This window comes from Grammomys surdaster, unplaced genomic scaffold, assembly GCF_004785775.1.
Source record: "Grammomys surdaster isolate TR1022 unplaced genomic scaffold, NIH_TR_1.0 207, whole genome shotgun sequence".
Classification (NCBI taxonomy): domain Eukaryota; kingdom Metazoa; phylum Chordata; class Mammalia; order Rodentia; family Muridae; genus Grammomys; species Grammomys surdaster.
Window position 1 is genome coordinate 1937754 of NW_021604652.1, and position 72089 is coordinate 2009842.

The 72089-nt window shown below is 40.4% G+C and overlaps 1 protein-coding gene and 2 pseudogenes across 1 annotated transcript; 2 read left to right on the forward strand and 1 right to left on the reverse strand.

The window, feature by feature from the left end:
- The first annotated feature begins 12746 nt into the window (after positions 1–12746).
- Positions 12747–34710, forward strand: Rlim (ring finger protein, LIM domain interacting). Its single transcript, XM_028771442.1, has 5 exons — positions 12747–12846; positions 14608–14669; positions 25417–25606; positions 26594–26677; positions 27926–34710. The coding sequence occupies exons 3-5, from the start codon at positions 25441–25443 to the stop codon at positions 29440–29442; spliced, it is 1767 nt and encodes a 588-aa protein (XP_028627275.1). The 5' UTR covers positions 12747–12846; positions 14608–14669; positions 25417–25440; the 3' UTR covers positions 29443–34710.
- Positions 34711–53407: 18697 nt separating this feature from the next.
- On the reverse strand, positions 53408–54378 carry LOC114624507 (annotated as a pseudogene).
- A 12752-nt stretch (positions 54379–67130) lies between these two features.
- On the forward strand, positions 67131–67962 carry LOC114624475 (annotated as a pseudogene).
- The last annotated feature ends 4127 nt before the right edge of the window (positions 67963–72089 follow it).

Here is a 72089-nt window from a genome sequence, read left to right on the forward strand (position 1 = left end):
ACTGTCAATAGGACAAAATGACAACCAACAAATTGGGAAAAGATCTTTACCAATCCTTCATCTGATAGAGGGCTAATATCCAATATATACAAAGAACTCAAGAAATTAGACTCCAGACAACCAAATTACCCTATTAAAAAATGGGGTATAGAGCTTAACAAAGAATTTTCAACAGAAGAAATTCGAATGGCCGAGAAGCATCTAAAGAAATGTTCAGCATCCTTAGTCGTCAGGGAAATGCAAATCAAAACAACCCTGAGATTCCATCTCACACCAGTCAGAATGGCTAAGATTAAAAACTCAGGTGATAGTAGATGCTGGCGAGGGTGTGGAGAAAGAGGAACACTCCTCCATTGTTGGTGGGACTGCAAGATGGTGCAACCACTTTGGAAATCAGTCTGGCGGTTCCTCAGAAAATTGGACATAGCATTACCCGAGGATCCAGCAATACCACTCCTAGGCATATACCCAGAAGATGCTCGAACATATAACAAGGACATATGCTCAACTATGTTCATAGCAGCCTTATTTATAATAGCCAGGAGCTGGAAAGAACCCAGATGTCCTTCAACTGAGGAATGGATTCAAAAAATGTGGTATATTTACACAATGGAGTATTACTCAGCTATTAAAAACAATGAATTCGAGAGGTTCCTAGGTAAATGGATGGAACTAGAAATTATCATCCTGAGTGAGGTAAGCCAATCACAAAAGAAGACACATGGTATTCACTCACTGATTATTGGATATTAGCCTAGAACCTTGAAATGCCCAAGATGCAACTCACAGGGCACATGAAGCCCATAAAGAAGGAAGACCAAGTGAGGGTGATTCGGTCCTTCTTAGAAGGAGCAACAAAATACTCAAGGGAGCAAATATGGAGACAAAGTGAGGGACAGAAACTGAAGGAGGGGCCGTCTCAAGACCACCTCACCTGAGTATCTATCCCATGTGCAATCACCAAAGGTAGATGCTGATGTGGAAGACAGGAAGTGCATGCTGATAAGAGCCTGATATGGATATCTCCTCAGAGGCCTTCAAGAGTCAGACATATTCAGAGGCAGATGCTCACAACTAGCCATTGAACTGATCATGGGGTTCTCAATAGAGGAGTTAGAGTGAAGACTGAAGGAGCTGAAAGGGTTTGTGGCACCATGAGGAGAGCAACAATACCAACCAACCACAGCTCCCAGGGTCTAAACCACCAGCCTTGGAGCACTTAGGGGGGGATCCAGGGCTTCAGCTGAATATGTAAAAGTGGAGGGCCCTGCTGGGCATAGGTGGAAGAAGAGAACCTTGACCTCATGAAGGCTGGATGCCCCAGGGGGTGGGAATTTTGAGGGTGGGGAGGTGGGAGTGGGGGGGGTGTAGATAGAGGTTACATCCACAGAGAAGAAGGAGGAGGGGCGAGGGGATTGGGGGTTCCGAGGGGGTGGTGGGGGATGGGGTAAGGGGACAACATAGGAAATGTAAATAAATCATCCAATAAAAAAAAAAAAAGAAGTGAAAATAGAGTGTAATAAGAGACTCTTGGGAAAAAGTAAATATGAAATAAAAATCAAAAATGAAAACTTAGGAAGTTCCAAATCTAGTGGTGCATGACTTTAATCTCAGAACTTGGGAGACAGAGGTGGGATAATCTCTGTGAGTTATAGGCCAGCCTGACCTACATAGTAAATTCACAGAGACCCTGTCTTGATAGACAGACAGACAGATCAATCGATACATACATACATACATACATACATACATGGGTGGATGGATAAATAGATTAAAAGCAAATTTGGAGAGTCAAATAATGAGATCAAAAGAAAGTCTCATCAACAGACTGGATTGGGTGGAAGATATCAGGCCTGATTTCCTTTTTTCTTTTATATGCTATCCAGTTGTCTCTCCCAGTACTCAACATAGAAACCTAGTGGAAACTCTGAACTCTATGAGGGTAACCCTAGTGAAGACTTCTAGTAATAGGGGATACGGAACCTAAACTGGCCATATTCTATAACCAAGCAAGGCTCTTAGCAGTGGGACTGCGACATCAACCCAGTCACCAAGCCTTTGACCTACAACCTATGCTGCCTGCAAGATGTGGTGCGATAAAGAAAGGTGAGGTAGAACTTGAGGGGAGTGACCAACCGATGACTGGTCCAACTTCAGGCCCAAGCCACAAGAGGGAGCGCATGCCTAACACTTCCTGGATGGCCAAGAACCAGAGGCAGAACAGCCTGAGACCCAGGATAGAACCGAACAGGACCAGTTTAAAAAAAAAGAAAAAAAGAAAAAAGTCAATGAAATGATTCCTAATAGTAATACTCTGCTCTACTCGTAGATCAGCCTAACACAATTATCACCAGAGGGGTGTCATCCAGCAACTGGTGAGAGCAGATACAAAAACCCACAGCCAAATACTAGACAGCCAAGGGAACCCCAGCAGAAGAGGAGGAGGAAGGACTGTAGAAGTTGAGGTTGAGGACACCGGGAATGCATTACCCACAGAATCAACTAATCAGGGCTCATGGGACCTCACAGAGACTGAGCTGATAATCGGGGAGCCTGTACAGGTCTGACCTAGGTCTTCTGCATATATGTCATGATTGAATAGCTTGATATTCTTGTGAGACTCTTAACAGTGGGAGTTGGGGGGGTATCTCTGACTCTTTTGCCTGATTTTAGGACCCTTTTCCTCCTGCTGGGTTGCCTTGCCCAGCCCAGTTTGTGTCAAGTCTTACTGCAACTTGATATGCCGCCATGTTTGGTGGATATCCCTGGGATGCCTGCTGTTTTCTGAAGGGAAACGGAGGAGAAGTGGATCTGAGGGAGAGGAGTGGTTAGGGAAGGGGTTCAGAGGAGTAGATGGAAGAGAAACAATGGTCGGGATATCATGTATGAAAGAACAGGTTTTTTTTTTATTTAGCAAATAATTTAAATAGATCCATAATAACTAATGAATTTTTTTAAATAGTACTAAAAATCTCACAACAGAAAAAGGCCAGAGAGAGATGCATTTAACGCAGAATTTCATCCGATTTTTAACATTTTTATTTATTTACCTATTTATTTAATGTAGGAGTGCTATGCTGCATGTACATATACATGCCAGAAGAGGGCACCAGATCCCCAGTCATGAGCCACCATGTGGTTGCTGGAAATTGAACTCAAGACCTCTGAAAGAGCAGCCAGTGCTTTTAACCACTGAATCATCTCACCAGCCCTTCCATCAGACTTTTAAATAAACCCTAATGGTAATACTCCTCTAAATTATGCAAAATATAAAACGAAAAACTTCTAAAGTCTTTCTATGAACCCATAATTACCCTGATACCAAAACCAGAAAAAAGACTCAGTAAAAAAAAAGTATAGACCAAAATCTTTTTATGAACATGGGTGTAATGCAATTCAAGTTCAAGAACACATCAAAAAGATTATCCATGTGCTCAAGCTCATCCCAGAGATTCAGGGATGGTTCAATATATGCAAATCAATAAACGTAATCCACTATATAAATAGACTAAAAGACAGGAACCACATGATCATCTCATCAGATGCAGAAAAGGCCTTTAAAATCCAAAACTTCTTCATGATGGATGTTCTAGAAAGGCTAGGGATACACAGGATTTACCTCAACGTAATAAAGGCAGTTTACAAGTCCACAGCCAGTATCGTTCTAAATGAAAAGAAAATTAAGAGAATTTCTACTAAAACCAGGAGCAAGACAAGGATATCTCCTCTCTTCATTCTTGTTCAATATAGTGCTTGAAGTGTTGTCTAGACCTGTGAGACAAGAGTGAGAGAGTAAAGATCCAAAAAGGAAGGATTCAGTGTCAGAGAAACTAGGCAGATAGTATATTATATCTAAAAGCCTCTATAGATTCCACCAATGAACTTGTATATCTGATAAACACCTTCAATAAAATAAGAGGATACAAAATTAACATAAAAATCAGTAATTTTTGCACACACATATACACACAATGACAAGCATACTAAGAAATAAATAAAATAATATTCAAAATTAACACTAAGCAAGAGGAAAGCTTATATAATAATAGATTCATAATATTGAGACGACATTGAATAAGAGACTAGAAGATGGAAAGACACACTATGTTTGTGGATTGGTAGGACCAATAATGTGAAAATGGCCATCTTACTTTAATTGACAAATGATGCAATCCCCCATCAAAATCCCAACACAATTCTTTACAGAAATTGAAACAACAATCTTAAACTTCTTATAGAAACGAAAAACCATATGTTAGTCAAAACAATTCTGAACAAAACAACAGCTGCTAGAAGTATCACCATTTCTGTTTTTAAGCTATACTGAAGAGTTTTAGTAATAAAATCACCATGGTATTATTATAAATACAGACACATTGATCAATGGAATGGAACTGAGGACACAGACCTAATTCCAACACCTACAGATACGTAATTTTTGACAAAGTAGTCAAAAGTACATGTTGTAGAAAAAGCAGTATCATTACCAAAGGTGCTGGTCAAAGTGAATAGCTACATGTAAAAAAAAGAAACTACATTCTTTTGAGAGGGTTGGTTTTTTTCAAGTCAGGGTTTCTATGTGTAGCCTTGGCTGTCTTAGAACTTGCTCTGTAGAGCAGGGTGGCCTCAAACTCACACAAATCTGCCTGCTTCTGCTTCCCAAGTGCTGGGATAGAAGATGTGTGCCACCACTGCCTAGTTCCCCATTTGTTTCTTTAGGAAATTTCTTAAAATTGAATCTACTTGGCTTAAAGATGTGAGGGAAAAGCAGAAATCTTTTTTTTTTCACTTAGAAACTGAGAAGACTGCAAGAAGACCTGGCCAGACATCTCAAGTGAGATTTTGTCTCAGAAAGTCTGTAGAGTGAAAACAGGGAATTGGAGGAAGGGTCATTTGGGAGATGTTACATGCACTGATGCACACGTGCAATCCAAGTACTGGAGAGGTAGAAATGAGAAGATCCTGGGGCTCACTGGCCAGCCAATCTAGCCTAATTGATGAGCTTCAGACCAAAAGAGGTCATGTGTCAAAGGATGGAGATGGTTTTCCTAACAATGACACCTGAGATGGTCCTGTGGGCTTCACGTGTACATGAGACAAGTATGCACACACACTAAAAACTAGAGTGTGTTGTGCTGGTGGGATGGTGGGGTAAAGGCACTGGAAGGCTAAGGCAAGATGACCATGAATTTGAGGCCAACCTGGTTTGTGTAGTGAGGTCTGACTCTCCTTCCTGAAAACAACTAATGTTTCAGCATCCAGAAAAGCAAGTGTCCCTTGCGGTGCACTAGCTTTTCTTTCTGCTTTCTTATTTTCTCCAGTACTGAAAGGCACACTTGCACTTTTTTTAAAAAGATATAGACTGACCTCAAGTTGGAGATCCTTTTACTTCAAACTGCCCCACCCCCAAATTCTGGGATTATAACAATGTTTGCTTTTGCTTTCTTTACTTTGCAGTGCTGGGTATTGAATCCAGGGCGTTGAATATGCTAGACAAAACTCTCTGGCACGGAACTATAGCCAGCACCCTCCAACTTTTAAATCATCTTTGAGAAAATACATTTCCAGCTAAAAGTATAGCTCAAGGGTAGAACATTGTTTTATATATGTAAGGCTGTGGGTGTAGTGTCTAGAATATGAATATATATATATATGTATACATTTATACATAAATACACACACACACACATATATCCTTTTTAGTCCACTGGTGTGATTTTTTGGGATGTGCTTCTATGGTGTTGGTGTGAAAAAATTATTAATGCATGATTCTCTTGATTTTGGAGCCAAGAGATGTATTTAAAAGTCTCAACATAACACCATCTTTTACTAGTCATGTAACAGGAGGTAGATCTGGGGTTGAGTGCTCTTTCTCACTGCTTTGGCCTTCATTGTCCTCACTTATAATGCTCATAACATCTTTCAAGGTTTTTGGCTGAAAACTAAGTAAGATGCTGTATCTGTTTCCATTACATGGTAGAGATATGGTAAATGACAAGTAGCATTGTTTCAACTAAAGGGAAGCCTTCCTAATACCTTTCTGCAAATAACCCTAATCTGAACCTTTTTTCAAACTCCTTTTCTTTTCTAAAAAAAAATATTATTTACTTATTTTTATGTATATGGGTGCTCTGTCTTCATGTACACAAGAAGAGGGAATCAGATCTAGTTACAGATGGTTGTGAGCCACCATACGGTTGCTGGGAATTGAACTTGGGTCCTCTGGAAGAGCAGCCAGACTGTGCTCTTAACCGCTGAGTCATCTCTCCAGCCACCCTAATCTGTATCTCAGTTGGTGGCAGGAGCCGTATTTAAAATGTTAATTCCTAAAATCAGGTGGCCGTGAGCACTTGAAATCCCACCTTTCAGGAAGAGGAGACGAGAACGCCAGTAGCTGCATTTGTGAAGCCCATGTGGTCTAAAAAAGCAAGTTCCAGGCCAGGCAGGAGTGCTTAGAGACCCTAGCTGGGAAAAACAAAACAGAACAAAACAAACCCTCTAAGTAATTTAAATAAATAAACATAAAATTTAAAGCCTGGAAATTCTCAGGTTCCCACCTAAGACGTCTGGGCAAGTACTTTAGGGTGTGGCCGGAGTCTCTCTCCCTAACCGACTGTCTTTTCTCTCTCCCCAGGAGGGATGTGAGTCAAAGAGCTTAGTGTGGCCTTGGAATTTTTCCCTGGAGTTCTGTGGGGGAGGGGAAGACATCTGGGAGCTGGCGTTTTCCAGTCAGAGTGCTGGGAATGAGGGGACTTCCTTTTCTGAAGAGACTTGGAAGGCAGAGGAGCAACTTTTGTTGAATGTAGTTCCCCAGAGAAAGCAGTTGAAATATGGGGTGAATGTGGGTGACATATGACCTCTGTGGAAAGTTGAGGTGGATATTCTCAAGATTAATTTTTTTGTTGACTAAAGAGATTGAAGAAGCAAAGACCTAGGTATCTCGTCTCCAGAGAGACACTTTGTATATGTGACACCAGAGATGACAGTCCACAATTAATGTGATTCAGCTTTAAACAGTTTATTCTTCACAGTAAAAATAATTTAAGTGAAAAGCAGTTTATTTGTTAAAATGAGTTGCTATTAACAAGAAATAACAAGAATGTGTCTTCTCTAAATCCACACCTTTGCCTTCTGTCTATGAGCCTGTTCTTAAATTTGTTGCCGAAAGACTACATTCTAGTTGCTTTGGCATGAATCGCAAAAGTGTTTTGAGCTTTGTGTAGGCATCTTAGTGCTTTCCTAAGACAGGTTGCCTTGACGCTCTCAGACAGCACAGAGAGGGTATAGAAAACCTTGCCTTTGCTGCAAGAGCAGCTGGGGGTGGGGGCTATGACTATAAATCTACTCCGAATCCCTTTAATATCAGTGCAATTAGCCAGAACTCACTTTATTTCTAGTATGCCAAGCATTTGCAATAATACTTCCTACCCTAGAATTTATTTTCCTGAGGATAACAACTCCAGTTAATTAAGTTAGAGGGGGGTTGTGGGAGAAACAATATGCACCACAATGAACTTTGAAGAGATAATAGTTCTGAGGGATCTGACAGTTTTCAATAACAATGCCAGTATAAACAGGACGTTTGACAGGCACGTGCCTATAGTCCCAGTGAAAATGGGCCATTGTGCTGTTAGAAGTAAACAGAATTGCAATGTTTGCCACGGATGAGACAAACGCACAGCAGACTATTTTTAAAGCTTCAGGGGCTTGGAAGGCCTTCTACAGGCTTTATGAGATTCGTGTGCTTTACATTCTAATCTTTCTTTTGTTCTATTTTATTACAATATATTTATTGTGCAAAATAACAGGCTTCATTTTGACCTTTTCTTGTTTCATCACTGTGACATTTTCACACACGCACACACACGTACTTTGATCGTATTAATACCTTCTGTACCCTCAAACAAATCACACACTTGCGAGAACTCCTGGGTTGTCAATGGAATCCACACACATCTTTATAAAATCATAAAACTCTATTCCCCAGGATGCTTCTCTTCCACTATGGGGCTAGGACAGAGCTTGTAACTTTTGGACCTGTAGCCCCAAGGCCTGAGGAAGAGCATTGGCTCATAGTATTTATTGAATGAATGACTTAATCCAAGGAATAAACGAATGAATAAGAGGCTTGGGGATCTGGTTCAGTGATAGAGCTCTTGCTTAGTGTTCATAAGACACTGGATGCGTTCAGTTTGATCTCCAATGCCTAAATGAATTAATACTTAATTTATCTGTTTAAATAAAACATTAGTGGATATTTACCTTTGTATCTCTATGCACTTCCTCCGAACCAACTGAAGAACGCATTTATAGTTCAGACATATCTTAACTGTTATTGTAAACCTCTAAAAGACCAAGCTGGTGAAATGGAAGCACGAAGAAGTAAATGGTTTTCTGGTTAAAAGATTTTGGCCAGTGGATTTTTTTCCTTAACTCATTTATTCAAATAGTTACAGAGTATCTATTACTGGTCAGCGATCTTCAGAAGGGGCAGTATTTGTTCTCATGAAATAGACATGCTATCGACAAGGCAAAATGAGTGCCAAGTGAAGATGAGGTGACGGACCTGGGAGAGTAGAGCTCTGTTGTGATCTTACCTGTGCTGAAACCTGACCAAAGGACAGAGTCAAAGGGCAGTGGAGAGGAGGCACTGGGAGGCTGGGGGAGCTCCCTAGGGTGCTCAGTGTGTGGAATGGCAAGGTGAAACTAGAGGCAGTATGTGAACTAAGTAAATATTCTGAAGCTGTCTTTTCCACACAACCTTTGGAGTGTCTTAAAAATAGCACTTACTTACTATATCTTAAAATAGTGGAAATATTTCTAGGGAGGAAAATGAAGTTTCAAACACACAGCAGCTGCAAATGTTATCCCTCCATTTAAATATTATTTAAAAAAAACGAAAAACCAAAATCAAACACATAGCATACATAAAGAGCTTTAAAAAAAAAAGACAAAAGCAAGGCAATATTGAATCAGATAATATTGATCTTTCTTTAAAAAAATGATTTTCATTGCTATTAGGAGAGATTCAAAATCTGCAATAAGAATACTAGCTTGTTGATTAATTTAAAAAGTATTGATTGAGTGCTTGTTAGTCTTTTAGGCTGGGGAGATTCTACTGTGAGGGGGTGGAGCCAAGCTTCAGTTCCCACGGTGTTCACTCTCAGAGGGGTAGAAGCCAGCAAGCAAGAAGACTGATAGATTATAAACATACAAATAAAATCAATATACAAGCAAATGGACCAATTAAACTCTGATGTGTGAGCACTGTGAAGAAAATAAAATAGAATCTTTGTTGGAGAAAACCATCTAGTGCTTCAGCACCCCAGGCTCCATATTCTCATCCCAGGGAATGTAAATAAGGCTGTTCAGTCTCTCCCAGTTCCTCCCTCATTTTCCAGAACTGCCTTTTCTTTTTCTTTTCTTTTCTTTCTTTTTTTTTTTTTTTTGGTTTTTCGAGACAGGGTTTCTCTGTGTAGCCCTGGCTGTCCTGGAACTCACTCTGTAGACCAGGCTGGCCTCGAACTCTCGAACTCAGAAATCCACCTGCCTCTGTAGAACTGCCTTTTCAGGTCTCAGGCACAAATGGCAGCTGCTCTTGGTACTTCCATTGGTACACTCCTCTCCTATCCTTTAATGTTCTTTACATTGACATTGGCTCAATGACTGTCTTACTATAGAGCGGTCTTGTGATAAGAGCTACTGACAGATCTAAATAGTGGTCAGCAGACCATTGAAATGAACACAAGGAGAGGGTTTTTTTTTTCCATTTCATTGTCATGTGGGACACGTAATTAGGCTGAACAGAAACTAAATATTCAAGAGTGTTTGTTTGGATGGTTCTAGAGTGTACTCAATAGCATCATGAGCTTCATCATGTGAATAATTACCTAAATACCTGAAGCATCTTCATGCTTATGAACGAGCATGGGAAAACAGGTCGAAGGAAACAGAGGCAAGATGTGTATTTGGACCATGGAAGGAATAAATGGATAGGAACTCTTTTTCTTCTTTTACATTCTGACTGCTTTTTCTTACTAAATGAAAAAATCTGTCCCCCTCTCTAAAACCTCTTAAACACATGTACATTGTAAAATCTCTAAGGCAATACAGAAAAAGATAAAGAAGGTTAAATGGTTAATGACGATTGTACTTTACTTGCCTGTATGCCCATATAGACTTGTAGGGATTGGGCATTTAGCTTAGTGGTAAAGAGCTTGCTAAGGACCATCCCTAGTACTAGGGTAAAAACACAAATATTTCTCTCTCTCCTCTCTTCTCCTCTCCTTTCCTTCCCCCCCCCCAGAAATGTAGACTTCTATCTAGAATCCAGATATATTTCTTTTTTTTTGAGCGTTGGTCTCAGATGGCATTCTGGCTCTGAATTCAATCCCTGGGACCACCCAAAAAGTGGGCAGAAAGTAACAGCGTTTGAGCAACATAGCAGGCTGAAGCACACACACACACACACACACACCAAAAAATGTAATTTATAGATTAAAACATTCTATATTATGTCTAGTATTTGTTTTAAAGACAGAGTCTCAATCTAGCCCATGCTGGACTGGAACACACTAGGTAGTCCAGACTGTCCTTGAATGAATTGCAGTCCTGCTCGATCCTCTTAGGTACTTTGATAACAGGCAAACACTGTGGTGGCCAGCTACATTGGGGCTTTTGACACACATTACCAGATTGTCTTTTAAAAGTTACATGACCTTTGAGCAGGTAGTAGTGGTACAGGTTTGAAATAATAGTACGAGTACTTGGGAAAGCTCGACTGTAGATTCAAGGCCAGCCCGGGTCTCACAGACAGACTCTCCATTTAAAAATGTAGTCTCACGCTTAAATCTCAGGCTGGCGCCGGGGAGTGGTGGCGCACACCTTTAATCCCAGCACTTGGGAGGCAGAGGCAGGCAGATTTCTGAGTTTGAGGCCATCCTGGTCTACAGAGTGAGTTCCAGGACAGCCAGGACTACACAGAGAAACCCTGTCTCAAAAAAACAAAAGCAAATCTCAGGCTGGCCTGGAATTCATTATGTAGCCCAGGATGGCCTCCAACTCTCAGCAATCCTCCTGTCTTAGCCTCCCCAGTTCGGGGGGGGGGGGTTTATTGTGTTCTTTTTTTTAAAAAAAATTATTTATTTTATGTATGTGATTATATTTTCCCTGTCTTCAGACACAGATGAGAGTATCAGATCCCATGACAGAGAGTTGTGAGCCACCACGTGATTGCTGGGAATTGAACTCAGCGCCTCCGGAAGTGGAGTCTGTTCTTAACCGCTGAGTCATCTCTCCAGCCCTTTACGGCGTTCTTAAACGGTGAGATAAACAAATAGTTTAAGTGCTTTACAGAAGATTAAGTAGGTAAGGGCGCTGGAGAAGGTTAAATAGAGTGGTCACAGGTTTCTCTGGAAGGTGAGGTGAGGCCTAGACAATTAATGTAAAAATATCAAAAGAAAAATATTCTAGTGTAGTTTATGTGTGTGTATTTTGTTGATGTTTTGTTTTTTGATTCTTTTTTTCTTTCTCTTTTGGTTTTTCGAGACAGGGTTTATTCTGTGTAGCCCTGGCTGTCCTGGAACTCACTCTGTAGAGCAGGCTGGCCTTGAACTCACAGAGATCTGCCTGCCTCTGCCTCCCAAGTGCTGTGATTAAAGGCGAGCCACCATCGCCCAGCTTCCAGCCTAGTTAAGCAAGTGATGTAGCAATAAGTTTTGGTTCGTTAGAACATCAGTCAAAAAGCTAGTCTACCCGTTCTTTTATCAGAAACCAGATAAACAGGGTGGGAACACAGAGGCGTCCTTAAAACGAGGGTTAGGGTTCTTTTCCTCTTTAACTGAACAATGGGAACTGAAAGCTGTAAGGCGCATTCCCTCCTGTCCTTTCTTTAGGCTTTAGCATCTAAGTGATGTTTCCTTAACCGCCCTTTTCGAATTTCACGGCCATCTGATTTTCCCATCCATTTACAAATCGCCGCCCCCTTTTAAAGTACTCTAGTTAGAGCCCTGTGGAGTCCTTCCTTGCCACTTTTTAACATTGCAAATTCACTTTTGTCCCTACAGTGTACTCCACCCCTTCTCCACTTTTAATCTCCTGTATATAGCAACAAATTGTTTTATAAATGTGTTCACCCTAGATTACCAAATCCCATAAGGACTGAGAATTCCTAGACTATTTCAACTTAATTTATGGTTCAACTTCCTCAACATCTACAGCTGTGCTTGATCTACAGTTGGCATTCGATAAATACATGTTGAATAAAATGTTGGCTGCAGTCTACACTAGTCTGGACTGTGTGGCTCAATGCCAGTTACACTGATACTACATTCTTGGTCTCTGAAAAGGGCTTCAAGCGGCCCGATTGTGACGTCCTTCAGCTTTCAAAATGGGAAAGCGAAGGTTCCCACAATTCTCAACGCGAAATTTCTCGCTACAATTCAAAATGGCGAAGGAGGGTGGGGCCTGTCACATGGTGGGCGTCCCAGCAGCATTTTTTTCCCGACCCGCCGCCCGCCTGGGCGGGTAGTCTACCGGGCCCCTCCTCTGCCCACTAGGCCTTTTCGAGGACTCTACTGGGATTGGCTGACTGGCAGTCTGGGAGTGGAGCTGTAAAGCTGGGACCGCAGCATCACTTCCTGTTGTGCGCAGTCGTTTCCTGTCACTGCTAGGTAACAATGGGCAAGATAATGGCTGCTTAGCTACGTCTCTGAGCTGGCGCTGTACTAGAGGCGGGTCTCTTGCAGGGCTTTAGAGGCGGTCTAGAGCGGGGCGGCGGCGGAGGTGCGGCGGAGCCCCGGTGGCGGCGGCGGAGCCCAGTGAGTCCACTCTTGGCCGAAACAGCGAGTAAGTGAAGGCACGGGCACCCTGAGAAACGGGATGTCGGGCTGGAGGTAGGCAGGGGCGCCGCGGCTCTCAAAATGGCCCGAGTGACCAGCCGCGGCCGAGACACCCAGTACGGCCTCCGGACCCGGGCTCGTGACTGCGGGGGGCTCCGTGGCGTAGTCGCCGCTGCCATTTTAGTTGGGTGGCGTGTGGCGGCAGGCTCATGGAAGAAGGGGAAGGAGGCGGGTAGGACTTCCTCTCCGAGGCTCTGGAGTCGGGGCCAGGCCCTCCCAAGCTAAGAATGCTGGGGAGGCGATCCCGGACTCAGGGCCTCAGGCGTGAGAATGGCTCCAGTGCTTCGCCGTACTCAGAGGTCCCCCCCACCATCGTCGTCGCCCCGCGTTGCGTATTGTGCTAGGATTTGGCTAAGTGGGGTGGAGGTGCTCTTAAGTCAGATGTTGAGAACTCTTGAGCCTTGAGATCTTCACAGGATTCGCAGAGCCCCATTTTGAACCCTTCTGTAGGGCACTGCCAGTTTGTTATCCTCAGGTTACGATGACAGTCTTCCCGGAGGATCGGGAACAAATGTGGTTTGCTACCCTGCTCCTTTAGCCCTAAGTGTATCCTTGGCCAGATATTACTAGAAGGGTTTACCTCCTCCTTAAAAGAAAGATAATCAAAAAACCAGAAAAGAAAAAAAACGGAGGGAAAAGACGTTGTGGGTTGTTTTCCCTGGTAAGTGTGGGAATTGAGCCAGACTATTTTCAAGTTAATTTCCGTGTGATCTGCCAGCAGTCCTACCCCTCCCCCACTCAGAAAAAAACCCCTAAGGGTCTCTGCTTCTGCGGGCGGGCGGTACCTGCCACGTACGCCGTAAGCTTAGTAACTAGTATTAACCGGTTGGGCTTCTGCTTCCTGAATACTCAGTCCCTTTCCCCCTTCTGCTGATTAATTTCAAGATGGAGGAGACAGCCACGTTCTTTCCCTGGACAGTTTCACCATACTTATTCCACAGGTTAGTCTGGCAGTCTGAGGCCTAGCAGACTAGTTATTTGGTTCTTTTTTTTTCTCTCTCTTTTGGAGGGGAAAAGGATTTATATAAGATTCTCATGTACTCTTGGCCGGCCCCACAATATTTTTTTTTTTTTTTTGCTAGAAATAAGTTGCCTACATTTCTTGAATCGTAATTAGCCACAGTGTGTTTGGATGATTGAAGACAGAAAGAATAGTAAAAATGTGGTCCTAATGATTTCTTTGATTCTTTATAATTAGGAGGTCGGCACGATTACAGGCCCACCTTCCCCCCCCCCCCAATCAGTTTCTGAAATACAGGTTAGGTATCTAAAAAGACCAACTGAAGCACCCTTTAAAATAACTATTTTAGGACAAACATTCTTGCTGAAAAGGTCACAAACATTCTTTAGCTTAAGATGTCCTGATGATTTTTATTTCTTTGATTTCTGCCTTAGGCTACTGTAGTGTACCAAATAAGTACTTGAAAGTGGCTCTTAGAACTTGAAAATAATTACTAGTTTGATAAGGAAAAGCCTATTTTAAACAAGCTTAATATTAAAAGCTAGATTGCCTCTTGGCCTTTAAAGGAAATCTAACTAAATTTATCTAACTCCTGGTTCCCTCTCACCTTGGTTGTCCAAATACTAATATTGAATTAGGTTGGGTTATGATATGTGTAACCAAAATATGTTTTTAGAATTTTTTTTATTTCAAAGGAAATATGGATTTTTATAACAGGAAGAATAATGAATGCCTTTTTTTTTCTAGAGCGGAGTGAAGAAAACTAAAATCTAGTATATTGGATTTCAGTACTATGTCCTAAAAGACAGGTAATTATTGTATTGTCTCCTGGTGATTTATAATATAGAATGCATTTTACAAATAGACATTCTGTTCTACAGTCCTGTGGTTGAATAGGTTCATTGGTGTTAACTATTCTTCATGATGGGTTCTTTTTACTGTGAATTCAAAGGGTACCTTTTCAGTACCTGAACATCATCTATACTTTATCTGTGACATCTGTCTCAATCTACCTACCTATCTATCGATCTTGCTCTTTTTCGAGACAGGGTTTCTCTGTGTTACCCTGGCTGTCCTGGAACTATCTCTGTAGATCAGGCTGGCCTGGAACTCAAGAGATCCACTTGCCTCTGCCTCCTGAGTGCTGAGATTAGAGGTATGCACTGATAAAAAGAAAAAAAGTATACTGCTTTTAAGATATTGTTAGAGACCTGGGTATAAGGAGTTGTTTTTAAATGTTCAGTGAATAAATATCAATAGAATGTGTTACTTTGTTTACTAATTTTCTCTTCAAGATTCAAGAAGTCATAATGGTATGTATTACTCTAATTGGAATTAATTTTTTCATTATTATCAACATTGTAAGATTACTATATAAATTACTTGTGCTAACCAGGATACTTAATAAGTATTCCTGGAAAGCAGATTGCAAACTTGGGTTGTCCTAAGCAAACTGGTCTGGATAGTTAACTAGGCTACATTTATAACTAACTTCTCTTGAAGGAGTATGTGCCAGGCTCTGTGTTTGGCATGTATTACTTCATAATCTTCACAGTTGGAACGCCATAGAGATATTAACTGTTTTAAAGAGGAAACTGAGACTACTCTTGAAAAACAGTTGTGCGGTTTGTTAAATTGTGGAGCACTCATTTTATCTCAGATCTGTTCCAACACTGAAGTCAGCAAACCTCTATACCTGTTGATTCTCCAGTTACCAGAATGCTAGTGGAAATTAAAAGTGATAATCTGTAAGTTATCTTGTATCTGAAACCATTATTAACTCTAATTTGCCTCAGTGAAACAGGCGAGAGGGGGAAAGTTATCTACCAAGTATATATTATTTGGGTGGTTTGCAATAGAGTTCTTGCCTCATCTATTAATGTTCTTGGTGTAAGTTGAGAAATTTACTTTAAAGAAAAGTCAGAGTGACATGGTGGCCTACATCTGGAATCCTGGCGGTTGGAAGGCCAGATATAGGAGGATCACCACAACTTGTGTTCACCAGATCTAGATAGTGAATTCCAGACAGGATTGTGAGATTTTGTTTAAAAAAAAAAATCAGGAGTCTTAAAGAAATAGCTTAATAATGATATTTTTCAGTCGATTAATATTGTAAATAAGGCTTTCAGTAAGAGTAGGTCAAGTAGAGCATTTGCATTTATAGAATTGCATTACATGTACTTTTTCCATAATCCTAGAGGACTGGGAAATAGAATACCTATCTGACTGACATCCTGTTCCTTTGATTTACCATAGAGTGGGTAATAGATAACAAAATCCAAACCAGACCAACGAGGTTCTGGATTTTTCATTCACTGCTTAGGAGGAGGACATTTTGTTTTGTAGGTATACTTATTTAACATGGAGATTTCTAAATCCTTGTGGCCCAGTTTATACAGTACTTTGAAATTTTGATAACCAATGCTCAGTAATAGTTGCATTTATTTTTCTTTGTTATTTATTTCACCTTTGTATAGGAATATTCCTAGATAGTTTAAAGCAGTTCATCTTTACCCCTTCAGTTAACTGAGGTGTTTTTCAAAGATGATTATCTTGTTTTTGGGGTAGGTATGTTTTTGAACATAGGGTTTTCCACCTGAAATTTGTAATTGTCAATTTTGGCCTAGATTTTCTCATATGACAATGCTTAAACTTGAGTTTTCATTCCATTAATCATAACAGCACCAATTAATGTATGAAACAAATATATGTAGTAGACAGCAGCACAGTTGTCTGCCTGCCTGCATGTGCTCGTGTGCTTAAGGTAGGTTAATGGTAATAACTGCATATCTACAGATTATACTGTTATTGCGACCTGTGACAGTAAGGGAGTCTGATGGGAAGGATTCTTTCTGGTTAGGGAGATATACTTGTTTGATAATAACTTAGGTGCAGGTATGAAAGGTTCTTAGTGTATGAGTCACTTATGATTTCTGTATAGCAACACTACCTCAGGAAGGATAGTTATTTATCATCATGGTTGATCTTAAAGACTTGTTTTCCTCAACTAAAATGAATTTGTTAGTATAGGTGATATGCCAGTCATTTTTTGGCTGTGTTTTATTTTTGATTGGGGGGGTGCAAGGTCTCTCCTGTAGTCCAAGCTATCCTGGAGCCAATTATATAGCAACCTCATGGAAATCCTCCTGTCTCATCCTCTGGGTAATTTAGAAAAATATTTTTGTTTTCTTTTGCATTGCTTTTTGATGAGATTTGTTATAGCCCAGGCCATCCTTGAACTCATGATCTTCCTACCTTAGGCTTCCAACTGCTAGAATTACAGGAGTGTTCCACAGGCCCAGATTGATAAGAAATCTTATATCCTGAAATAGTACTGTGGTTACTGATTACTGTCAACACTGCTTGTATCAATTACTTTTTAAGATAAACATAGAACCATAGGATATTTTTTGACTTTGGAATAATAAAAGAAGCGATTCAAAATTGAGTTATAGAGAACAAATTCTAATCTAATGAAGTAAAGCAATAAATAATAAAGGAACATAGAATGGGTGGCTGGAGATTTAAATTCACTAAATGACTTGAATGAGATGGAGTGTCATCATAGTGGCTTCCCACTCACCTGATCCTATAAATTGGTAGCATAGCACAGTTTTCTGTCCTTTAGTTTACTTTACTATATAGTTATTAATACTCTTTCGATTCAATTGTTTTAGAAACTTGCAGTCAGGCTGGGCGGTGGTGGCGCACGCCTTTAATCCCAGCACTTGGGAAGCAGAGGCAGGCGGATTTCTGAGTTCAAGAGTTCGAGGCTAGCCTGGTCTACAGAGTGAGTTCCAGGACAGCCAGGGCTACACAGAGAAACCCTGTCTCGAAAAAACCAAAAAAAAAAAAAAAAAAAGAAACTTGCAGTCGGAATTTGTGGACTGCTAGTCAGTACTCTTCCTGCGAAGAGCTTAGACATGAGGGACATTCCCGAATTCGTTTTGGATTTTCCAGCTGCCCTTTACATGAGGTAAAGATAGGAAATTATAAGCAAAGCTAAGTGTACATTACTATTTGGATAGCAGGTAATCTCTCCTTAATATGATGTCTCAGGAGTGTTGAATGTACTGCATGCTCTGCTAGTGTACTGCTGGAAATTTATCAACAAATTGTGTGGATGGTGAGCAGGATCTTCCCATAAATAAACACAGTAAAACAACTCTGTCCTGTTTTTTTTTCAATTAGATGTATAAGTATTTTACCTGTATGTGCATATATGCATTGTATGTGTCTGTTGCCCATGTAGGCTTGGGGAGGATGTCAGATCCCCTGGAACCAAAGTTACTGATGGTAGTGAGCCACCATATAGTGCTGGGAATCAAATCAGATCTTCTGTAAGGGCAACAAGTACTCCAAAGTAAGGAGCCATCTTTATCCCCTTGTTTTGGTTTGGCATTTTGTTTGTTTTTGATTGTGTATCCTAGAACTCTAATTCTGCCTGCTTCTGCCTCCTTAATGCTAGAATTAAAGGGAGGTTTCATTATACTGTTTTTTTCTTAAAAGAATGTTTTGTGTGTTTAAAAGTGAGATGACAGAAAAGCACAGCTAACCGTCTATCCACTTATATATTCTATTTTTAATGGAATTTAAACATTCTAGAAAGGAAAGGAAAAATTTTTTTGAGACAGGGTTTCTCTGGGTAGCCCCCACCATCCTAGAACTCATTATGTACACCCAGCTGGCCTTGAACTCAGATCCCTCTGCATCCTGAGTGCTGGGATTGAAGGCATGTAACATCACCACCTGACTAAGAAAACTTCTTAACTTTTTAGTATCTATGTATGTGATGGTACTTTTTATCCTGACTTCAAATCTAGTAGATCATTTGATTTAACTTTGTATATTACTTGCTTTTTATGAACCTGGGAATTGAAACTAGAGCCTTATGTATACCAGGCAAGTGTTCTACTACTGATTTGTAGTCCGAATCCCCTTTTTTACTTTTTATCCATGTCTCATGAAATTGTTTAACCTACCCTAGAACTAACTGTAGCACAGACAGGAAGATCTTGTGATTTCCTGAGACAAAGTTTTACTGTATATCCTCGACTGTCCTCAGACTCAGAGATCTGCTTGTCTCGAGTGCTGGGATTAAGGCGTCCATCACCATAACTGTCTATGGTTAAATAAACAGGTGGTTTTTCTTTTTGATATTAGTATTATTGAACTTATACTTTATTGAAAAAAATAATAAAGCTTAAGAAAGAAGTAGGATGCTGGGCAGTGGTAGCGCACGCCTTTAGTCCAAGCACTTGAGAGGCAGAGGCAGGTGGATTTCTGAGTTCTGAGGACAGCCAGTACTACACAGAGGAAATCCTGTCTTGAAAGAAAAAAAAAGTAGGATTCAAGCTGAGCTGTATGGCTCAGAGGTAGAGTGTTTGGCTGATACGCACAAGCCATTTCCAGCACTGTCAGAAAATTACAGAGCCAGCATGGTAACATGGAGCTAGGCTACATAGTGAGACCATGTCCCTCAAAAAAGCAGAGCAGAAAAGAGAGAATCCAGCTGTTTATGCCAGGACAAAATGCTAAGCAGGATGTGGCTCAGTATGGTAGGGTCCTTGTCTTACATGTGTAAGGCCCTAGGTTCAATCCTTAGCGCTACAAAAAAAAAAAAGGTTTTTTTCCTTGATTGAAAGCTTTTATACAAGGATTGGTATAAAAGAAGCTTATGGTGAGGTCAGTAGTTATCCCTATTGGGATTTGAGGAATACATTTTAAAGCACACAGTCTGGGGTGTGCAGGGAGGCAGTAGTCATTTAGTGAAAGGTTGATTGCCTTTGGACTCAGTAGACCTATATGTAATTGCTGACCATTCACTATCCACAGGGCTTTCACACAATCACTCCCTCCTATTCTTAGGTTCTCACTTGTGAAATCATGAAATTAAGGCAAGTTCCCTACTTCATGGGACTGTTGTCAGGGCTAAGTGTACAATTGTTTTAAAAGATCTGTTTTTATATTGTTTTATAACCGGGGTGACAGAGCTAAGTGCTTTAAGAGGAATTGGGTTTTTCTCTACAGTTGACTTCTGTTGATAATCTTTTGAGGAAATAATTGTTTTAAAATATCTGAAGCTAGTCATATATACAAGTGTGGTCTGTGTTGTGAATATTAAACCTTGATAGTGAGGTGATAGATTAAAGACCCTCTCTGCTGAAGTGGAAGGACTCCAAGGTTGTGTAGGCCTTATCCCCTCAGTTCACGGTTGGAAATCAGGGGTTCACTGAGCAATATGCTCTTTTTCTCTGTTATTAGTTTAACTGGGAATGCATCATAATTCCTTTCATCATGCATGTCTTAAAAGCTATCAACATTTTTTGCTGATTATTTTATACTAACTGGTGACAAATTTGGTTTTTTAGTTATTTGGATCATGGTTCCCTAACATCTTTGACATACCTTTACCTAGGTAGAACTCGTGACCTAGATTTATTACCTTTCTTCATGTCTGCTTGTACAGAACTCCTTTACTCAGCATTGAGACCACTGCTTGCATTCAGAATTTACTTTTCTTTCAAAATAATTAAGCAAGTACCTCAGGTTCTAGTACCTGAGGTATAACTCACCATTATGACTTTCCTAACAAGATGGATGTGCCTTCCTAATGCTAAGATCTCATAACTTACTCTACTCTTAACCAATGCAGAATTAAAGCAGAAAGGACAGAGAGTTAGGGCAGAAATGGAGAATGTACCAGATTTTATTCTTGTCCCCAAAATAATTACAAGCAACAAACTTTTCTTATGGAAGCCACTGCCTTAGCAAACACTATTTAGCAAGGCCTTGCTAATTTGCTTGCAATTTTGGAATTGTGTCATTGGAACATACAGATCAATATTACCATATTTCCAGATTGGGGGGGGGAAGAACCTGTACTTTCTTAGTTCAGAAGGTCTTTTGAATTCATTCTTTTTGTTTAACTTCTACACAATATGACTATGCAGATTTAAGTAGTTTGCTTGCTTTAAGGTGTTGATTACGTCTCTGTTTGGGGGCAGCTATGTTATACCTTTTGTATTAAAAGGAAGAATTATTGGCTTTCCTGGTTTTTTTTTTTTTTTGTCAATTCTTGGCTCTAGTTTACTTTGATTTATCACAGGTAGATTTCCTCCTAACTTTAGTCTGGAATGTTGACTGCTTTAAGAATGTTAATTAGACTTTAGTGGTGGTTTTCTTTGGCAAATTATGGCTTGGGGGTTCTGTTTTCTTTCCCTTTGTGTTTTTCTGTTTTTTAAAAAAGCAGCTGCTGCTACCAATACCAATTTGTGTTACTTGTAAGGAAAATGGCAGCTTGTGTTGTGGGTTTTTTTTTTTTACATTTGTTTATACTTCTTGACCCATGTACTTTTATGACTGTTCACTCTGATTTCTGGTCCTTCCATAGTGACATGTTATTAAAACACTTATCAGAAATTTCTGTAAAAATTAAAGAAATTTAGTAATAAGCTAGGAAACTGGAAACACTGTGGCCCCATTCTCTACCTCCTTGGCATGCTCATCTTACTGACTTAAGAGTAAAAGGATCACTTAGAGAATGGTGGTGTTCAGGAGATGGAAGGGAAGTCTAAGTGTGACTATTCCTAGACTGTTTAGCCTCGAGTAGGTAAGTGGGCAACATTTGATAAGAACAGGGTTCTTTGTGCTTTTTTGTAAAATCTGGAATAGGGTTTTGGTTTTTTTTTTTTAGAAACAAAGTCCTTGTATCTTGAGCTGGTTTTGAACTCTTGCCTTGGTCTTCCAAGTATGAAGATTATAAATGTGAATTAGCTACTATATTGAGAAGGTTTTGGTTTTCCCTTTAGGACTGATTTATGAAGATACTGGTGTACTGTTACATGTTGGGGGAGGGATAAATTATAGTACTCTCTACCACAAATTTATTTTCATACTGTCATTGTCGGTTTGGGCTACTATAATAAATGGAATGTCCTAAGGTCCATAGCTTTTAAACAACAGCTTAGAGAGTTCATGAAGCTGGATAGTCAGAATCAAGGCCTGGGCAGCTTGGTGTTTGGCGAGGGTTGACTTCATGGTTCTCACTGTATTCCCATTGAAGAAAATGTCAAGGTAGCTCTCTAAAGGTCTCTCCAAGAAGAGACTGCGAGTCCTTACTTCCTAATACTGTAACTTCGGCGGCTAGGGTGTCAGCATGGGAACCTTAGGTGAGAGAGAAGCCAAAATTGCAGAAAGATCACTCCTCCTTTTTTCTTGTTTTTTTTTTCCTGTTTTTGTTGCTTTTGTTTGGTTTTGGTTTTGGTTCTTGATTTGGGGATGAGGTATTACTGTGTTTCCCAGGCTAGCCAGGAATTCAGACTTCTTTGTTTTCAGAGCCAGGCATGGTAGCACATACCTATTTCTACAATGCTTAGATCATGGAGTCAGGGATCCAGAGTTTGAGGTCACCCTGTGCTACATGAAACGCTATCTTAAAAAAAAAACCTATAACATCTTTTGTCCTCAGTCTCCTGAGCATCTGGGATTACAAGGTTGTGCTGCTATGATTGGTCTGATAAGGTTGTTGCTGATTAATCTCAATGTGTAATAATAATAGTAATTGATTACATTCTACCTAATACAAGTTAACCAGTGAGAAGGTCATTCTTTTAGGGAGCAATGTTCTCAAGTCTAAAGCCAGAGATTCAGTTCCCAAGTATAACTTTTAGGGTATCATTAGAATGAGTTACTATCTCCCTTTCAAGGCTAGATAGAAGCTTAGTTATATGCTGTATGAATTTTAGTTTGAGACTTACTTCTATGTATGGGGCTTTGCCTACATGCGTGTACGTGCACCAAATGATTGATTAGTATCTCTGGAGGCCAAGAAGAGAGTGTCAGGTCCCCTAGAGATGGAGTTATAGATGGTTATGAGCTATCATGCTGATAATTACGGAACTGTGTCCTCTCCTAGAGCAGCCAGTGCTGTTTGTTTGTTTGTTTGTTTGTTTGTTTGGACTAGGCATGGTTTGCGACAGGGTTTCTCCATGTAGCTTTGGCTGTCCTGTCTTAAAATTCACTCTGTAGACCAGGCTGACCTCAAACTCCCAGAGATCTACCTGTCTCTGCCTCTGAGTGCTAAGATTCAAGGGCTTGTGCCACCGTTGCTCAGCAGGAGCCAGTACTCTTAACCATGGAGCCATTGACCTAGCAATGAAGTTTAATATGAGGAAATTCACTTTTCGCTTTTGGAAGTGTAGTTGGAGCTCAAAGATTTGCTAAACATCAAAGGAGTAGAGCTCTCCTGTCTTTGATAGCCAGTTGTATCAGTGTTCCTATCAAGTTTTGCATATAAGTATTACTTGTCCTCTTATTCATTAAGAGACATTATTATCAAGTTACAGCCAAACCTAATTCCTCAAGCTGTTTCTATTTTGAAGGAGTTGAGGTCGTTCTCATTAAGAAAAAAAAAAGATCTTTGGCTCAAGTTCTACAAATCACAATAAAATCTAACCAAGGTTAAGCCTGTGGCTCAAATGAAGCAGGAGAATTGATTGCCATTAGTTCAAGTCCAGCATAGGCTACAAAGTAGAGCTGTCTCTTCAAAACAAAACAACTTGGTAGATTTCTGACAGAATCCCAGCACTCAGAAGGCAGATCTCTTGAGTCTGAGGCCACACTGGTCTACAGAGTTCTAGGCCAGCCAAGGTTATGTAGTGAAATCCTGTCTCAAAAAAAAATTGATAAAAACAAATCCATACAACTAAAGATGATTAAAGCCACAAGAATAAGGTTTATCTTGACATTACTGATTTAGTAACATGATGGATTCTCATTTTCTTCAGAGTATTTGTTGAAGAAAATAAAATGAGTGACCAAAGGCTTTAAACATCTTGAGTTTTGATAAAATTAAATAGTCCAACCTGGTTTTTTCCTATTCTCCATATATTTTTACCATCTTAAAACATTCAGAAAGCTAGGCCAGGAAGATTGATGTGCATGGTCAATGACATTCTGTCTAGTGTCCTCAACTTTTTAATGTAGCTACAGTAAATAAAAGGCTAGTGCTAATAAATTAATTTCCTTTGTACACATTTCTGCCCTTAAACAAAATTTTATTTACCATTGATAAAATGGCTTTCTTTTCTCAGAAAAACAAAAACAAAAAAACGAGCCATTTGGAAATTTTTGGTTAAATCCTCATTTTTGTTTTTGTTTCTTGTTAATTGAAAAAATTTTGGCTGGATGGTGGTGGTGCATGCATTTAATCCCAGCACTTGGGAAGTAAAAGGAAGGAAGAAACAGTATTTTTTTTCCATGCAATATATTGACCAAAGTTTTCTTCCCCTCTGATCCTTCCCACTTATCCAACTCCATCCCTTTCTCTCTCTAGAAAACAGAGGCACACAAAACCCCTCCCCCTAGTCTCTTACTTGACATCCAACCACTGGTTATATGGATTGTAACATGCCTATCAAGGACTTAGAAAATAACATCCACATTTGAAAGAAAATGTACGATATTTTTCTTGGTCTCTGGTTATCTTACTCAGGTTGAGTTTTTCTAGCTCTATCCACTGACCTGGAAATTTCATAACTTTTAACAGCTGAATTATAGTCCAGTGCATGGGGTTTTTTAATGAAAAAGTTTTAATGTTTTAGACGAAATCTTTCACCTTGGGTTTTCTAATTTGCAGAGCATAGATTATTAAAGTAGGTAGCCTCTGCTGTCCCTTTTATGTGTGATGTTCAAGTATGTCACTACAAAGAATATATACTTGCATGTTTTTAAAAAGTCACAGGATGACACATGCCATCCTTGAAATACTATCAAGTTGCAGTTGCATTGAGGTAACTGGAAGTGCAGAGACCAGTGGTGCAAAGCAGTAAGGAACCCAGTTACAGTCTGTCACAGTTGCTCAGTTCAGCCATAACGAGAGTGTGCATTCTCAGGAAGACTAGGAAGACTGGCGTGTATTTCCTATTTTCCATACACCACATTTTTTTTTGTTTTTTTTTGTTTTTGTTTTTTTCGAGACAGGGTTTCTCTGTGTGTAGCCCTGGCTGTCCTGGAACTCACACTGTAGACCAGGCTAGCCTCGAACTCTCAAACTCAGAGATCCGCCTGCCTCTGCCTCCCAAGTGCTGGGATTAAAGGCGTGCGCCACCACCACCACCCGGCCACATTTTTTAAAATGTGAAAGTAGCCATGCACTGAAGAGGCTCAGGCAGGAGAACCGTGTTTGAGTTGAGTGGACCACACAGATTTCCCTGGCTCAAATAACTATAAAACCTAGGTGCTTAGATGTGTACTCTCATGGTGGAATGCATGCAAGGAAGGCCCTAGGTTCAGTTTCTACGGTGTCAATGTAAAAAGCCATTTGTAGATTATAAAGAAGATAAAAATAGGCCACATTGCTGAATTAGGCCCTAATACGACTACTCTCTGACCTAGACTTCCTAGTGTACCAGTGCTTTCCCAAAGTTTTTCTGTTATATATTTCATTTGTTTTCTTAAAATGCACCTCTATTCCTGCATTCTGGTTTCCAAGTAAATAAAGGTATGGAATGCATAATGGAGTCTGTTCTCAGTTTGGTCTTTTTTTCTTTTTAGATAATTTTCCACTTGTTCACCAAGATGGAAAGCTCAGATACTAACGATAAAGGAAATGACCAGTCTGCCGCTCAGCGCAGAAGTCAAATGGATCGATTGGATCGGGAAGAAGCCTTCTATCAATTTGTAAATAATCTCAGTGAAGAAGATTATAGACTTATGAGAGACAACAATTTGCTAGGCACCCCTGGTAAGCTTACATGTAATGTATATATGTAAATTGCTGAGGTTTTTTTTTTTTAAAGAAACAGCTTGTTTTATTTTTTTTTGTTTTTTGTTGTTGTTGTTGTTGTTTTTGAGACAGGGTTTCTCTGTGTAGTGTGTAGTCCTGGCTGTCCCGGAACTCACTCTGTAGACCAGGCTGGCCTCCAACTCAGAAATCTGCCTGTCTCTGCCTCTCAAGTGCTGGGATTAAAGGCGTGGCCACCACCGCCCAGCCTTGTTTTATGTTTCTTTAATGAAAAGTTACTAATATAGGAGATGCCACTACTATATTTATTGCCTGTTTCTATTCTCAGAATAGTCCTGTCAGATGTTTGTAATTTTTGAACTACAAATCTTTAGTGAAATGGATTAAATAAGAATTGAACTGAACAGTTTAGCTAGCTATGCATCCAGGTACAAAATAGCCAATGGGCCTTTGGTTTCTAGGACAGACTCATCTTATTTTGTCATCTCATCTTACTCTCTGAATATGTCCCAACTGCAAGCATACAGAGTAATCTGTGGGTAAACTGTGTAAACCAGCAGCTAGAACTTTGTCCTTAGTTATTCTTTCACTGAGATAACAGTCTCATTTGATCCTAGTTACAACTTGACTATTTCCACTAACCTGTGGACAGTTTCATTCATTTTCAAATGTAAGGTTTTTCGCAAGGCTTAGGTGGAACATTTTGAGCAAACTTTAGACTGTCTTAACTGCAGTTCTGGCCCTGCCGTTACTCATGTGTTTTCTGGCAAAACTGAGTTTAAAGTGCAGATCACAAAGCCAGACATGACTTGGTGACACATGCCTATAATCCCAGCTGCACAGGAGGCTAAGGCAGGAGATTCTTGAGTTTGAGGTCATCTTGGATGAACCATTCTTTAAAAAGAATCATGTTGGTGGGGAAAAAAGACAGAAACTGATATGTTCTTACTTAATTTGTAATTTGGCAAACAATTGTTCAACTTTCAGGCGAAAGTACTGAGGAAGAGTTGCTCAGAAGACTACAACAAATTAAAGAGGGTCCACCACCACAGAGCTCTGATGAAAATAGAGGTATATTTTGTTTGGGGAGATGGGTAGAGGTTGGAAAGATGAACTTTCTAATAGTGAATATCAACCAAAGATTATTCAGAAATGCCACAAATTAATCTGGTGCTAAGTACTCATAGAAAGAGAAGTAGCATGTTCTTGCTATTTGGGGAGGATGGCAGCACCGCTGTGTCTGCCTCACCTTTGGATTGTTTGTGTTAATTGGGCAACAGTGATAAATCGCCTATTTAAGTTGAGATTTTCCTCTCCTTGGCTTTCCACATCTATTGAAATATTCTCCTACTCACTTCCTTATTTATAAATGTGGGCTTATCAACAAGAGAGAATGCTGCTTTGTTGGCCAGCACCTTTCAGTTGAGTGGTTGTTCCACCTGGGGGCATTAGCAATGACTGGAGACGTGTTTGGTTGGCACAGCTGATGAGGGTTTTCTGTTAGTATCAAACAGGCAGAGAACAAGTATGCTGGGGAATAGTGCTTCTTTCTCTGCAGGAAATAGGGGATTTGACTGTAACCTAGGAGCTATAATAGAAGTTTAATTTGTGAACATACTGTTAGCTATGCTGTTAATCTAGGTTCAGCATTTGATAATACTCTTTAGTTTTATAGAAATTGAAAATTTTTGATAATTGACAAATATTCAAGTAATTATAAACTTCGCCTTATTTATATTTTAGCTCTGGTTATAATCTTATATTTTAGAACAACTTCATGGTATCAAAGACAGTTGAAACTGATGAAAATATGGTAGAAATATAATTGGAACCAAAATCCCAACACTAGCCCCCCGACTAGTGATGATATAGTTTGATTTTGTTTAGACAGTGGCCTGGAAAACTCATGCCTTCCCATGGTCTCACAGACTAGCAGTCTCACTTCTAGAGAAGTGGTTCTCAACCTTCCCAATGATGTAACCCTTTAATATAGTTCCTCATGTTGTGGTGACCTCCAGCCATATTTCATTGCTACTTCATAGCTGTAATTTGCTACTGTTATGAATCATAATGTAAATTTATCTGATCTACAGATGGTCTTAGGTGACCCTCGTGAAAGGGTTATTTGAGCCCCTCAAAGGGATCATGACCCACAGGTTGACAACTGCTGACTCTTAAGTGTATTTTAGCTTTCTTCTTTCAGTGTAAATTTGTAAAAAGTTATTCAGAATTGCAAAATTCTTTAATGTTAATGAGCATTACACGAGTGTCCTAATTTTGTAGTTCCTTTCTCTCTTTCTCCCCCTTTGTTTTAAACAGCTGGAGAGTCTTCAGATGATGTATCCAACAGTGATTCTATAATAGATTGGCTTAACTCAGTCAGACAAACTGGAAATACAACAAGAAGTGGTCAGAGAGGAAACCAGTCCTGGAGAGCAGTCAGCCGGACTAATCCGAACAGTGGTGATTTCAGATTTAGTTTAGAGATAAATGTTAACCGTAATAATGGAAGCCAAACTCCAGAAAATGAGAACGAACCATCCACTAGGCGTCTTAGTGTAGAAAACATGGAAAGCAACAGCCAAAGGCAAATGGAAAATTCTGGATCTGAATCAACATCTGCAAGACCATCTAGAGCAGAACGCAATTCAAATGAAGCATTAACAGAAGTGCCATCCACCAGAGGTCAGAGGAGGGCAAGAAGCCGGAGCCCAGAACATCGGAGAACCAGAGCACGAGCTGAAAGAAGTAGGTCACCTCTTCATCCGACAAATGAAATTTCACGAAGAGCTCATCATAGTATCTCACCTCAGGCCTTGGAGCAATCTTCGGAAAATGAGCCTGAAGGAAGCTCTAGAACCCGGCACCACGTGACCCTGAGACAGCAGATATCTGGACCGGAGTTGTTAGGTAGAGGTCTTTTTGCGGCTTCAGGATCAAGAAATCCCTCTCAGGGGACAAGTTCTTCAGACACAGGTAGCAATAGTGAATCCTCAGGATCTGGCCAAAGACCTCCAACCATAGTTCTTGATCTTCAAGTAAGAAGAGTTCGTCCAGGTGAATATCGGCAGAGGGATAGTATAGCTAGTAGAACTCGATCAAGATCTCAGGCTCCGAACAACACAGTTACTTATGAAAGTGAACGTGGAGGTTTTAGACGCACCTTTTCACGTTCTGAACGTGCAGGCGTGAGAACCTATGTTAGTACTATCAGGATTCCTATTCGTAGAATCCTAAATACTGGATTAAGTGAAACTACATCTGTTGCAATTCAAACTATGTTAAGGCAGATAATGACAGGTTTTGGTGAGCTCAGCTACTTTATGTACAGTGACAGTGATTCAGAGCCTAGTGCCTCAGTCTCCAGCCGAAATACGGAGAGAGTAGAGTCACGAAGTGGAAGGCCCAGTTCAAGTGGTGAAAGTTCAGAAAGTAGCTCAGAGATATTTGAAGGCGGTAGTGAAGGAAGCGCATCTGGCCCATCCAGGAGAGATGCTCGACATAGGGCCCCAGTTGCATTTGATGAAAGTGGCTCTCTGCCATTCCTTAGTTTGGCTCAGTTTTTTCTTTTAAATGAAGATGATGAAGACCAACCCAGAGGACTCACCAAAGAACAAATTGATAACCTGGCAATGAGAAGCTTTGGTGAAAATGATGCATTGAAAACATGCAGTGTTTGCATTACCGAATACACAGAAGGCAACAAACTTCGGAAACTACCTTGCTCCCATGAGTACCACGTCCACTGCATCGACCGCTGGTTGTCAGAGAATTCCACCTGTCCCATTTGTCGCAGGGCTGTCTTATCTTCTGGGAACAGAGAAAGTGTTGTGTAACAAGAACAGAACTCTCAGCTGTGTAGCTGGAATAGTGATGGGCAAACAAATCACCTGCTTTATGTCCACTTTTTTTGAGTGGTGCTTAAAATATAAAGTCACAACCTGAATTGAGTCATTGCTTTCTTAGGGAATCATTCTTTTCTCTAGTTTCTCTTTCAGGATGGAAAGAATATTTTAAAAGCAACATTTTAGGACTTAAACATTTGATTTCGGTACCAGATGAATTGCTAAGCTGTTATTGCTACTTTACCCATGTCCACGTGTCAGGTTTTCCTTTGTTGTCTTAAGGGCTGCCTTAGCAGTAGCTCCTTTCTATAGTCTGTATTTGACCTCTTGAAAGTTTCCCAGGCCATAAGAGAGGCATGAAGAAAGGTTCCACTCAAGACTAAGTTCCATTATGTGTTTTGTAAATGGTTACCTAAAACTGTACCATTCCCAGTTATTGACACAAATTCATTCACATTCTGAATATTGTTTGTTCACCTTCCAGAGTAGGTGATGATGGACATATCAGTGTAAATAACACTAAACAGTTAGGATCTTCTAAGTGTGTTAACTGTCCTAAGCCCATCACTGTGGCACACAATAGAGCGAACTTAGAGTTTAATTGAGATATTTATCTTGTGGAAATATTAAAAAGCCTATGCTTGTGTAAGTGAAAAAAATCACATTCATTTGTTTAAAAATGTAAAGCTATTTTGTAGAGGCTCAGTACTTTTCCAATGCACTGTTGTATTAATGCATTCAAAATTGTAAAGTACCATGCTTAGAAATGAGAACTGCTTTTTTTTGTGAGCCAGCAAGTAAAACACACCAAACAAAGTACAGAGCTGCTTTTGTAAGTGTGTAGATGTCAAGAGCAGAACATATCTATATTTAGTGTCTTTGTGAACAGCTACTGTGACATGGAAAGGAAAGGACCGTGCAGAATCCAACTTGGATTTAGGCAGGAAGTGATACATGAGGGTGAAGAAAACGACCCTGAAGAATGGAACATTTTCATGAAGACAGTAAGTAATACAGACATGAACTGGATTCATATAGTGAGAGCCACAGCAGCTTGACCCACTATTCTGCTTGAATAGATAAAGCAGAAGATCAGTACATTTGGCAGAGCTTTCTTTGGTGTATGAAAAAACAAACCACTACTACCTAGTACAAGTCAAATTGATGTCTTTACATCTGCTCCTCAAAAAGTAGAGGAAAGAGACTTTTAGGCCAATTTTAAAGTAAGGATTTCAGTTGGTACAGATGTGTGTGCTATTGGAGATGTCTCAGATTTGCTTGTTTGAGACCATCTAAGGTACCAGTGCACACTTTGTTGCTAATTTCACTGCTAATTTCTAGCAGATCTAATGGGCCACATTTAAAGACCTATTGTGGATTAAGAGATTTTTATTTTTTATTGAAAGTGAGTCAGGTTGGGTTATTTGAAATTCAAATTTTAATTGTGTTGCCTGTATTTGAAGATAAGATGGCTGGCTCATATATATGAACACGCACTTTATTGTTGTTTTGTAGGAAGAATAGATTGTGATAACCCCAGTACTCTTGCCTCTTTTTTTTTTCTTTTGAGGCTGATTAGGGTTAAGATTAGTCTGGCTGTGGAGCGGATATGTAAAGTGTTTCTCTGGGGAAAGCTAACAGGCCAGAAGAGACCTGGATTGAAGATACACAATCTTGGCCTATAACCAAATAAGCTAACTACCCAGGTTAGTCCAGTACTCTAGAAAATGTTTTACAGAAATCTGCTTTAAGAATTACCTGCTTACCCTCACTGATATTGCCTTAGCAGTAAAGATTATTTCAAAGTACATTCTTTCATGTTTTCTTCTGGCTTTCAGTCCTACCTAAGTATTAAGGAAAGTAAATTGTAAATATGGTAGTTGTTTACAAAGGATATGTACTGCTCTTGCAAGGAAATAATGTCCAAACAAAGCTTCACTTATTTTTTTTAATAGAAGCATATTTCACTGTTTATGGCGCTTATGTAATACATTTTTATCTTTTTAAGAGACTTGTCCATGTAAAAGTCAGGGTTCCTTTATATTTGTGAGCCTCCTTGTCACCTTTCTATTGTTTTCAGATTGCCAGGATAGTCCTGATTAGGTAAAAATACAACAAGTCCATTTTCCTCTTGGTAAAATGTTCCATTTTAGGGGTGTTCATTTTCTATAGCTCAAAAACAGCTGCAGCACATTCTAAACAGTGATGGACAGCAGGCACCTCCCTAACCTCCCCAAATGTATTACTCATTTCTGAAGTATTGAAGTTAGAGGTAACTCAAGCAGGATACTGGTTATGAATGTAGATGTTGAAGCTATTCAAAAACACTGGAAGTCAGTCTTTACATTTCTAGTCTTCAGTAGAATGCACATGTTTGAAGTGCATGTGGACCATTTCAAGAAGCACTCACTGATATTGGGTTGTCTAGACGAATACAAGTATTTTTAGTGGGAGTTGCTTTTTATTTTAGCATCCACGGCTATTCTATATTACTAGTTGCAGCTGTTAAAGATAAGGTTGTTGGTGTAGGTGTCAGGTGTGCAATGAAGAACAGGAATCTTGGTTTCCTCACCAGTGTCCAAACACCTATTGAGGGAACATTTTCTTGCAAAAGACTTTACATTTTGTTTTGTATCTTCGCACTTTTTCTTTATTACAGAAAGGTCCTGTGTTTAAGACCTACTTTGAACTTCATGCAGTAATAATGTTGGGGGATTACATTGTTCAAAGCATAGGGGAAAGTACTAAAGCCTGATTTTTCTTGAATACTTCAAAATTTTTTAATCCGCTTACTAGTGTAAAGGTTTGCAGTATTGTTTTATTCCACGCAGCTTACAATGTTGAGATTTATTAGTGCTGAAAACAAAATTTAACAAGTTAAAAATGGCAGGCTGTTTGCAGTAACCCTGCAGAAAGAGAGAGCTATGGTGGGAATTTGGAACATTTTCTCTGAAAAGAACATGTTAGTTACACTACCATGTCCTCCATGTTAATGGAAGTGGCTTTGGTGTTGGAACAGGTAATTGTCAGATTGATAACAAAATGTTAGTGCCAGGAGATGCTCAGTCTTTAGGGACACAATTGTTAGAATCCATCCAAGCTAGGAAACTGGCTTGCCCTGTTACCTTAAGCAATATTTTGCTTTTTTTTTCTTTCCTCCTGGGAAAACTTCATTTCTGTGCCAAGTAGTCTGTGCTTTTGTCGATGTCTAATAGTTATGAAGGGTTAGCATTTAGCACACTTTGTATTTAACCACCTGCTTCTATGAGTCTCCAAATACCCATGTGATAAGGTGGTCTATGTTGCAAAATGACTGTTAAAGGCCATTTCTGACAGTTGGCTAGAAATACAGTGGCACCTTGTGGTTGACTTTTTTTTTAAACGGGTGGAGGATAATTCTTTTGTGAAAGGAAATAATTTGTAATCTGCCTTAGCTGATTTGTTTTAATGTTTTTTTCTGACTGGCTTCTGTGTCATGTCTTACCAAAAATATGCAGTACCTGGAAGCCATGTTCGCAGGGCACTTAGGTTCTTGGCTAATCTTCTGTTCTGATTTTTCACTCTCTCCTCTCGAAGTATTCTTTCTGTACCTGTGTAATGAGATGGAGAAGGCACGTGTAAAGGTGTCTCTTTTTCCCCTTTAGTACAGTTCAGTATGTTTAATGCTCAGTAACAGTGTTGTAATTGAGTTAACTAGTAAATGGTTCTTTTAAAAATTATTTTTAAGTGTATGTTGATGGATCATACTTCACTTGGGAAGTAAAGTGCAAAGTCTGAGGAAAGAGTATTTCTAAGTCCCAGTTTAAGCAAATAAAAACAGCTGTAAGCTCAATCAATATTCACCCTTTAAATTTTTTAGCATTCTGGATTACCTTTATTGAGGTAAGGTCTTGCCGTGTACTCAAAGCTGGCCTGGAGCTCTCTGTGGACCAGGTTGGCTTCAAACTTGTGGCAGTCCTTGTGCCTCAGCCTCTTGAATGTTAGGAATTCAGGTACTTAGCACTTGATTCCTTTACCTTCACTGAAACATTTCTAAAATACTATCGAACACTCCAGAAGTGAGTGGCCTCCTGTAAGTCACCATAGTTTGCATCTAAAAGCCTACAGCTTAGAATAGAACTACCGGGGATTTTTTTTTTTTTTTTAGGTATCAGGTTTATGGTTTTTTTTCATGTCCAAGTAGATGTCTGGATTCAAATCTTTAAAAGGTTACTGACCACTCAAAATTACAGTGAGATACATGGGACTTACTGTTTTGGGTATTTTGAAAGGGTCTTGTTTTGTAGCCCAGGCTGGCCTGGAATTAGTGATTCTCCTGGTTGCTGGGAGTATAGGTGTGTCACCCCCACCCAGCAAGGATTTGTTTACTGAAGTCCCACCGCTGCTTTATAGTCATTTGGGAAAGCAGCTAGAGAAGCGCAGTGACGGTGAGCCTGTCATACCACTGTGCCTTGTTTCAAGGTTTGTCTCAGTTCTCATTCTGAAGATTGTTTCCAGCTGCAAGTTAGAGTCAAGCCAGCTGCCCAGCCTTAACTCTGTTCAGTGCCCTGTTACTAACATTTTTAACAGATTGGTTTCTACATGTTTAAACTGTTTAGCAGTTGAATTTTACCTCTTGATAGTTCCATTTGTCCCTGGTGCTGCTTTTAAAGGTATAGGGCCCTGTGAAGTGTCCAGTGGAGTAGGTACGCAGTTGGCCTGGTTCTGAAAAAGCTGCTTTGGAATAGATGTTTACTTGGGTTCCTGTACAGAACTGGGCAGCAATCCTGGAAAGCTCTGTAAAGCCCATAAGAAAGGATTTGAAGAGGGCTGCCCTTAAGTCTCTGAACATGAAGCATATGTGTGCAGGCTGTCAAAAGGCTGGAGTTACTGTCACACCAGTGCTTTCTGACCTCCAAGAGACACTTTCAAAAGGCAACAGGAGCACCAAGGGAAGTGAATTTGCTTGGCTTGCTTTGTCTGCTTTCTCATTTCCTTACCATTTAAACCTGAACGAAACACCCTTCTCCGGTATCTGATCCAGCAAACTCTTGGTTGGGAAGCCCTGTGTTGAATTTTGAGAATGTACCCAACTTTTTGTACAGTGCTTTACACCTGCTAAAATTTAACTTGTTTGATGCAGAACGAGACCTTGAAAGGTCAGTCATTAAATTTGGTTTGATTATTAATAGCTATCTTTTAGGAAGAAGCTTTTTCCCTATGTACGATGTCATACTGCAGACTTAAAATATAGACTATCAATAAAATGCATGAAGTAATCATTTGTGCTTTTTCATCCTTGGGGTTTTAAAAGTGGAAACTGGTTAAGGTTCTGGTGCTTTAAACTGGTCACGGGCAATTACTCGAGAGGAAGATTCACTGCAATCTTGAGTCTGATGGCCTTGGCTGCTCTGCTTGTGGACAGATGGGTTTTGTTACTTGGCCTCAGTTTCTGTCTCTGGTTGAATGGCTTAATCTTTGGTAAAAAAGATGAAAGTATATGCCAAGAATCTGGGAAATCAGTAACATTTGAGGTAGATGTGTCTTTGCTGTTTTCTGCCCTGACTGCTATCTTGATTGACCTCCCTGGACGGAATGGGTGTGCGTGTGTGCTTGTGTAGTGTCTTCCATCCTGTCTCTGTCTACATCCTGAAATGTAGAAGTCCTTCATTGAGGTGCCTCTGTCTAAGCACATTATCACACAATGTTAGGTGGGTAGAATTTTCCCTTTACACACCTGAAGCTGGGCAGTGTTTGTTAAAGTTTAATTTCCTGTGACACCTGCAGAGCTCTGTATTGGTATTCAGACTCAGTTCATCAGTCGGTACAGCTTTGGTGAAGTCCACCCTTTGTGTCATAACTTTCTAGGGGTTTTAGTCTGTGGTGATTCAATTTGTTAGAAATTGGGTGTTGAGCCCAGGGCCTCAATTCATGCTAGGCAAACACCCTAGTGCTGAGCTTGACTCCTCAGACTATTTCAATGTAGCAACTGTTCCCTAGGCTGGCCTTGGATTTGTGATTCTTCCGCCTCAGTCTCTGTAAGTAGCTTTGATTATAGACTTGCATCACAAGGCATTTTTCAAAACTCATCATCACCTACACACTTTTTTAAAATGAGGCTTATTCAGTTCTGATGTTATGTGGGTCAGCCAAAAAGGTGTATCTGCATAGCCACAGGTCAGCTTTTAAATCGTGATGCCACTAAAACTGCACTGGGCAATATAGTCACTACTATAGATGTGCCACAGTCATGGATCATCCAGTGAGAAGTTCAGCAATATTTCAGAGACTTTAGGTCACACTCTTCCAAAAACAAGCCTTAGGATATAGATGAAAGCAACATGGTTTCCTCCTATTAGCTGAGGGAACTGGAAATTCGGATGAGCCCTTGTTCACCCCCATATCCTTCACTGCTCCACGCAAGTATGTGAGCTCCCAGTTATGTATTTGAATGGAAATAATTAGGCGCATGCATCTGTTCAGGGCTTGCCAGTATCATTTGTTTACACAGCTACTGAAAAACCTGCTTCCTTGTGTTAGGGACTGTTCACCTTGGTGGTTCAAATGTTGAATGAGATACGATCTTCAAGTCCTCCCCTCAACAGCCATTTACTTAGTTCAAACTGCTGCACCAAATATTTGGAAATGGTTTGTTTGCACTTGCCTTTAGAATGTTTTTCACATGCTTAAGTGGTATATGTCCATTGAGATAAAGATAAATCCTTGGAAACAGCAGGATTAACCAGAAAGATAGCAAGTAAACCAGCTGAATAGGGTTGCTCTACTAGGGCTCATGAAAGTGTTCCCAAAGCAATTTATACAAGCACCTTCTAAACAAATGACAACATTCTTCAAAAACCTATAGCAGCTCAAGGCAGCTAATTTTAAAGGGCATTTACTTGGATGCCAGTAATCTGACTGGCACACTGAAAAGGTGGCTGAAATCTTTTCTAGTTATTTCATATTTCAAGTCAAGCCATAACTGAAGCCAGTAGTGCATGTAATATAAATAATGGAGATGCTCAGTGGTTTAGTACTTGCCTACACAAGGCCCTGGATTCAATCCCAGAACCACCAGAATTTGCTCAAATTTTATAAAAAAAAAAGTGTAGAAAAGGTTTTACTTCAGACTTTTGGAAAATTTCTGCCCTAGAACTGATTCCAAAACACATTTAATTTGCTGAAATGAATGCTCATTTAATTTAATTGATACATCCTAAAGTGTATTTGGTAATTTCCAAAGTGATTTAACACATTTATATTTATATTCTTTAATTCATATATAGATATATCCTTTTAAAATTCTCATTGGCCAGCTGTTCAAAACCAGTGCTTTTTTTTTTTTGTCTCTAAGAAATCATACCTCACAATCAAACTAGCCTAGGATTTGGAGAAATACTTTAAAACAAGGTCATAAAGAAGCAGGATTGCCGGGCAGTGGTGGCGCACGCCTTTAATCCCAGCACTTGGGAGGCAGAGGCAGGTGGATTTCTGAGTTCCAGGTCAGCCTGGTCTATAAAGTAAGTTCCAGGACAGCCAGGGCTACACAGAGAAACCCTGTCTCGAAACCCTCCCCCCCCAAAAAAAAAAAGCAGGATTAAGAATAGAAGGAAGAACTTCAGAATGAAAGATGTGAATGGAAATACTCTGTCATGTCCTGTGGCCCTGGGAAAATTAGCCAATGCCTCTAACTTACTGGTGTCTCCTAGAATACAGGATGGTAATTCCTTACTGGAGATTATAGAGTACTTAGTATAAAGCTTGACAGCACATGAAAAGGCCTACATTTGTAATAGGCTGTTAGCAATCTAGCTGCAAGTTTTAAGGTTAATTGTATTCAAGGGGATGGATGAAACCCAAACCTGGCCTTCATAGTTTAATATTCTAAATAACAGAATTATTAGCATGTACAAAGTCCCCAATTCCATTACCAGAATACACAAAACAGACCAATGACTGAAGATTTATTTAATCTTAAAATATTATTCTTAGAAGCCTTTTTTTTTTAAATGAAGACACAAGGTATGGACCAAGATGGGACCAGAAGATATGCGGTGTGTGTGTGTGTGTGTGTGTGTGTGTGTGTGTGTGTGTGTGAAATCTTTTCAATAAAAGGATTTTTAAAAATGAAGTGTATAGTCTTTCCAGATTTACCAAACCCTGCTCTAGATATCTGGGTCCTTTTCACCAATTTTCAAACTTCATAATGGTGATGCTGAGGGCTTTTGAAAAATATTTTATATGTGTGTGTGTGTGCCAGAGTTTATATTCACCATATGTGTGCAGGATGAAACTGAAGTTACAGATGGTTGTGAGCTGCCATATGGGGATAGTAACTGAGCCCAAGTCCTCTGAAAGAGTAGCCAGTGCTCTTAAGAACTGAGCCATCTCTCCAGCTGCAATAAGCCTCATTTTTAAGTTGGACACCAAAGCTGTTGGCTTAGAGTGCCTAGCCAAGCTTCTAAAACTACTATTCACCTTGCTCCCTTTGATCTTGTATGTTAGTGTTTATTGGATGTCTTGTCAGTTGACTAAAACTTTTAGATACATCATCTAATTTATACATCATATTATCTAATCCTCAGATCAACTTTTCAGTATGTCGTTATATCTTTTTCTAATGGTGAGTATTAAGCATTTCCCCACATTTTAAAGAGAGCCAGCAAGTACTGGAGAGGAATTTACCTGTAGAACCTGTTCCCATTGAAGACAGGTGCCTTGGAGGCAAATTTAACCACCTGGAAAGTCAGATGGAGCTAACTGCTTGGAGCCAGAGTTCTAAAACGATTCCTTGCCCTTTATTCTTTTTTTCCTGTGTAGACATATACAGAGGCACATTTACCCTTTTGTCTTCTCTTTGCCTAAATATGTCTGTAAGACTGAGTGCCACAAAAGCCATCAAAGCAGGGGCCGTCCAGCCCTAGCCCCAGTCTACAGCCACCACTGCAATAAAATATCCCACAAGAGCTGTCTAAAATGGCGGCTCCAGTTAAAATGGTCGAGCCACAACAGCTTCTCACTCCTCAGCCATCAGAGGAGCTGCAGGAACTGTCGACAGTGGTGCATGTCCTTTCCTGCCTCAGCCTACTGCTAGCATGAAGAGCTGTCCACACAGGTAGCACTTCCCCTCCAGCCTCTCCCAGCAGCCACAGAGAGGAGGTGCCTCAGTGAAAGCCTGCTGCAGCTGGGAAGGACTTCCCATCCCTAATGCAGGGGAAAGGGGGTGAAAAAAGGCCACCAATCCCTGAGCAGGAAAACCTACCAATCCCTGAGCTTCCCACAAAAACCTACCAATCCCTGAGCTGCCCAAACTCAAGATTTGCAATCCCACCAATCCTCATTCTGGAAAACTCTTCCCTGAGAAGCTCAATCCCCTCAGAAATCCCATATAAGTAGTGGCCCGTTGTCCAATTCCCCACTCTCTGCTCCTAGGATCAGAGGGCAGCCATCCCTGTATTCGTTCCTCCATACCCTGGACCCTCCAAAAATCTCATGAGATTTTCTACCTGGTGTGACTCTCGTTGGAAGGAACTAAAATAAAAGAAACAATGAAGAGAAGCAGCAAAGCAAAGAGAGGAGCAGGGCTAGGGCTCAGCTGGGGGTACCCTGCCCTGGGAACAGCAACACCTCTGCTGAGAAGGCTTCCTCTCAGAGCTGTGCAGTTCCTGGCACCCAGTGTCTCAGGATGCCTTTCCATTGGGACACTGTCCCACCTCAGAGCTGTGTGGTTCCTGGGCTTCTGTGTCCCAGGAAACTCTTCTATCTGAGAAGAAACACACTTTCTCTAAGAAATGTGTCCATTCAGGAAAGGAAATAACATAGATTTAGTCATGCTATGGGCCGGAAGACCAAGCAAATCTAATTCTTTACCAGAATTTTCCAGAGGCCATGCCAGCATAAAAGGAGGCACTAGCAAAAGGGCAGCAAAACAATATCAAATAGTTTAAGAGGATCCGCAATTTATCAGTTCTGCTTGGGTTCTGGAACCCCACCTAGGGATGAAGAAAGGATAGGCTCAGAGTGAAGCTGGCCACAGGTTATGTTCTCTAACTGCGACAACTGCAACATAGAGCCTCAATGTATTATTATATACTACACAGGAGGAGCGATTAGCTAGTCTCCATAGCAGAGCAGTCTCAGGCTGTAAACATCTGGGAGGAGGAAACTGTAGTTGTTAGTCTTTGCACACACTGATCAGTCATTCATAAACACACTAGGACTCCCTAGGGAGGCTTTGTCATGTCTCGAGCCTGGTGCCTTGAGCCTGGTTAATGACTTTGCCAACTTTTCATGGGCCAATTGGTCTCAGAGTAGTTGATAGCTCATGCCCATGTCAAAATACACATTCATTCAAGCCTGATGACCTGAGTTTGATCTGGAGACACACATTGTAGAGTGGAAACTGACCTCCACATGTACACACATGTACCCCCACAATAATAATACATAAAATTTTTAAAAGAATTAGAAAAATAACAGCCAGTTAAGGAAACCCACTCCAACTGCAGCACAATATGGCAACCAATCAACAGTGATGTTACAGTTCCCTCAGGAACAAGCACTTACAATTTCCACAGAGCCTCTTTACTCACTTCCCTAAACTGTAAAACTATACAAACAATTTCCAAGGATTTCACATGAAATAGCTACAGTTAGACATTTCTGTCATTCTTAGAAACAGCAAGCATAGATTCATAATGTCTTTTGACTTTATAGTTAGCTAGGAAGTGATAATATATCCATTTAAGTAGATGTTCTGGGGGGCAACAGGAAATAGTAGACAACAGGAGAAATAAAGACTACCTACCAGATCAGACTTCAGCCATGATGAGAGCAAGTATTTCCCAACACTGAATTTCTCTGATGCCATTGCTGAAAATTTGTTTTGTTTGGCAATATGGAGTGAAGTGTTATCAGTCCTATGAAGAAAAAACCTTTGGGAATTAAGTTTTTAGAAAAAGCTAATTCATTTGCCTTTAACTTGTATTTTGTATGTGAATATATTGAAACACTTATGATCTTTTTAAGTGTCCAGAAGCTGATTCTGTGGTGGAGGAGAGATGATGTCTTGGTGTGGGTGATTCTACCTCTCTCTGTGTAACTCTGGCTGCTTAGCAAGAAGCCAGAGGAACAAACACATCATCACACTTTTCTTTTTAAGGAAAAGGCTATTCTAGCTCACCAAGATTTTCTTCTCTCCCCTCCTCCTCTCTTCTCCCCCACCCCTTTCTTTCTCTTCAAAATCTTAGATGTAGTCTATCTAAACTAAAGGCCCAAATGGAGAAAAATTTGTTCTATTTTGCCTTAGCCACGACTTCTCTTTTGTGTTGTGTGGAGAGGTATATTTAGATCAATAATTTTATTCAACTTTTCATTCAATCTTTTTTAGAAGTTCATACATGAGCACTGTATTTATACCAGTTCCTCCCCTTTCACTTTCCTGACCTTCCCTCTTACCAAAGACTTGATTTATTGTTCTGCTGCTGTTGATTCCTTCACTGATATGAGAACCAGTGATTCTAGACGCCATCTTGAACTAAAGACCAGTGGCTCTCTAGGAACCTTCCAGGTTTTCATCACCAGGTGAGTCAGTTACTCATGTCTGATGAGGTCATGGTCACTAGAGGAGGAGAACATACCTCAGTTTTTTTAAGAAGGCTCAACTATAAAAATGTAATGTAAAGCAGTTATTTTACAAAGTGGTGGAAAGCACTGGGCTAATGAAGATAAATTCAAGACAGATGCACAAGGGAACACCCTTTCCCATAATCTGGGAAATGGGAACAGGAGCCAACCCCAGGCCCAGAACTAACACAAGCCAAAACAGGCTTATGGGACAGTCAGCTTCATGCCAGCAAACAACAACCCTTTCCAGAACTTAGTCAAGCAACACCAGGAAGCACATGACTAGACCTCAGTTCTGCCACCCACACAGTATTAACCCCAGAAATGGGACCTCAGGCCCTACCCACCAGAGTGTTTAGACTGCTCTATCCAAATGTGTTTAGCCTGATAGTGAGAAGAAGCAGTGCTACCATGCAGGGACTACAAATTTTTCCTGGAGTTATAGAAAATCATTATCAAAGTGAGATTAAGGTAATGGCCAAGACAATACAAGATATAGTCACCATTCCCACAGGAAGGAGGATAGCTCAACTATTGTTACTTCCATTGTTTCCTACTAATCACAAATATTAGAGTCCTAAGAGAGGGGATCAAGGCTTTGGTTCCTCTGATGCATATTGAGTACAACCTGTAGTTAAACAAAAACCTATGATGACAATATGGCTTGATGAAAAGGCATTCCGAGGCTTGGTTGATACAGGGGCCAATGTGACTATCATAAAACAAAGTGATTGGCCCACCACCTGGCCTCTGACCCCAACCTTGATCAATCTAAGAGGTATTGGCCAAAGTCAAAACCTACAACAAAGCTCTAAGGTGCTGACATGGAAAGATAAAGAAGGAAATACAGGAAATATACAACCCTATGTCATCCCAGGCCTTCCCATTAATCTCTGGGGCAGAGATCTGTTATCCCAGTTGGGATTGATTATGTGTAGCTCCAATGAAGTAATCATGGCTCAAATGATAAACTCTGGATTCTCCCTGGGGAAAGGATTAGGAAAAAATGAAAATGGGAACACTCATCTCATTGAGGCCTATGGCAACACTGGAAGAAGAGGCTTGGGGTATTTTTGATGGGTGCTATTGATTCAGCTGCACCCCTAGGGCTTGTGCCAATCCCATCACCTGGAAGGGGGACTTGCCTATCTTGGTGGATCAGTGGTCCCTCATCACCGAAAAATTACAAGCTGCCCAGTTGCTAGTGCAGGAGCAGTTACAGGAAGGATATTTAGAGGAGAGTAACTCTTCCTGAAATACCTCAGTATTTGTCATCAAGAAAAAAAATCAGGAAAATGGAGATTGTTGCAAGACTTGAGGGCTGTTAACACAACCATGATTCTGACAGGAGTCTTGCAACCTGGGCTGCCCACACCAGTGACCATACTTTTAGGTTATTATAAAATAGTTATAGATTTAAAAGATTGTTTCTTTACTATCCCCTTGCATTCTAAAGACAGAAAGTGCTTTGCTTTCAGTGTTCCCACTATAAACCTTAGAGAACCTATGAAGAGATATCAATGGAAGGTCTCGCCTCAGGGTATAGCTAACAGTCCTACCTTGTGCCAAAAGTTTGTGGCTTCCGCCATAGACGGTGTTAGAACCATGTGGAAGCAAATCTACATGATTCATTACATGGGTGATATCCTAATAGCAGGAAAAGATGGAAAACAGATGCTCCAGTGCTTTGATGATCTTAAAACAGCTTTACAGACTGCAGAGTTACAAATAGCACCAGAAAAGGTACAATTACAAGATCACTATACTTATTTAGGATTTCAGATTAATGGCCCACGTATTATTAATAGTAAGGCCACCTTTAGGACTGGTTCCCTTAAGACACTTAATGATTTTCAAAAATTATTGGGAGACATTAATTGGCTACGTGCATATTTAAAACTTACTACAGGAGAGTTGAAGCCTCTGTTTGATATTCTCAAAGGAGATCCTGACCCTAAGTCTGGCAGGGCTCTAACAGAGGAGGGTAGAAAAGCCTTACAGAAGGTTGAGAGTGCTATTTCATCCCAATTTGTAACTCATATTAATTATTCTAAGTCTTTATACTTTCTTATTTTTAACACCAAATTAACTCCTACTGCAGTGTTTTGGCAAACTGCACCCTTATTATGGGTTCATTTCTTCATCCCCTAAGAAGGTTCTTTATCTTTACTATGTTGATGTAGCTGATATGATTATGTTAGGCAGAGATAATAGTCAAAAATATTTTGGAAAGATCCTGATGTCATAGTACAATCCTATATAAGACATCAGGTTGATTGGCTTGTGCAGAGCTCTGAAGTTTGGCCTATCGAATGTGCCTCATTTGCTGGCCAGCTAGATAATCATTATCCACCAGACAAATTGGTTCAGTTTTGTAATCGCCATGCATTCGTTTTCTCATCTCACACTGTGCATGCACCTATAGAAGAAGCATTGCTAGTTTTCACTGATGGTTCTTCATCAGGAACAGCCGCTTATGCCTTTAAAGATCAAGTAATTTCCTTTGCTACACCATCTATGTCAGCTCAATCAGTTGAATTACATGCTGTTATTGGTGTTCCAAGCATTTCCGAATCAAGCAATTAATATTTATACAGATAACTCATATTTAACTCAGTTTATCCCTCTGCTAGAAACTGCTGTGCAAATAAAGCATTCCTCAGAAGCAGCCGATTTGTTTTTACAGTGTCAATTTTGAGGAGAAAGTGTAAATTCTTTATAGGATACCCGAGAGCCCACACTGGACTGCCAGGTCCCCTCTCTGAGGGAAACGCCAAGGCAGATCTAGCCACTTCTGTAACCACAGTGACTTTATCAGATCCGCCATCTAACTTGGATCAGGCCATAAAGGCTTATGAGTTACATCACCTTAATTCTCAAACTTTAAAGGTCATGTTTTAAATTACCAGAGAACAAGCTAGGCAAATTGTCAAACAATGTCAATCATGTGTTACACTTTTACCGGTTCCTCATTTGGATGTCAATCCAAAGGGACTGATACCAAACAGTCTATAACAAATGGATGTTACTCATTATAATGAATTTGGAAATCAAAAATATACACATGTATATGTAGATACACACAGTGGTTTCATTTATGCAACATTACAAACTGGAGAAGCAAGCAAACATGTGATCACTCATATGCTCGCTAAAATCGCTGTATTTTGTGTGCCTAAACAGATAAAGACAGACAATGGCCAAGGTTATATAAGCTCCAGTTTCCATCAATTCTGTGAAAAATTGGGAATACTACATAAAGTTGGTATTCCATATAATCCACAGGGCCAAGGTGTAGTAGAAAGGGCACATCAAACCAGTAAAAATCAATTTGAAAAAATTAAAAAAGGGGAATGGTACCCTACCACGGGATTCCCCAGAAATAACCTTCATTACACACGCTTTAATTTTTCTCCTTTAAAAAAAATATTTATTTATTTTTATTGGATATTTTTATTTATTTACAATACAGATGTCATCCCCTTTCCCCATTTCCCCTCCCTAGAACCCCCTATCCCATCCCCCTCCTCCTTTTTGCTTTTGTACCATTTTAATTACATGCAAAGATTAAGGTCAGTTTTAGGTCGAGGGACTAGCAATACAATAGATGCAAATAGTCAAGGAACAAGCAAGACAATAAACACAAATAGTCAAAGAACAAGCAAGGCAATAAACGAAATTCTGTGAACACCCCTGTGATCACTGTTTCTAAAGGCTTATCAGGATGACCAAAGTATCTGAGCCTACTTCCCTGTCCTAGTCCAAAGTCATCTTCATGTCTGAAGCCTACTTCTTTGTTCTAGCCTAATATTTAGATTCCTGCCTGAAATTACTTCTTTGTTCTAGCCTAATGTCAGATTCATGCCTGAAGCCTACTTCCTTGTCCTTGGCCAATGTCATATTCCTGCCAAGCATCCCATTTCCTTGTCCTTGGCCCATGTCAGATTCTTGCCAAGCAGCCCCAAAGGCTCTCCGCCTCTCCCCCTTTTGTATTTCATTAATAAGATTGAGCCTAAAGTAACCCAATCACAAAAGAATACACATGGTATGCTCTCATTGATAAGTGGATATTAGCCCCATATCTCACAATGCCCAAGACAAAACTCACAGACCACATGAAGCCAAAGAAAAAGAAAGACCAAAGTGTGGGTGCTTCTGTCCTTCTTAGAAATACAAAATACTCACGGGAGCAAATGTAAGACAATGTGTAGGGCAGAAATTGGAGGAGAGACCATCCAGGGACTGTCCCACCTGGAGATCCCTCCCAGATGCAATCACCATATGTAAACACTGTTGTGGATGTCCTGAAGTGCATGCTGACAGGAGCCGGATATACCTGTCTCCTGAGAGGCACTGCCAGAGCCTGACTTATACAGAGGCTGATGCTTGCAGCTAACCATCAAACTGATCACAGGGTCCCCAATAGAGGAGGTAGAGAGAAGACTGAAGGAGTTGAAGGGGCTTGCAGCCCCATGGGGAGAGCAACAATACCATCCAACCAGAGCTCCCAGGGTCTAAACAGCTAGCCTGGGAATACACATGGAGGGATCCATGTCTCTAATTGTATTTGTATAGGAGGATAGCCTTGTTGGGCATCAGTGGGAGATGAGATCCTTGGTCCCTTCAAGGCTGGATGCCCCAGAGAGGGGGAATCCGAGGATAGGGAGGTAGGAGTGGGTGGATGGGTGAGGGCACACCCTCATAGAAATAGGAGGAGGGAGGATGGGTTAAGGGGTTTCTGGGGGGATGGGGAAAGGGGATAACATCTGAAATGTAGATAAATAAAGTACCCAATAATAATTAAAAAAGAAAAACAAACAAACAAAAACAGATAATGGAACTGGCTGTGGCAGTCGAACATTTAAAAAGAGACTTTTTAGCAGCAATATAACATTACCTATATTATGGGGATTCCTTTTAATTGTCAAGGACAAGAGACTGTGGAATGTGCCCATGGAACTTTAAAACAATATCTTCATAAAATAAAAAAGGGAGAGATATATCCCTGTACATCACAACTTTATTTAAATCATGTTCTTTTTATTTTTTATTTTAATTTTTTTTTTAAATTTGGATGCCATGGAACTTTCTGCTGAGTGTCTATGGCACTCTACAACTAGGCATACTTATGCATAGGTGAAAGGGAAGGATCTACTTACTGGCATATGCCATGATCCTGATCAGGTATTTAATATGGGGAAGAGGGCATGTTTGTGTTTTTTTTCTGCAGGATGCTGAAGGAGCATGGTGGCTGACAGAGCGATGGGTGAGACATGCTGATGCTGAGACAAAGAATGATGCTGACCTATGAGCTTGCTGAGTGCCATGACAATGGTGACTGGGAAGCTGTATTGGACATATGTTTCCGACCCACCATTGCTTACCTATACCCCTGATGGGACAAGCTGTCTTGCCTCAAGTATTTTATGTTTTTAAATTCTGGATTCTGAAGAAACACCTGATGCAGATAGATTTTGGCATCCTGATACCAAAAAGAATTTTGCAACAGTCCTCTGGAAAGACCCATTAACCAGAACCTGGAACAGGCCAGACGAAGTGCTTATCTGGGGAAGAGGTTCTGTCTGCATATATTCCCAAACAGCAGATGCCACACGCTGGCTGCCAGAGAGACTGATTAAATAAATAGACAATAATAACAAATCCAGGGAGGAGAAACCTCCTGAGAACTCTATTTTTAGTTTGTAGGAAACATGAAGATTCTGTGCATCATGATGCTGCTACTGCCCTTCACAATTGCTTTCAAACTAGAACAGATCAACCAGCATATGCCATATAATCTGACTTGGAAAGTCCTCAATGCTGAATGAAACATCATAACCAGTGCCTCCAAGGTGGATCCATTGGACTCTTGGTTCACTGGCTTAAGATTTAGTGGGGTGCATTGCTTAGACCCAAGAGAGAACCCATTACCACAGTTACTATAGCTATCCTTTTGGGTTTGGGATTGACTGAGGCAGGGACAGGGATTTCCTTGCTTATTTTGTAAGATCAAAGCTATGATCAGCTCTGTACTTCTATATATTTAGATCTAAAAAGAATGGAATTCACTGTATCAAATTTGCAAAATTCATTATTCTCCTTAGCTGAAGTAGTGCTACAGAATAGAAGAGGCTTAGAGCTTTTACTTCTCCAACGACAGGGGGAGAGGTGCTGCCCTTAAAGAAGAGTGCTGCTTTTATACTGACCATTCAGGAATTGTTAAAGATTCTATGAAAAAGGTCAGAGAGGGCCTAGAACACTGCAAATGCCAGCATGACTAGGAACAGGGCTGGTTCAAGGCTTGGTTTAGTACCTCACCATGGCTCACCACTTTACTCCCATCCGTCTTGGGACCCCTATTAGGGCTACTTATTCTCTTGTCTCTCAGGCCTATACTGTTCAACAAACTGATGGTTTTTGTACGACAACAGACAGACGCTATTCAAATGAAACCCATACAGGTCCATTATCATAGGCTGGAAGTAGGGAACTCTAAAACCTCTGTCATTAAGACTGACAAGGATTAACCCCAACTTACTTGCTAAACCAGATAGCTAATGACGGGTAAGAGAACACCTCAAGACCCCTGCCCCTAATTGGGAGGCCTCACCAACCTAAGACAAGAGCTCAACCAAACAGCTGTTGTGTATCCAGAGACAGGAAAGGGAGGCTAGAGTCTGTTCCAACCTAAAACAGGCACAGTTTCTGTAAGTTTTCCCAGCCTTCCCTTTTGAAAAAATTAAAAAGAGGGACCTGTTGGGAGCCAACTCCTAGCAGAAAGCGGCTATCATCTTTGGAGCCATCTTGGGCCATATATTTGCAGGTTGATACTTTTCCACCCTGACAAGAGACTTGTTTTTCTAGCATGATATTTTTGCAAGCAGCCCACAACACAGCTGAGCACACTCTAATAACATCTTGTTTTTCTCAGACATATCCTGGACTTGCTGTTTAGTGCCCCCAGCTGCAAGGTACTTGTGGTTAAGCTGTACTCCCCTGCTTGTGCTTATATACCCATAATTTCCTTTCAATAAACGAGACTTGATCAGATAACTTTCTTGTCTCCATTCTTCATGTCTCTTGCCCATCCATCCCCACTCTCTCCCGTGCAGACCCCGTTGACTGACCCACAGGCTGGGTCAACCACACACCAGAGGTAATGGAAAAGAAAGGATAAGGGGGAAGTGGACTTGTTTAGAAATGTTTCTTTTGTGCAAATCCCATCATTGTTGTCAGGAAATTGGCAGTTCAGTTCAGCGTCAGCAGTTCAAACTACTTGCAAACACTTCATGGATATACCAGCAGTCTAGTTCAGTAGAGTCAGATCACAAACATGAATCAGCTTCAGTCTCAGCACAAGTCAACAGGAGAGACAGTAGGAGTAGGAACACTAGAAGTTCTCAGCTGTGCCCCTCTCGGTGAAGCAAAGTGAAGACAAGAGACCAACAAGCATTGTATGGCTAGCTCTACCAGCAAGACAAATTCATCCTCCATTACTGTCCCTCAAGGCCTATGTATACTCCCTCTAAACATCACCTGTCCTCCACAGATCTTTCCTCACCATATATCTTGTCTCAGCAAATGCATCTGTCTCTGCTGACATCATTCTATCAATCTGAGTCCGCACAAGAAGCAAGGAGCCACAACACACCACCAGAAGTTTTTTTTTTTTTTTGGGGGGGGGGTGCATTTCTCTTTATGGAGTCCTGACAAATGAAGTTCAACTATGCAATGTAAAGCAGACCAATATATGTGTGTCATTAGCAAAGAATCCTTCATCACTTGTCCTTTCATGTGCTAGCTTTAGCAGAACATTCTCTCTCCTGTGTTTGCTTGCTTCAGCAAAATGTTTCTTTACAAGTTTGCCTTAGCCTTTCACCTGTGTCCACTTTAGGAAAACATTCCTTCTTGTGTTTGTCCCAACAAAACACCATCCAACACAATTGACTTTCCAAAGAACCCTTAAGTTTCTACTTCAACCAACAACCAACCACCACCCACCCTGCCTCTCAGTGTCCTAGCATTTATATACCCTCTGAAAAGTTCGCAGAATTCTAATGTCACATAATTGCAGAAACTATCTGCTGATGACAGAATCATGTCCCTGCTAGAGCACAATGCAAATCATAGTCAGCTGATGTGGGCAATCTGAAGCAGCCTCATATTCTACACCTGAAATTAAAGTGAAAATATAATATTTTGTCAGGTTTTTTTTTTTTGGTTTTTCAAGACAGGGTTTCTCTGTGTAGCCCTGGCTGTCCTGGAACTCACTCTGTAAACCAGGCTGGCTTTGAACTCAGAAATCCACCTGCCTCTGCCTCCCAAGTGCTGAGATTAAAGGTGTGCACCACCACTGCCCAGCCTTTTTTGTAGTTTTTTAAAAGAAACAAAATGCCAAAATTGTCACTACAGGTGTAATTTCATTTGTGTGTGTGTGTGTGTGTGTGTGTGTGTGTGTGTGTGTGAATGTATACGCATATATACTAATGTATACATTATATATGTGTTTGTAAGTAAATATAAAATAATGTTTCTTGTATATTCTTTTTTTTAAAGATTTATTTTTATGTATATATGAGTACACTGCAGCTGTCTTCAGACACATCAGAAGATGGCATCAGATCCCATTACAGATGTTTGTGAGCCACCATGTGGTTGCTGGGAATTGAACTCAGGACCTCTGGAAGAGCAGTCAGCGCTCTTAACCACTGAGCCATCTCTCCAGCCCCTTTCTTGTATATTCTTATAAAAAAGGTTCAGAGCTAGGAATCACAAAGGATAACATGAAGCATTTGCATTTGCCTTTCTGGCATGTATTAATTACTTTTATATTACTGTGGAAATACCATGACCAAGGTTACTTAAAGAAGAAAGTTTGTTTTGGAGTCACAGTTGCAAAGGGTTACTGTGCATAATAGTGGGGACAGCAAGTGGCAGACATGGTGACTGGAGCTTCAAGCTTCAAGCTGAGCATTCACTTCTGAATCCACAAGTAGAAGGCAGAGAGAGCATACTGTAAATGATACAAGTTTTTAAAACATCAAAGTCTGGGCCCCGAGCATAGAGCAGATCCCAGGCGGCAGCTCTGCACCCAACCTCACAAAACCCAGAGGAAGAGGGCTTCCCCAGGAGCTTTAACTCGAGAAGTATCTCAGGTAAAAATGAATCACCCGTGATGTCTGCGGTTAGAAGTTCTAATCCAGATGCTGGCCTCCGAACTTATACTACTCAGACCTTTGAAGGGCCACTGACAAGAACATCAAACAGCTAGAGATTGACATCACTAATCTGAAGAAATCCCTCGTTTCGCTGTCTGAAGAGACCTCCTAAAATCACAAAGATCCTTATTGGACTTGATTTACTCTATTACAACACAAAAGACTGTATACAGCTCTTGACTGTGTACAGCCCTTAAAGAAGAAGGTTGCCTTTACATAGACAAGACAAGGAGGGTTAAAGAGAGTATGAAATAGGTAGTGAAGGCCCTAAGAAAAATCAGAGAGAGAAAGAGACAGATGAATGCTGGTACAAGAATTGGTTTTCAGCCTCTCCATAGTTGTCAACCCTACTTCCTCCCATCTTGGGACCATTAATTGAGTTATTTTTGCTTATTTCTTCTGGTCCCTGGGCATCAAATAGGCGGACTAACTCTGTGAAACAACAGATAAATAATTTGGTAGCAAAACCTATTCAGATATATTATCACAAGTTAGCTATGGAGGACCACAAGACTCAAGACGAGGTTGTTACTCTATCCAGGGTGTTCCCAAAACCCATCTCCACCCAACCTAAAAGAGGGGACTTCTGCCCCTAGACCAAGCAGAGAGGGGCCACCCAGAACTCCCTCTGACAGGCAATCTGAATTGTTGCTTAGACTGCGAGGCTAAGTACTGCAAGGGAATATAAATAAAAAGATAAAAATATCTCTCTGGGTTCCCTGAGGGACAAGCCTGACTGCATAGGGGTTGATGTCAAAAGTATCCCCTCTCCAGGAAAAAGACATCTGGATGGGTATGGCCCTCATGCCTCACTGGACAACGACAGGGGGACCGGAGCCATTACAAGGTCCCCTTCAAATACTGGAGGTCAGACCTCTATCCCCGCCTTAGCAAGATTAGAATTGCCACAGCCCTTCTATACTTAGAGAAGGGAGGAGATGTCAGGGGCAGCCCTGCTTACACATTGAAGGCCTAAAATCAGCCATAAGCCTAAAATCAGCAATAGGCCTGTCATACACGTATATTAATACCAAGTCTTGGGTCTCTGTGGAAAATCATTGAAACAGAGGGCTATAAGCTATTGTAAACAGGCAGCTTTTGTGGAAATTTACCAGCCTGAGTAGTCATAGACCTTGTAAATAGGTAGCCATGGCAGATAATACCAACTTATATAAGGACAAGTAAGTCATAGGCAGAGTCATAGTGACCTGTCCCCACCCGATACCCTGTTCTGAAAGTGAACCTTCACCCAGCTGATACCCTGTTCTGAAAGATATCTGTATTCCCCTGAACACCCACACTCCAGTGTCATCCCCTTCCCCACATCCTGTCTTTTTGTGTTTATAACCCCTGTGTGAATGAGTAAAAATTACGATTTGAAAAAATAAATTATTAAAAAAACAATCAAGGGAAAAAGAAAAGAAGAGAAAAAATAGAAGAAAATGGAAAAAAATCAAAGCCCACCTCTAGTGACATTCTTCCTCCAGCTGAGCCAAACCTCCTAAGCCTCCCCAAACAATCACTACCTAAAGGTCAAGTAATCAAACACCCAAGAATACTAGTGACATTTCAAGTACTTAATTGGGAGCTTGCTTACAGTTTCAGAGAGTTAGTCCACTGTGGACATCATGGCCAGCATGACACTGGAGTAGTAGCTGTGAGTTTACCTCCTGATCTTCAAGTACAAGGCAGAGATCAAGAGAGTGAGACTGGGTCTGGCGTGGGCTTTTGACACCACAAAGCCCACCCCCATAGCACACCTCCTTCAACATGTCACAGCTCCTAGTCATTCTTAACAGTCCACCAACTGGAAACCAAGAATCCAAATATATGAGCCTACAGGGGCCATTCTTACTTAAACCACCACATTCCACTCCCTGGCCTCCACAGTCTTATAGCCACAGCACAATTCAAACTGCATTTAATTGACCTGCAAAAGTTCACATAATCTTTCACAGTCTCAACACTGTTTAAAAGTCTGAAGTCTCTTTTGAAACTCAATGCAATCTCTTTAATTATAATCTTTTGTAAAACCCAAAAGTAAATTACATACTTCCAACATACAATGGCATAGAATGTGCATTACCATTACAAAAGGGAGGAAAGGAAGCATAGTGAGGAAATACTGGACCAAAGCAAGACCAAAACCACCAGGGCAAACTCCAGCTGTTGTTGCTCTATGTCCAGTATGAAAGGGCTTAGATGGCTCTTCAGATCTCCCATTCCTTCATACCTTGCTGATTGGAACACACTTCTCTTTCTTGAATTGATTCCATTCCACGTTGTAGCTCTCCTCAGAAGACATCAGGCAGATACAGCATCTCTAATACCTTGGGGTCACAAATGCTGAAGGCACTTCACTTTTGTAGCTTCACTTGGTAGTCTTTATAGGCCTCCATGCAGGATCTCCCCTGCCACACATCTGGCCTCAAATGCTGTCCTAAACCACAAAAGAAGATTCCAGAACACTTTTATTCCTGTATCCTTCATGATGCCAAAGCCAAAACCATATGGCTATTGCTGCCAAGTTCCATTGTCTGTTTAGGATGGAACCTGGACCTCCGTCCTTTAATTAAATTTCCATGCACTTTCCCTTGTTTATTACTCACAGTAACAGATAATTCCTTAGGCCTTTTCTTTTTACAAGGTGCAGTATTAACTGGGTGCTGGGTGGGCTCTTGTCCTGATGACTCCCTTTATTCCAAACCCACATCGTCTCTTTCAGCACAAGCCTTGGCTCCCTGGGTGTTCCTTAGTATGTGAATTGTGATTTTTCTCTTCCTGCGTTCAATACTATCTATTTTTTGGTATATTTGGTGTTTATATGTTGGGAGGAGTTTCTTTTCTAGACCTGTGTACTTGGGGGTCTTGTGTGCTTCTTGTATATGGACACATCTGTTCTTAATTTGGGGGAAGTTTTCCTCTATGACGTTGTTGAAGATACTGCCTATCCTTTGACCTGGATTTTTCTTACTCTAGATAATTTGAAGATTTGATCTTTTCATGAAACCCCATAGTTCCTACATGTTCCTTTTGTGTTTTGAAAAGAAAACTGTTCATTTTTTTTTTGGCAGCCAAATTCCTTTTTTTTTTTTATTGAGGGAATGGGTCTCTAAGGGGTAGGCCTGGGGCCCTCACTGCACAGCTTGTTCATTGGCACTGCCTCCAGAATCCTGTGGCTTCATCACATCTGGAAGCTCTGCAGGGCTGGAGAAGGGTTCGATGCGCAGAGCTTCGAAGGTGTCATCTGCTCGGAAGACCAGGCCCACTGTGGCTGGGGCCTGTGCCCGTGCTGTCTGACTAGTGAAGCCACACTCGCCCAGAGTTTTTCCATCATCAAGGAGCTGATCGTTCTTGTACAGCCGCTGCTCCTCTGCCAGCTGCTTGAGGATGCCCTCGACGATGCGCTTCAGATCGAACACTGTGCTTGACTCCTTGGTGTCCATGAAGATGGTGGTCTATTGGCGCCGGATCATGGGAAACACATCCTAAGGACGGCGGGCCGTCAGTGCTAGCCCGCGGCCCCCAGCGTGGCCCTGGAGCCCCTGTTCATATTTTTTATTGAACAGTTCAATTCCTTTACTTTATCTTCAAGTTCTGATACTGTATCTTCAACATGATTCTCTCGACTTTTAAGACCGTTCTCTGAGTTGTGTACTTGGACTCTACATAGAGTTTTTCAACTCCATTTTCTTTTCAGCGTGATTTCTCCTCAATATTTCTATCTTTTGTCTAAATCTAGGTTTCAATAAAAACATCAAAGAGGATTAGCTAAAGCCGAAAAGAAGAAGGAATTGAAAAATCCATTTCTTGCCAGGTATAGCACTCAGAAGAGCAGGCCCCACACTGTGCCTGGGCAGTGCAACAGAACTGGCTCTAGTGAGGTGGACACAGGAGAGCCAGTCCCAAGGGTGTGAGAGCTAGAGAGCTGGCCCTGGTGGCATGGAGGTGCAGGAGAGCTGGTGAGCTGACCAACACAGTTTCCACCGAGGCCCAGATCCAGGCCTTTGTGTTGGCCTACCCCAACATCCACCTCATCTATGGACCGCTGGAGCATGAAGGTGCTGGGTTTGTCCAACAGATCCAAAAACTGCAGAATCACCATGACACAGGTCAACAACAGGATATGTGACAGGAGTTCCTGTGAGGATCCAGAATTGATAGTGAAGCAGAAGCCAGAGGTGTGTACCAGACCAATGACTCATTGCCGTGAACATTTGCAAGTAAAGAAATGTAGGCAAAAGGGTATAGTGTGTGACACACTGTGACACACTGCAGCTTTCATGACAAGGTTTTATCTGTTTGTATTTTATTTTATTTTATTTTATTTTATTTTATTTTATTTTATTTTAGGGGGGAAGTTGCAAGGGTGGAGGGCAAATTCGAAGGGACTGGAAGATGATGGGGTTTGGGGTGCATGATGTGAAATTTACAGAGAATTAATAAATTTTTTAAAAAAAAAGCTGGGTGGTGGTGGCACACACTTTTAATCCCAGCATTTGGGAGGCAGAGGCAGGTAGATATCTGTGTTCCAGGCCATCCTGGTCTACAAAGCGAGTTCCAGGACAGTTAGGACTACACAGAGAAAACCTGTCGCAGAAACAAACAAAAACCAACCAGGACTCAAAGGAAAATGTTACAATTAGAGTTAATCAAGCAGAAGAGAGAATGTCAGAACTCAAAGATAGAGTGTCTAGGCGAAGTAAGCAAAGAATATGATAAATATAGATAGGACACATACAGGAAATATGAGAAATAATGAAAAGACCAAAGCTTCCAGTTATAGGATAGATGAGATTTCCAGGTCTATGGCATAGACCAGCTTTTCCAAAAGATCAAAGATGAAAACGAACTTCCCCAGAGTAAGAGAAGACATAAGTATACAAGAAGCACACAGAACACTAAGTTAGCAAGACTAGAAAAGAAACATCTGACAGCATATCAAAGTTAAAACACTAAATATACAGAACAAAAAAAAGGTATTGAAAGCTTCAGGAGAAAATAATGTGGAAAAAGAACTCTTAGGCCTCAATCTTAAAAAAAAAAAATCAAAAACTACAGGAAATTAAGAAGTGCTTTGAGTAGGAGAAATAGTCTTCCCCAAGAAAGAGCACATCAATTAGTTATCTGATACCAAATGGTCAGCTCTGAAAACATACATATAAGTAAAATTATATGGACTGAGCAGGATATCTATGTATGTGTGTATGTATGTGTGTATATGTGTGTGTATATATGTATATATGTATGTATGTGACAACAAAGAAAAAGAGTCTATGAATTAATGACAGCAATAAAGTACATGACAGGAATTGGATGGAGGAAAGGGAGAGGGAGAAATTATATAATTATAGTATAATCTCAAAAAATTATAAAAACATAGTGTGCCCTATTAAATCTCTCAACTTTCCTCAAAGCCAGCATAACAAAACAAGATTCTGAATGTTTTGTTTTTTTTATTTTTTGTATATAAAAATTAATAAATGCTTTGATTATCTTTTTAAAATTTAAAAGCTCTCCCCAAATTTAAAATCATTATTGAGAGATATGTTTCAATTGTAGCCATTGTGATATTGGCAGTGTTTTTTCTGTTTATTTTCTTTACAGCTTCATTTGTCTTTTTTCTGTTGTGCAGAGCCCACCAAAGATGGTCAGTCTGACACAGTTTATAACCAAGTCTTTATTCCAGATGATTCAGATCACACGTATTTGGAGACCCAGGTGTGGCCCTGAGTGTCCAGAGCACAGGACTTTTAAGGTAAAAATCAAGTCAGGATATCTCTCCCTCGGCAGCTGCAGTGGACTTCCCAGAAGCAAGCAATTTAACAGAAACTAAGATAATTGTAGCTGGAGGGATTTCTGCACAAACAGGCTAAGATACGTAGCTAAGATATCTTGACCTTTGGTTTCTAGAGTAGAGTTTGGTAATTTTCCATGGGATTCTTTAGGAGATCAAATCCTAGTTAAACCTGAAATGACGTCAGCAGTAGCAAAGGGTGGAGGACCTCTGCACTGTCTTGTACGTCACATTTCTACAAGCCCTTGGCTATACCTTTTTCTCTCTTTTGTTCAATCTGTTGTTTCCTGTATTAAGTTTGGTCTTATGGATATGAATTATTTTAGCCTCTTTAGATCACGGGAAGTCTTTCTTTTTCCACGATGGCAGGTACTTTTGTTTGGTTGGTGCAGTAGTCTAGGTTGATAGTCATGGTCATTTAGAACTTGAAGTGCATTTTTCCAGGATCTGCTGGCTTTCAAAATTTCCGTTGGAAAATCAGTTGTTATTCTGATAAGTTTTCCTTTATATGTGACTTGTGGATTTTTTGTGTAACTTTTAATACTCCTTCCTTCCTTCCTTCCTTCCTTCCTTCCTTCCTTCCTTCCTTTCTTTCTTTCTCTTTTCTGATTTTGACTCTGTGTACTTCCTGTATCCATATGGCCATGCCTTTCCTTATTCGGGGGAAGTTTTCTTCTAAGATCTTGTTGAAGGTCTGGTCTAGGCCATTGACTTGGATTCTTCTCCTTCATCCACACCTATAATTCGTTTATCACTTTAGGAGTGGTGGGACCTTGGAAAAGGGAAACAATAAATGAGGCAGACTAAGGACTTATGCAATAGACCATGATTCAGCACATCAGACAACTTATACTCTGAAGTTTAAGAGGAGTCACATGAATAAAGTGTACAATCACAAGAACAAGCCACATGTGACAGACAAGCCACACATGGCAAAAGCATAAGTTTTCCTTAGAGGCATACTAACAAACAATAATATCACGTTGTAATGAATAATCTGAAGTAAGCTCATTCCTATCCACCACACCTGGGAGAAGCACAAAAGCATAATCCAAGAACAAGGTTTTTTTTTAAGAAACTGAAGTCACAAGACTCTTGTCTTGGTTTCTTGGAGTGTTCTTATAAGCACTCAGAAATCTCCTCCTCACATGAGTCTATTCTTTGGACCATGTTCCGATAATTCAAATATTTGGTCTTTTCATGGTGTCCCACATTTCCTGTATGTCCTCTTACTGTGCTTTAATTTTTTGTATTCTCTGATAACATTCATGATTCTTCTTTTAAAATTCATGATTCTTCTGTGTCCTGGGGTTCATCTTGGTAATTTTTATTAAAGAACTTTTCTATAGGACTAGGGGAATTGGTTCAAGACACTCTGTCTTGTACATTCATATTGGTCTTGTGTTTGCAACTTGACCTGACCATATAGACTTCCTTCTTTGGTTATGTGCCTGATGTGAGATTCTAACCATGATGCCTTAGATTTGATGAGTGCAGGAGTAGCATGACGGGGGTTAGGCCAGATAAAACTAGTGCATAGGTTGCTTGATTAGATCTACAGCAGGCACAGCTGCTGTGCAAGCCTTGGGGACTGTATAGGCCTGTGGGTGCGGAAGTTGCAGTAGGGTAGAGGGAAGGGAGAGAAACGGAGTAGGGAAAAGGAACCATCAGGCAGAGCCAGTTTGTAGGTCATGGGTCTGGAGTTAGGCCTGTGAGTGTGGAGATGATGGGGCTATAGTCAGACTATTTAGCAGCTCTTGTGCACACATAGGCACTGTTTGAGGCCATTCTCTGCCTTTTTGAAGACTGAGAAAATAAGCTGCAGAAGCCCCGGTTGTTTCCTTCCATCTTCCCCCTATGTTGTTACTTTCAGTTCTTGCTAATAGTATCTTTGATTTTCAGTGCTTTAAAAGTAGTTGTTTAGCATACATCATCTACTAGTCTAGTTTAGGCTCTACTGCCTGCTAAAATAATGCCAGTTTTAAAACCAGACCATGGGACCATATTCTATGGCAGCATACCATTGTAATTCTAGCACTTGAAAGTTGAAGCAGGAGGATTGCAAATTTAGGGCAGTCTAAGGCTACGTAATAAAGACTCCATCTTAAGAAATCAACAAAAAAGTGTAAATTTTGATCCTGGAAACTTGAGTGATGGGATTCCCAACTGACACCTTTGTGGATGACTCGAATATCTACCCGCAAGAGTTCTATAGAGAACATCCTATGGTGTAAAGCCATTCACCACCCCAAGACAGATTCATCTTACTACTGTTCAAAGAAGAACTTTCTGAGTGGCCTTGAATGAGAGATACAGCCAGAGAGATGGGACTTGGTTGATGAATGAGCCATATCTTGAAATGTATTGGATACTTGTGTGTTAGCTATTGGGTCTTTTCACAGCCATTTATTAAACACTCATAATAATATGGAAACAATTGAATATTAATAATAATATTAATAAGTACAATAAAATTAAAGGTTAACTGACACGTCTCCCTGCAATTATTGATCTTGAAAAAACATTTGAGACCTAAACATGGTGGTATAATCTCAGCACTTGAAACACTGGAGTCAATAGGATCAAGAAGAGTTCAAGGTCATCTTTGGTTACATAATCAACTGCATGAGACTTTTTCTCAAAAACAAATGCAAAAACAAACAAATATTTGGAATCTAAATTCCCATCACTGTCACGGGTGCAGTGAGACAGAGGCCTTTGCCTTCAACAGAAGGTATTTCTAGTGCAGCAAGTGAGATACTACAATTGTAAGTACAAACTCAGACAATGAGGAAGGAAAATAAGATATGATATTACTGTGACTGAGGTGGGTCCTTTTTGAGCTGACATAAATTGATATCTAACCAAATCCAAGAAGACAAGACATCTATGCCTCTGGGAATGAGCTTGGATCCTTAATTGGAAGGAAGAAAGGGGAGTGGACTGAAGAGGAAAATCAATAAAATCTAACGCATGGGGGAAGTTTGTGACATTTCACATGTCAAGGAGAGGAGGTAAGAGTTTATTCTGAAACAAGGTATTTAGAATGCCTAAAAACATGGATGGGACCAGAGAGGTCCAACTTTAGGAACTACTGAATAGCAAATTAGGGTTAGAAGACACAAAAGCCGCCGAATGACACTGTGGAAAAAGCACTGCCCCTCCCTTAACTGTCCTTTTCTCTGTCCAGGTGGAAGTGTGGAGAGGATGGCTCCAGGGCTCTCTAGGCCTTTGATTTCTCTTCCCAGGGTTCTTTGCTTTCCTAAGGAAGTTGGTTCGTGTGATTCATGTGCACAAAATCACAGTTATTTGTTCTTTTAGTCTAATATGATTCGGGTGATCTTTTCCTGTTAGCACCAAGAACATTCTCAGGTCAAAGGACTCATTATCACAATAAAAATTAAACAAGCTTCTCACTAACAGGAAATTTTTGCTTTGGTTTTTTTTCTTACTGTACCTCTAGGGGGCAGGCATGCCTAGCTAAGAAAACAAAGGGTTGGCTGGGCTCTTTTTACCTAATCCCCTACTATTTATTGAGAATAACTAGAGTGAAATAAAATATTATTTTGTACGATTATATATACATCCTTTATAGAATCATTGTCTTCTTAAATTTATAAGTGCAATTTTTGAAGTGATTTCAGATAACAGATTTTCTATAGTATAGAATAGAATCTATACAGTATTGCATTTAATATTAACAAGTACATTTCAGACAGTGTCACTAGATGCATAAGACCTTTAAGAGGGATTTATTTTAGGATTCAACATTTAATTTAAATTCCTCATATGAAACAGGACAAAGTCTTAGAAACCATCCATGTGTCATAATCTATTTGAAGAAAAAGTCTGCATTAATAAAATTGTTGCTACAGTCAAATGAGTATAGCCATTTCATTACTAAGACATGCGTTAATTGAAATAAGCCAGAGAGAACTATAATTTTAGCATATTAAGTACATTTTGGTTGTTATTTTTAAGACAGTGTTTCTCTGTGTGGCGCTTGCTGTCCTGGAACTCATTCTGTAGACCAAGCTAGCCTCAAACTCAGAGATCTGCCTGCCTCCGCATCCAGAGTGCTGGGATTAAAGGCATGCATCATTATTCCCATAATGAAGTACAATTTAAAGAAGTAGGTAATATATTCCCAAGACAAATTTTGTCCTGGTCAGCTATTTGATTTACTCTTTTTTAAAAAACAGTATTTTATTGAGAATTTCACATGTTATATTTTTATTATAGTCACTATTTCTCCCCCAGCTCCTCCTAGATCCACCCCTACCTCCCTTTATGTTCCCTACCTATTCGCCTTCATGTTCTCTCTCTTAAAAACCTTAGAGTCCTGTTAGTCTTGGCCAACTACTACTGTTGGGTATGGAGGCTGCCCTGAAGTGTAGATGAACTACTGGAGGTCACAGCATTAAACAAAGCAGACTCTCTCCCCAGCAGTTATCAAAAGCCAATAGTTTTTATCTAGGAGTGAGACCTCAGGCCACCTCTCCCCATCTCTATGCTAGGATTTGTCTCGCTTGAGCTTGGGCAGGTCTTCTGTGTACTATCACAATCTCTGTGAGTTAATATGATGTGTATCTGCCTTGTTCTGTCCAGGCCTCCAAAAAATTTAAGTCATCTACCACATCTGGTTCTTATCTTTGCATCCTTCTTCTGTAATGACCCCTGAGCCTTGAGGGGATAGATGTAATATAGAAATCCTATTTAATGAGCATTTGTAAGTCTCTTATTCTCTGCATGTCGACCAGTTGTGGCCTTCTATGTTTATTGCTATCTACTACAAGAAGAAACTTCTTGATGGGAGTTGAGAGATACTCTGATCCATTAGAAGTTATTTTAATGCTATGCCCACTTACCATAATAATAATAGTAGTAAGTTTTCCCTTAGGACTCTTGACTTACCTAACTACAAGTTCTTGGCCTCATCAACAGCTAGGTATGGGTTCCCTCTCATGTAGCAGGTATTACATTTAATCAGGAAGTGGTTGGATACCCCTATAGAATTCTTGTTAGTGCTTCATCAGTGGGCATATCTTGCCAAGAAGGTCATTATTGTAGCTCTGAGATATATAAACTGAGGACATGACCATTCCAAGGTATGGTTAAGGGGAATGTTTTTATTGTAGATATGATGAAGAATACAGCCAGATGGCATCTGGAAAAGTCCAGAGCAGAGAGATAAACTGGTCATAAATATGGCTATCCATGAGAGAGGGGAGTATAGCGGGGGAGGGGAGAATGGAGACAATATAGTGAGAAAAGCAGGAGCAGAGAAGAGAGATAAAAATAGCAAGAATACCAGAGTTATAAGGAGAATGAGTAGCTGGTAGGAGAGAAGTCTGTGAGCTGAAGGGAGTTTAGGGTAGGAGAGGAGATGATAAGGGGTAGGATGCTAGCATGGACTCTGAAATGTATAATAGGTACTTGTGGTGCTGAAGGAGCCTAGAGGCCAGCATGAACTTTGATACGCTGATAGGTCCCTTCTGCCAAAGGTAAGGGAAATAACTCATTTTGACAAATGAGGATCAGTTTCACGAGTTGTGAGGAATGTTGGTTTTTATATAACCACCAGAAAACCTCCTATAGTCCAGATTGAACCTATTTCTGGGTATTTGGGCTGTGTTTGGAGTTTGGGGAATTGGTGTTTCCTTTGGACCTGACAGTCTCAGGAATTATGTTGTATTCATTTGGGCTTGGCACTGGGGCATTATCAGTTTTGTTGTTATTGTTGTTGTTGTATTTTGACTAGTTGTGGTTTTCTACATTGGTCTTCATCTGCTCCAAAGAGAGGCTTCATTGATGAGGAGTGAGAACTACACTTATCTGTGGGTACAAAGATAAGTATTTAGAATGTGGTTAGGAAGAATCATGTTCAGCCAGAAAAGTGGCAGTAGTAGGTTCTCTCCTAAGATCTGACCAAGCCAGCTCAGTCAGTCAACAGGGTCTCACGGGAGGGAGTGAGGATTGAAAAGAAAAAGACAATTAGACAATGTTATAACATGACTTTAGCCAGTGTTGAAGCTGAAGCAGGTTTATTCCCCCCCCCCCCCCGGTCTGCTTTTATACCATTCTAGGTACTTGCAGAGAATAAGGTCAGTTCTTAGATCAAAGACAAAGTAATCCAACAAGGCAAAGAACAAAGAGATCACAACAGGTAGTAATCAAACAAAGCAATAAGTCCCAAGTCACTGGGTCTGGGGGCTTATCAGGATTACCAAGACAAAAGGGAAGTCACACATTCCTTGGCTGTGTTTACCTTGATCCTTGCATTAACCTAAATGTGAATACTCTTATCTGAGCCTACTTCCTTGAGCCCAGTGACAAGTACTTGCCAATTTTCTATAAGCGGTACCAAAAGCTCTCCACAAAGATCCATGACCACACTAGCCCTGGGCAGTCGGCAAGGTTTCCAGAACCAGGTATGATGTTCCTCCTGTTGAGTAGCTCTTTGTACAATTAGAAAACTGCTGGTGGATGCCAAGATATGAGTGCCACTATTGCATCCTTAGGAATGCTTTGCCATGCTGATCATTGTGGTTCAGTGGCACCACAGCTCTGTAGGAACAGAGCTGCTAACTGTAGCATTTATTTGCAGAGAGGCACACACACACACACACACACACACACAGAGAGAGAGAGAGAGAGAGAGAGAGAGAGAGAGAGAGAGAGAGAGATTGCTTTTCTTTTCTTCCATACACATCTTGGCAGATCTTGGCAGAGCAGGCTTAATGGACTCTGCCACTGATTTCTCTCCCAAGATCTGGCTGAAATTTAGTCCTCCCACTCCAAGTGGCCCTTGGGCCCTTTCTAACACCTGGGGTTGGCCAAATGTAGAGATCAGTCTCTAATGCAGCACCTTAGTCCCAAGAAATGGCAGCTGGACCTCTGCCACCACCAGGAATGTGAGCTAGAGCACACCTGCCTTAGAGCTTAGGGTTTTTTTTTAATTGTTTGGTTTTCGTTTGTTCACTTACCCTCACAGCATGACTAACTCAATATAGATTGACCAATGGTCCCTTCATGGGGAGAACTTAAAACAGGCTCAACTTCTAGTACAAGAACTATTGCAACTAGGACATAAAGTACCTAAATCTGTGCTGATTAATTTTACTGAGGTATTTATCATCTAGTCTATGAGGACATTCTCCTTTCCTTCTCATCTAACCAATATTTAAGTAATTCAGGGTACATAAGCTGAAAGAAAAATTTTAATTTTGGGTCATTTCAATTGGGTATGTCCTCATCTGTATATCACCAGTAAGAGTTTGACTCTTTTCTTTCTGTTGCTTTCTGCAGACTCTTGGTTAAATTCTACAAGAGAGGGGTTGGGGATTTAGCTCAGAGGTAGAGGGCTTGCCAAGCGCAAGCGCAAGGCCCTGGGTTTGGTCCTCAGCTCTGAAAAAAAAAAGACAAAATTCTACAATAGATGTAACAGTTGAAGCAGAAAGGGTTATTATTTTATTAAATAGGGCTGTTGCTAAAGTTGTAGTGCAAAGAATTAATCCCCTATTTCCTTATCAATTACTTACTCTTTCTTCCTTTTCATTTCTTACTGGAATTATATATCAACATGGCAATAGTATAATAGAAATTTATTATGTCATAGTATTCCACAATAATCTGTAATTCCTTATTTACAAGAAATTGTAGACTGAATAATGATGGGAAGGACACATATTAAACAACTTACTGGTAAAGAGCCTATATAAACAATTGTGCTACTAAATAAAATTCACATTGACTATTTGGTCCACACCAATAATAATTGGTAAATTACATTAGCATGTTACACAGAATCTATAGAGAATAACTATAAAAGAGATTCCTTTTTAAGATTCCTTTTGAAGATACCCCATGGGTGTTAGTTAAAATTGCATCTAAAAATCCTATAGAGATTTCTTTTAATGTTTTTACAGATGGTGCATCAAAACAACAAGGAGATATGTTTTATATATTCTTATATACTACACCACATTGTATATATAACTTTGATTTAACTCTTATTTAGAAAAATAGATCCATTACAATATACTATAAATGTAGCTTAGATTCAACTCTTGTTTTAAAAAACTGATGTTTTAAAATAACAACAATATTTGCCTCCATCTTGGATGATGACCTCATCAGGATGGAAGCAGCCATGTGGCTGCCAACCACCTTACTAAGGTTAAATGATACATGCCGTGTTACTTCAGCACCATCTTGATCAAAATAATTGTGTGATATAAACCAACTAAAGTAGCACCTATAAAACTACATAATCTTACTGAGCCCTCTGCTTATTATTGTATCTCCTTTTTAGACTAGAGAGGCAACAGAAGATCTTCGAGATATTTTGGATTAGGATGAATTTTTGTATGGTGATAGATTGCTAAGATCATAAAGATATACTCAGATTAATAAGAACTAACTTAGAGATATATGTCTAAGCACTTATGTCTTTGCTAACTGTGTTAAACACCAGGCCTCTAGAAAAATTTAAATAAGAAACAATGTATATTTGATAAATAAGGTATGTTTGATAAGTAAAGTTTATAAATTCCTTAGGTTTATTGAGGACAGCAGAAACTGAGTAAAGGTATATATCTAGCCTCTTTGTCTTTTTGATGGTATTTATGGTTTAAAGTTTTATTTTGATTCTAAGGGATCTTCAAATTTTTAAGGCTCAAACTTAACATGGATAAAACTATAAAATCCTTATCTTATAAAAGCTACTAACTTGTAAACCACTAAAGTTAATATTAAAACATGCAAGTTAATGGTCAATCACCTATAAATGTTCAATTTTTTTGATGTGCTCAGAACTATGCTTGTAGTCATGCTAAATACAAATGTAATTCATTTACGAGGATAAGCCTTGACATTCTATGAATGCTGTCAAAATTAAGCCTGAAGTACATAAAGTTTATTCAAAATTAGGTATACTTAATAGATGGTCCTTAAACTCCTAGTGGATCTGCTGGATTTAGCAGCATTTAACATGTTTAATGAGAAGGCTTCCAGTTATAAAGAGAAATGCCAGCTCCTAGTGGTGTTTCTGTCATTTTAATTGATATAGAGGCCATTTGGATTACATTTCCTGCTCTAACTTATACTTCTCAGTACTCTGATAATGTTGATAGCTACCTAGATTTATCAGTTTAACAACAACAAACACCAAACTCCTCCCCAGCAAGGCTGCAGCTGCCCGGTCTGTCCATCTCATATGTAAAATCCAGATCAATAAAGTCCCACATGGCTCCTGATCTTATATATCCTCCCAGGACAGCTTTCCAGAGACCACAAGACTACATTTGGAAGAAGATGGCCAATCCATCAAAAGATGCCCGAAAAAGAAGAGTGAGCTGATAACTTTGGGAGATATCAAGACTCTGACTCATCAAGCTGAGACATTTGGGGAATCAACTAGGACAGTGTCCTCCTGAACCCCCAAATGATGCTGTTATGTTTACTGACTGTATTACATGTTAACTTTCAGCTTGTCAATGCAGACTCTAAATGCCTTTTGTCAGGGGGGATAACAGGCACACCTGAAATAGGAGACAACATGATGTCTTGCCATGCTAAAGACTAGTTTTTATCCTTTAGGACCAGTTATCTGGATAAAAGATAGTATAAAACTATTTAATCACATCAATGAGGGATATTATGCTTGGACTAATCTAACTGATCAGTCTAAACACAATAATATGAGTGTTAGCATACCTAAGTACTCTTTAGAAAGTTCTGATAGTGGAAATTATAGTTAAATGAAGATGAAAAATGGAATATTTGATGCATTGCTTACCAAAGTTGATATCATTGTACTTAGAATAATACTTTCCATTGCCAATGCTTTAGAAAATAACTTCTGCCAGACAAGATCGGGCACGTTCAGGGTGCTATGGCCATAGACTCAGGGTGGGCAGCTGTCAGCTACGCCAGCATAGCTGACTGAGTTCCTTGGATCGGCAGAGGGCTGAGGGTGAGAGAAAGAAAGACAAGGAGTCATCTGGTAAAGATCAAATGCTATATTTTGAACTGCATAGCTCCCTTTTATACTCCCCACAAAACAGGAACACAAATGAGAACAGGAACAAAACAGGAACAAGGAGATACACTCGGCAGCCTATCACCTAAGTTTGGATTTCTCCTCAAGCAGTCTTTTTGGGGAAATGCATGGAGATGGGGGGTCGGGCATAACAGCACAGGTGCAGAGGATGGTGACTCACAGGCAGCCAAAGTACATGGCTTGAACCTGAAAATGGACTCCCAGACAGAGTTATTAAATTAACAGGCTGGCAAGCCAAGGATGGATAAGATTCTGCGCAGAGTCTTACCAATCTAAGACAGACGTGCATTGCTTTGGATAATGTCTATTCCATGACGAGTAAGAAAGGCATTCTTGTCAGAATGACCTAAGACAGGTTCAGTCTTGTTAATGAAATAAAAAAGGGAGAGAGGCAGAGAGCCTTTGGGGCTGCTTGGCAAGAATCTGACATGGGCCAAGGACAAGGAAATGGGATGCTTGGCAGGAATATGACATTGGCCAAGGACAAGGAAGTAGGCTTCAGGCAGGAATCTGACATTAGACTAGAACAAAGAAGTGATTTCAGGTAGGAATCTAAATCTTAAGCTAGAACAAGGAAGTAGGCTTCAGACATGAAGATGACTTTGGACTAGGACAGGGAAATAGGCTCAGATACTTTGGTCATCCTGATAAGCCTTTAGAAACAGTGATCACAGGGGTGTTCATGGAATTTTGTTTAATGCCTTGCTTTCTCTTTGACTATCTGTGTTTATTGTCTTGCTTGTTCCTTGACTATTTGCATCTATTGTACTGCTAGTTCCTCAACCTAGAACTGACCTTAATCCTTGTATGTAATTCAAATGGTATAAAAGCAAAAAGGAGGAGGGGGAATGGGATGGGGGTTTCTAGGGAGGGGAAATGGGGAAAGAGGAAGGCATCTGAAATGTAAATAAATAAAATATCCAATAAAAAAAAGGTAGAATTACCACAAAAAGAAAAAAGAAAATAACTTCTGGCTTCTTCTCCAGGAAAACACCAAATGGTGAATGACGAGGATGCAACAGGAGGGCCTGGAGGATCTGGGGGCCCAGAGGATTCAGCATCGGTCTTAGGAGTGGTGGTTGTGGTCGAGGCCGTGGGGCTCATGAAGGTAAAGCAGAAGACAAGGAGTGGATCCTGCTTACCAAGCTGGGCTGCCCGGGTGCGCACATGAAATCAAGTCCTTGGAGATCTACCTGTCCTTCCTGCCCATTAAGGAGTCTGAGATTATTGACTTTTTCCTGGGTGCATCCCTAAAGGATGAGGTTCTGAAAATCATGCCAGTGCAGAAGCAGACTCCGGCTGGCCAGCAGGCCAGGTTCAAGGCTTTTGTCGCTATTGGGGACTACAGTGCTCATATTGGTCTTGGTGTTCAATGCTCCAAGGAGGTTGCCACTGCCGTCTGAGGGGTCATCAACTTGGCCAAGCTCTCCATCGTCTCTGTGGGGGGGGGAGGCTGCTGGGGGAACAAGATTGGCAAGCCCCAAACTATTCCATGCAAGATGATGGGCCACTGTGGCTCTGTGCTGGTGCGTCTCATCTTTGCCCCCAGAGGCACTGACATTGTCTCTGCTCCTGTGCCCAAGAAGCCTCTGATGATGGCTGGCATAGACGACTGCTACCCTTCAGCCAGAGGCTGCACTGTCACCCTGGGAAACTGCAAGGCCACCTTTGATACCATCTCCTGGACCTACAGCTACCTGACCCCTGACGTCTGGAAAGAGATTGTGTTCACCAAGTCTCCTTCTCAGGAATTCACTGATCATCTTGTGAAGACCCATACCAGAGTCTCTGTTCAGAGGACCCAGGCTCCAGCTGTGGCTACCACATAAGGGTTTTTATACAAGAAAAATAAATGAATTAAGTCTGTTTAAAAAAAAAGTAAATAACCTCTGGCTTTATTTGGCACATGGCAGTCAACAAGAATAATCTTTTCATATTAGAGGAGACCTGTCTATTCCTGGGTTTTTAAAAATAAATTTATGCCACGTAGTGGTGGTGCATGCCTTTAACACGCAATACTCGGGAGGCAGAGGCAGGCAGATCTCACTGAGTTTGAGGCCAGTCTGGTCTATAGAGCGAGTTCCAGGACAACCATAGGAGTCACTTATAAGCACTATGCAGAAATAATGGGACAAAATAGAATCTACCTTCACCCCGATATTCCTGTGGATGGTGTTTTCTTTGTCTTTTTTTTTTAAGGTTTATTTTTATTTTGTGTATGTGAGTACACTGTAGCTGTCTTCAGACACACCAGAAGAGGGCGTCAGATCTCATTACAGATGTTTGTGAGCCACCATATGGTTGCTGGGAATTGAACTCAAGACCTCTGAAAGAGCTGTCAGTGCTCTTAACTGCTGAGCCATCTCTCCAGCCCAGATGGTGTTTTTCTATCCCATTGTTTATGCCTTAAATGTCCTCATAGACCTCTTTATTGCAATTCTACCTCTAACCATACCCTTCCCTCATGTAAACAACTGCCTTTGGGATGGATTTTTTGTGAAAAATGTTACTTATACTGCTATTTCTCTACATTATAAAGGTTTATGCAGGATAGGCTGAACTACAGCCATTTTTCTTTTCAGTCGATCAATAGAATCAAGAGAACTCTCTGAAACTTGTGATGATTCTTTGTATCCAGTGGATCCTGTAATGGCTGCAGCCACAATTTCTATCACAGGAATGGTTACTGGAATGAAAAGAGAGGTCTCAAAGATGGCCAGTGTGAGAAGTAAAATTACCAATACCACAGCAAAGATACTAGCAGAAATTAAGAAATGGGTGAATCGAGAACCACGGTTTTACAAAATAGAGCTTATTTGTTGTTTAAGCATAATCTTGGTTACCAACAACTTCCTAGTATATGTTGCTTTAATTTGTCAGACTTTTCTCATAGTCAAAGAAATGATTTGCATAAACAGGCAGTCAAACTCTGTTAAGTGACCTTTGAATGACCATCATGGTTAAGATGGCTTTCTCCTTCCCTTGGTCCTGTAATAGCTATTCTCACAATTTTCTTCTGCTTGTCTTTATTAACTAGACTAGCCATAGAGGCAACATATTCTCTATTATAGCCACTATTAAAACAAACTTAGAAATGGAGAGATGTAGAAAGGCATGAGGTCCTATCTGTAAGGCCAGGCTTCACTTTAATCCCCCATATCGTTGTTTATCCCAGACTCCTGAGCATTGTTTCTCAGCAACATAACCCAGTCTTATGAAAGAGGTCCCCTGTAATTTGCAAAAAGAATTTATTATGCTTATTACAAACCCTTCCTTCCTAGACCCTTATCCTAAGTATCATTTCTCAGTAGAAGGAAACCTTTCTTTTGGAAGATGGTACAGCCACTTTGCCAAGGAGTTTTGATGTGGTCATGCTTTAAGCCTTGTTGTAATAGTTGTCACGAGGAAACTTTTCTCAAAGTTGTACAGTGCTGAAATACGTCAAAAAGTATATTGCTCAGGGTCAGCACCAGCTAAGTCATGTGGAATTTTTGTGGCATTTGGAATTTGGAATTTGTGGCATTTGCAGGCACCTCCACAAAAGGAGGTTTTTTGGAAAACTGTAGAAGTTAGAGGAAAAAGCATTACAGTCAGGAAGCACATCCTTGGTCTTCGGGGAGCATGCAAGTGAACAATGCCCAGTAGTGGGGTTCTGTGCTCCCTTGGGGCCAGTCTAGACAGCCTAGCTCTGTTGGGGAGCATAGGCTAGCCATGTTGCTCCTTTCCAGTTACCTACACTGTGAATCTCAGAGACCAGGCCCAGAAGCAGGGTTTATGGGAAAGGCTACAGGAAAGGCAGAAGTAGTTTCACCTGCGCCCCTAGGAGACACAACGGCAGGCAGCTGCTACCGGCAGCTGGTGGCTGGCCAGTGAGAGCACCTGGAGGATGTTGATTGTCTCGTGGCTCTTAGGAGTGGCCCTGGGAGAGTCACATAGCCAGAGGAAAAAATCTTAACGGCTTTGGCGGCCACCTGGATTTTGTGCAATCTGACTTAATTAACCCAGCAACTCAACTGTTTAAACAAAACAAAGCAAAAGCAAAAACAACATCAAAATAATAATAATAAAAAAACCTTGTCTTTAATGTAGATTCCCTAACCATGGTCCTTAATCGAAATATCTATGGACTGAAAAAAAAATTATACTTAATATATGGTCTGGCTCTTACAAGTTACAAGAGACCTTATAGCTGTCTCTGAGACAGGAAAGGTCCTTACAAAACAATTGCAGTTTTAAAATGCCAACAAGACTGGTAAAGAGACACCTAGTACTTCCTTCAAGTCTTTAAACTTACAAAAGTAATTCACATTCAAGATTTGGCTCACTTTTCAGCCCTTGAGGAAGTGGTATACAGGAAAAAAAGAAGAATGTCACCTGCTGTCCACATACCTGGGGTGTCATGCGGTTAATTATCTCATAGCAGTTTTGCAATTTGGGGCATGGGGCAAGGAGACAGAGTTGCCAGGAGCTTATCTTTTGAGAATTTAAAATGGTGCTGTGGTGGTTTGAATGAAAATGGTCCCCAATAGGCTCATAGAGTGACACTATTTGAAAGAATTTTGACATATGGCCTTGTTGGAGGAAGTATGTGCCACTGGGGTTGGGTTTCCGGTTTCAGAAGCTCAAGTTAGGCCCAGTGGCCTAACTTCACTCTCTCATCCTGCTGCCTGTGGATCAACATGTAGAAGCTAACTTCTTCCCCAGAACTTTGTGCTGCCATGCTTCCTGCCATGATGATAATGGACTAAATCTCTGAACCTGTAAGCCAGCCCCAATTAAATGCTTTCCTTTATAAGACTTGCCATGGTCATGATGTCTCTTCACAGCAACCAAAACCCTAACTAAGACAAATGCCTAGCATAAAATGAAGTTTTCCTTAGACTTCAAATTCTCTGCTGGCTCTAGATCATAAAGTCATTGATTTGTGCTGAGGCACAGGTTGATATCTAGTCTGTAGGGCTATACTGACAGAGTTGATCTTATTTTGAGATGGAATAACTATAGTTTAGTAGTCCATTACATTCCACACTAGCCATAGGAGAATGAGTAGAATCTGGGGAATTTAATTTTGAGGCCTCCAATATCCATAGTGTTTGATATTGACACTTATGAATGATAATTAGAATACATAGAGCAGTGGGACAAAGAAAATAAACATCTATTTTACCCAGGTCAAATTTGGTAAGGAGGAAATCAAATCCCAGGCTTCATCTTGAGTAGCCCTTTTTGCAAGTTTTTTTTTTAAAAACGATTTATTAGCCGGGCAGTGGTGGCACACGCCTTTAATCCCAGCACTTGGGAGGCAGAGGCAGGCGGATTTCTGAGTTCGAGGCCAGCCTGGTCTACAGAGTGAGTTCCAGGACAGCCATAACTATACAGAGAGACCCTGTCTCGAAAAAACCAAAAAAAAAAAAAAAAACGATTTATTTATTTTATGTACCTGAGTACATTGTAGCTGTCTTCAGACACACCAGAAGAGGACATCAGATCCCATTACAGATGGTTGTGAGCCACCATGTGGTTGCTGGGAATTGAACTCAGGACTTCTGGGAGAGCAGTCAGTGCTCTTAACCACCGAGCCATCTCACCAGTCCTATTTTTGTTTTGTAAGTTTTGTAACTTTAGTTTTTAACAGGTAACATGACACTGAAGGAGCCTGGAGGACAGCATGAGCTTTGCTAATAATATATAGCAATAGGCATCATAGATAGCTATTTGTTCCTTTTGCCAGAGAGAAGGGAAGGAATTCCTTTTGGTGGAAGGGAACTAGTTTCCTTTGGATTTAACATTGCAGCCTTTTGTTAATGATAAAAGAAGATGTAGTCTCTTCTGTAACTGCTTCTCAGCTGGAATTAAGACATTACTGTCAGGCCCAGGAAGGCTGGAATGCCAGTCAAAGACCAGGACAGGGTACATCTGGTCTGCTCTCTAGATCATGTTGGACCGTTTGGAGTTA

Bases quoted from the DNA above. Each gene is read 5' to 3' on its own strand.
- Rlim (XM_028771442.1), top strand. From the start codon at position 25,441: ATGGAAAGCTCAGATACTAACGATAAAGGAAATGACCAGTCTGCCGCT. The intron at 25,607-26,593 runs GTAAGCTTACAT...TTCAACTTTCAG, and splicing joins CAATTTGCTAGGCACCCCTG to GCGAAAGTACTGAGGAAGAG. The intron at 26,678-27,925 runs GTATATTTTGTT...TGTTTTAAACAG, and splicing joins GAGCTCTGATGAAAATAGAG to CTGGAGAGTCTTCAGATGAT.